Here is a 72,089-nt window from a genome sequence, read left to right as displayed (position 1 = left end):
TTATTAAATTAATATAATTGTTTTTTAATTGATCTGAATCATTTCATGGCATAAATAAATAAATAAAGTATGTAAAATAATTATAACTTTAAATTGAGTCAAAGCTAGCAAGCTAAATCAAACTGTTTATGAACTTGAATTGAGTGAAGTTCAAACCAAAAATAAAAGATTCATATCAAATTAGAGTAGTCAAACTTCCAGGTGAGTTATATCTTATCGAATTGAGTCAACCAATTTAGCTTGATTCATTTTCAAACTACATATCATATTCAATAAAATTATATAGTTAATTTAACAAGGAAAAGACAAAAAGTAATTTAAAAAAAAAAAGGCAAGAACAGTTAATATGTAATTTGTCTCTAAAGAATTTCCATCTATTTACCCTACTCAAGTGGAAAAGAAAAATAACACAAAATTGGCTTAAAGAATTTTCATTCAGACAAATAAAAGCTGTATTATTTATCCTATTATCATATACCCAAATAATTATATAAATATAAATAGTAGTAAAAAAAAGTAAACATAAAGCATGCTCTTTAAATTTTGGTGTGAGTGTAAGCATGGAAATATACTATGAAGATATTTACATTTAAGTTTCAAATCTAATATATCTAATGTAAAGGAGTAGTATGTGGAAATGTCCAAAATGGACATCCTTAATTGTTGACACGTGTCATTTTTTTTGGTTTTTTTAGTCTTTTTATCTTCTCCTACTCACCCTTCTATACCAACATCACCCAACCACTACAACCTCCCTTAAAAGCTATTGCACAACCATAACCACCAACTCTCCACCGTGACCAACCTCCGACCACCAACGAATGACATTGTCGCACCATTACCACCGAGCCACATCATCTCCGACCAAAACCATCTCTCTCTCTCTCTCTCTCACTCACTCACTCACTTTCTCTTCTACGATTCCTTCTCACTCTCTCCGTTGAGTGACTCAAAGCTCTCTTAGTTCTATTCTCATCTCATCCTATTTTTTCCCGATTTTGGTTAGGGTTTTAGGCTAGGTTTTAGTGTTTAACATCTCTTTTCATCTTTGTGTTGATTTTTTTCGTCATTCTAATTTTTTTCCTCAATTTTGGTTACAGTGTGAGGGTTTAAATGGGAAATCAAAGGTCATCTTTCTAGAAGCACAATCAGAGAATTCTGGAACTTTGGTAAGTCCCATTTATTTAACTCATTTTTTACCCTTTAGGGTTTAAAAGATGAAACCGTTTGGCTACTGTTGTTATTGTTGTAAGTTTAAACTTTGTTGCCTGAAACTATAACTTTGTCAACTTTGCATATGAGATGTTGACTCAATATTGACAATAATTGTTGCTTCTTTGTATGTTGGAGAAGGTGTTTGAATAGAAAATGACTAGAATAATTTTGGGCGCTAATATGGGAATCAGGATTTTGCTCTTCTTTATCAAATTTCTAAGTTAACTTCAGGTTAGGAATTGTTTCATAATGTACTGCTGATTCTTTGATGTTTAACATACACACACATATGTATCATATATGGTTACAACATTATGCATGTGCTGAGTAAGTGACTTGAATAACTTCATTTGACCTCTCCTTTATGCTAATCCTAATTTTTATATTATGCATACATTATGGTCTTGACTCTTCACTTAAAAGATTTCAACACAGTCAAGGATGATTTGGTAATCTTCTTATTACTTTTAATTCTAAATTTGTTCAAACTGAGAATGAGTCAGGAAAATAGTAAGAACAAACCCAAAACATGTCATTCATAATGACAAGAACAAAATATATTACCCAAAACTGGAATAAGCATATTCTCAAGTTTGTTTTTTTTTTCAAGCATTGGAAGCAGAGGAATACCATAAATATTCAAATATCTATGTTCTTCCTTTCTAATTATTATTATTATTATTATTATTATTATTATTATTATTATTATTATTATTATCCAATAGAAGATATCTATCACATAGGCATAATTGTTGTGCACGATGTTTAGTACAGACCATGATAGTGATCTATTCGTCTGTCCTAAATTTTCTTTGATAAAGATAAATCTCATAGAATGATGACTGAACATTTCAGATGCCGAAATGATGTGAGTGAACATTTCAAAAGGTTGCTTGCAATTAATTTCCATAATCTGAAATAATCACATAAACAGATGATGATCTTCCTCCTTCCCATTAATGTCTAGCGAAAATGGAAGATCTACAATTGTAGGCTCTGGTCAATATCCTCGGATGCAGAATGACATGGAAACAAAAATCCATAACATTGAGCATAATGCATACACCTCTGTCCAGTGGGCTTTTAAAGCTCAATCTGATGCAATCACTTGGGTACCTTTGCCTCAATTGTTTTTTTTGTCTTTCTATTAAGTATGTTTCATAGGATTGACAATGAGTTTTTCATTTCCTATGTACTTTAGGAAAAGAACGTTTAATTACATAGCATAGGAAAGAGCTAAGAGTATCATATAAAGAAGAAAGAAAACTTGTATCAAGGGTCAATGTTGATGACATCAACCACAGGAAAAAGGTCATATTATATTTTATCATATTCTACTGAGCAGTTCTTGTATAGCATTGGGAAAATTGTGGCTTGTTCTGCATTTTAATGTAGGGTGTACCCAATTGTGCTGTTAGGGAATGGAGGAAGGGAAATGTGCTCCATAGGTATTTATCTATCTATCTGTTTCTATTTAACTGTTTTGGACAGTTTGGATAATAATGCCTATTATTATTATTATTACTCATCCATTGTCATCTTTAAGACCGTATATTTAATTGTATAAAATTTATGAAGTTATATTGGTTTTTAGCAACTAACAGATATTATTTTATTCATAGCTTCATTAGTTTCTTATAGGCGAATGAAATACTAGAATGTAAGTCTGTGTTTTCTTCTCGAAGCATTTTTTTCTAATGACCTAGGCTTCTCTCCTTTTTTTTCTTCCTTTTCTCTCTTTTCGATCTTTGGATAGCTTCGGTTGAAACTAGCTCCTTTTCATTTTCTTTATAGTGGATTTTAGTTAACCATTCATGAACATGGTTAAATTTTGTAGTGGGTTTTGAAGGTGATATTAATATACATCTATATGTCCTTTTCTTGCAGAATTTTCAATGGTGAGACTACAAGTTAATATGTTATTAATATATATCTCTAAGCACAATGTTGCCGCTGAATAGTGAGTTCCTTTACCACTACATCGATATCATTGATAAATTTGTTTTCTCATCCTTTTTGTCACTTACATCTTTCTTATTATTATCAGAAATCAAATGGATTTCGTCCAAAAACTAGAAGTTGTGGGTATGTGGTGATTCTCATCCATCTTTTTTTTTATTTTCATTTTCACTTTTGTGATTCTAATGACAAAGTTTCTTGATGTTTTTTATTTTAGGAAGTTTCTCACTTTCTTTCTTCTGCAACTTCTGAAGGACTACACATTTGGTAAGGCTTCTTTAGCTTAACTCCTTTTTTTAAATTTTTTTTTTTTTGTAACTTTTGGTTGTTTTTTTTCCTAACTTCTGAAGGACTTGACGTTTGGTAGAGCTTCTTTAGCTTAAGTATTTTTTTTTTGGTATTTTTTTGTTGATGCTTTCCTGGGATTTTTGGGTTTTTGTGAATGTATGGTTGGATTTTTGGTATTTTTGTCTTTGAAACAGTTTTTGGTGGGGTTTGTCTAGGAGAAAGTGTATTCTTTTTGTGGTTTTCAATGGTTATGTTTTTCTTTGAGACAAAGCTTAGTTTTTTCTCGAGATCTGTTACAACATGTTGTTTTCTTGAGGTTTGTTGTCTGTGCAGCTAAACAACCAAAAACATTTGTTGTTTGTCTCTTTTTCTTTCTTGGTTTTAACTTAAACAACGTTCAAGTTAAGAAGATGTTTGAACTATGAGGAGTTATTTTTACATGAAAAGGGATGTAGTACATATTGAAGATTAATTTTTTTTGTTGAGAAACAAAGTATGAATTGAATATTCAACAGGGTTAGGAGAAGATGAAATGAATGGGTACTACTACTGCTTTCCTCAACCTGCCACACTTCCCACTATAGCTACTACTAGGTTCTATTAGTTTTTGTGATTTTCTTTATTCATTTCACTTTTTAGTTGGGCTTTTTCACTTCGTTCAAATATTTTTTTTGTTATAATCGAGACCAAAGAAGTATCATTTATGCCACGGTCATATCATTTTAATTACAAGTTTATAACAAAATTATTTGCAAAATTATAAAGTTTCTGAGATGTGGTTAACTTCCACTTCGATATTGATATTTTTTTTCTTTCTATGAATGTTCAGGTGACTCATCTATTGGGGGTTCTTAGCTTTGGTTGGTTTTGCTTCATCTTCTGGGCAAGTAAGTTGATTATGTTTGACACAATGCATTGGTTTTTATTTTTCTTATTTTAAACAAATTTCAATGCCTTCTTTATTGGTTTTCACTTTTTTATTACCCTCTTTTACCAGGGCCACAAGTCGTTTCCTTTGTATATTTTTTGTTCTATGTCGTATTTGTTCTATGCTGTATTTTGTTCTATGTTATGAAATTATTCTATGTTTTGTGAATTTAAGCAGTGCTTCAATTCCTTGACTAATTAAAGTCATTGGAATAATGTCTCAATGTCTTATAACCAGTGCTGGGGAATCTTGAGACTAAGTGTTTTTAAATGATTTTTAGTTTTTTATTTTTAAGATACTTATTTAATAATTTCAGGAAAGAAACTACAATGGTACAATTCTTAAATTATTCTCGATGAAGGGAAATGATTTTCTTTTCAACCTTTCATGTGTTTGCAGTCTTTTAATTTGTTTGTGTTGTTAATTGAAATTTAACTTTATATCAGTTGAATAACATCTACCTGTGTCATCACTAATGCAATTGAGTGCCCATCTAACTGCATCAGCTAATTAGTCTTCAAATAGGTTTAATACTATTATGGTTTAATTAGCAAATAAATGTTGTCTGCTATCGGATATTAGCATATTGTACAAAGACCAAACTTTTATATTTCATAGTAACCAATTACAACATATTGGCTGGAATAGATAGTGAGAAGAGTCTTATTTCTTATCATCAAATCCTTCTAGCACCGATCCTAGATGGAAATATTGTACTTGGCGACAAGGAAACAGTTGTGTATGCAATTTCTATGGCAAGGTTACAAAAGGTGAAATTACTATAGCAAAAGAACAATTGGTAGCAAACTCGAGGATTGTTGCAGCCTATGCCAAATGTCCCAAAGAAGTTAGAGAAGAACTATGGAGATGTTTGAAGGATAAGAAGAAACAAGAGAGGGAAACATTTCATAGGATGCGTCAACATTTTCTTGAAGACTATGGTGATAATGATGAAGAAAGAGCTAAAAAGCATAAGGCAGTTGTGTTCTCACTTTCTCTTCATGGATTCAATTTTTAATACTTTTATCATGAGGCACCCATTTTTAGATTATCAAATTCATCAAATTGGGATAATTTTTAAAAAAAAATGTGCATTATTTTTTAGTTTCTAAGTAGATCTGTAAATTTAAAAAGAAAATAATCATGTAGATCTATATCTACGTATATAAATAGGCTGGTCAAAAGCCCAAAATAAAAATCTTATATTGTTTACATGCCCCTTAAAATAGGGGCAAAATGAGAATTTTAAAAAAATATTATTGGATATAAAAATTGGATAGAGAAAGAAAACAACAAGAGAAATATATAAGACGGAGAGTACCGCGTATGCGTAACAACCACGTGTTATGTGAAGGAAAATATAAATACAAATGTTCATTTTTTTTGTGAAAGAGAAGATTCAAGTCTTTTTATTAACCAAAAAGTAGTTTTTAAAAAAAAAATTGTACTTTTTGACGTATTTTTCTTTTTAATCTAAGTATAATTCCAAAAATAAAAATAAAAAAAATAGAACGAAATGGAATTACCCATGCATATGTATGAATAACTGACTAGTTCGAACAGAAAAAGAACAACCAAGTAAGATTGACTTAACCTCTGATTCCAAGGTTTGATTGTTATTAAGATGCGACGCTATCCCTCAACCTGAGCCCAAGCTCTTGTATTTGATTTGTCCCCAAATAAAAAATGAGGTTTTACCGTCTCGGTGATGTTAGGTTAAGACAAGTTTAGGTCAACTCAAGTCATCTAATCCGAAACATATATCAAATTTTTTTATCCTTTTACTTAAATAAACTTATAATCATCAAGTCATATTTTCACTCGTCAAATAAAACAAACTTAATTTAAAATTTTTTATTGACCATTTTCTTCCATTCCCTCCTTCCCGTCATCTCTTACCCTTGTTTTCATCGTCCATTTCAACAACTATTTTATTGCATATTGAGAAATTCTCAAATTCTAGTATAATATTAATATTTTTATAATTCACTTGTGAGATCAATCTAAGTACTTACCTACATCTTGACATTTAAGTAAAATAAATAGAGTGAATAACACTTACCTCCCTTAGTTTAACACTTATTACACAGGTACCCCTATTTAAAATTATATTTTTTTCTCTCCTAAAAACATAACAGTTACTAACTGTGTTAAGTTTTGAGAAAAATATCCAATATACCCTTGTGTTTGCTCTCTGACACCCACACTTAGAAGCAAAACTCAATGCCTCCAAAACTTCATCTCCTCCACTGCACATACAGACAACACCACCACCTAACTCACCCGTCTCATCCCCAAACCTTAACCTGTCCACCACAACCCGACACCCATGCGTTGTTATCGCCGTTCATGCTCCACTATCTTCGTTCATCCAATTGACATTGTCACTCTTCAGGCAGTGATCATGGTCAGAGACCTCAGATCGACGAACATAAATAATGAATGTTGGATGTTGAGAGAAAGAGATCCCACACCAGTAAAATAGGCAAGATGCTCAAATTTGCAAACATTAAAGGAGAAGGCTGCAACCCGCAAATCTGCAACTCAACACCTGCATCACTTAGATCTAAAAAACTAACCCGAGATCTAGGCCATGAGTCCAATGACAAGACCGTCCTGTGACTCCTTGAGCACACGCGAGCAAGTCATCATTAAGGGAATTTGGCTTCTCTGTTGTCCCTTCCCATGTTGTCCATGTGCTGCCCCATAAAAATAACACTGCATGACAGCTATATTAATATTTAATGATAATATTTAATTTTAAAAATCATCAAAACTGTGTAATTTTAAAGGGACAACACAAGAGAGACAGCAGAGAAGCCAGATCCATCATGAAGGCAACCTGCACCGTTTCGACCATCATGGTCTTCATTGGCTACACACTCAAGACCCTCCATTTTCCCTTCACCTCTACCGCACAACTAAAACCTCCACGACAAATCAAGCTTCAGCAAATTTACACAAGGGGGCTTCTTTTAAAAACATTTTACGTAACAGGGTCTCTTTTAAAAGAAATTTCAAAAGGGGTCTCTTCTGTGCGTGGGTGCCGCCATTAACAATGGCGTGAAGCTTGGAACCGCCAGAGGCAATGGCGGGACAGGGAATGCCGCTATTGGCAGCAGCGGGACAGCGGGTGACTCAGCCTAAACCGCCATTCGTACTGGCGGGATAGGGCTGAGTAGGAGTGAGAAAAGCCATGCCGCCATTGGTTCTGGCGGGACATGCCTACGTGGGCAGTCCCGCCATTGGAGCTGGCGGGATAGGCTCAGGTCTGCACGTTGCGCCATTGGAGCTGGCGGGATAGGCTTGGCTCTCGTTGAAGGCTTCCAGGTCTGCACGTTGCAGGCTTGCAGTGTTTACAAGATAGCTAGGCTCAGGCTTGCAATGTTTAGGGTTTCCAGTTCTGAAAAGCCTAGTATAGCATGTGAACGTTAAAAAATTTTGAACGTTGGGGTTCAAGTTTTCAGCTATAAAAAAAAAATGGTTGAACTTCATTCTTTACGCTTACATTTCTCCTTACCTTACTGAGTTTTCTTTCTCTTTCTTTCTTCTTGAGTGTGAGAACTTATTGTGCTTGTGTTGTGCTTGCTGTGCTGTGCTCGTGGCTCAAATTTCTTTCAAATTTAGTGCTTGCTGTTGTGCTTTCATCCTTCAAGTGCCCTTACCCTTATCTTGGACATAAATTCCTGGTAAGTATTTTCAAAGTAAATATGTTAATATATATTATAAGTTTAAGTTAGTTAGTATTAGTATTAACAAATATTCTAAGTTAGTTAGTATGTAAATAGTAGGTTAGTTATTATTAACAAAAGTTCTAAGTTTAAATTAGTTAGTATGAGTAGCTATTGTGTTGTTATTTTTTACGTATTAATAGATATTCCAAAGTTAGGTTAGTTAGTATGAAAATATTATTTGGTTAGGTTAGTTAGTATGAAAATATTATTTTGTTAGTTAGAATTAAAATTTTATTTATTTATTGTATATATTGTTAGATATTATTTGGTTATTGTATATATTTGGTTGAAAATAATATTTGGTTATTGTATATAATATTTTAGTATTAGTAGTAATTACAGCATAGAGTATTATTATTATTTTTTTTATCAAAGAATGGGAATTTTATTATGAATTCTAGAAATATCTGTAAAATAAAATATATTCTAACTCAAGAAATATAAAGTTTTCTAAAATAATTATTCTTTCTTATCAACTTGTTTCAATTATTTTTCTAAATTTATTTTATTTGTATACTACATATGTTCTATAGAATCTAAATTAATTCTATTCTTAATTATTCGTAGAATTAAAATATATGATGTACTTTTGCAGGGGGGTTGACAAACTAATTATTCTTATGAGTTTTAAATAAGAAATTATTTTATAACTTAATCTCTCGTCAAAAAAATTGTATGAGTAAGTATAATTGAAAAAAATATTATATATTTGTTTAGTTAGTATAAAAATATTACGTGTATATATATTTAGTTGTTGTATATATTCTTAAATTTTATATATGTGATATTAGCTTTTGTAGTATTAGGTATATATTTAGACAGATGATAGTTTAGCTAATAAATATATATACATGCATGATACTTTAGGATGACACACATAATATTAGATTTTTTAGTATTAGGCACAAGTTAATATTAGCTTTAGGTATATATTTATAAATTTTAGACACACGTAAATTTTTAGTTTTTGTAATATTAAATATTTGACACTTAAATAAATAATTGTAATATTAGACACTTGACACACATAAATTTATCTTTTTAGTATTATAATTTTTTGTTTTAAATAAATGAGTTGATAATTTAATATTATTTGAGTTAATTATTTTTAGTTAGAATGCTATATATATTATTTGTTAGTTTTAATTTGTAGGTTAATATTATTTGTTTTAGACAATTTACGTGATTAAATATATGATACATTGTACATTATTATTATTTTTTTTTGTATATATATTGTTAAAATGATTTTTTGCATTTCAATATTTGTTTGTATTATAAATAATTTGTTAGTCCATATTTTATTCAATTATTTATTTGTTAATTGTAGAAAAAAAAATTACTAATAAATTAAAGTTTTCTTCACATGTATTTTAATTTATGTATAGAATATATTAAAAATTGGTCAGTTTGATTTTTTACAAATTTATTGCTATATATTTAAAGTTTACTAATAAATTAAATTTTTCTTCACATGTATTATATTTTATTTTGCAGTAGCAATGGCATCTTCTTCATCACATATTAACATTAAGTTTGGCCCCATCGATACTAATGTATTATGGATGCAACCTAAGCATGTTTCAGAACATGTTTGGAATGGGGAAGAAGAAAGGAAATTACATATCAGACGAGCTGTCCCCACGTATCAAGGGGAAGAACAAATTCCAGAGCAAATTTTTCCTTTTCTTCAACAATCTGGTTTCGGCTGGATTATCAAGATGGGATACTTAAAAATAAATGCCTCATTAATTAGTGCTCTAATAGAAAGATGGAGGCCGGAAACACATAGGTTTCACATGAGATGCGGAGAGTGTACTATTACTCTACAAGACGTCTCTGTATTGTTAGGTATAAGTGTGGATGGTTTACCATTAATCGGTCCAACAAATCTTGATTGGGCTGATTTATGTGAGGAATTATTGGGAGTCAAACCACGAGAAGATGAAATTAAAGGTAATGTGGTTAAATTAAGTTGGCTGGCTCACCATTTTGCACAAATAAATAATGACGACGACGAAGAACAAGTACGAAGGTTTGCCCGTGCATGGATACTGAGATTCATTGGAGGTGTCTTATTCATTGACAAAACCAGTAACAGAGTTTCGCTAAAGTACCTTCAATTTTTACGTGACTTTGAAGAATGTGGCAGATATGCATGGGGAGCTGCCGTACTTGGTTTTCTATACAGAGAGATGTGCAGTGCCACCGATTATAAAACTAAATCAATCGGAGGTATGTGCATCTTACTACAATTGTGGGCATGGGAACGATGTCCAACCTTGGCTCCAAAGATGACTCCTTCCCAAGTAGAAAATACACCACTGGCGCACAGGTCAGTCATTTTTAACAGCGTCTTTCATTTCAATAGAATAAATGGTTTTAGGGTATATTAAATTTTATTCTTTGTAGGTGGCTGCGACGTGGAAACCAACATATCGGCAATGATGATGTGAAAGTTTTTCGTCGCAAGTTGGATATTATGAAACTTCATGAGGTAAGAACCATGCTATTGTATTTGTAAAATAAAAAATTATATGTCTTATTTTACTACAATGTTCACAACTATGTTGTTATATGCAGTTTGTGTAGGAGCTTTACCCATCAACAGTTATATCATTGTTGCCTCCCGTTTGTTTAGTCGGAAGTCTCGCGTGGTACGCGGTGGTGCCACTAATTTGTTTCCAAGTTATTGAGTGGCACCAACCGGACAGAGTGTTGAGACAATTTGGGATGCAGCAACCAGTTCCAGAGTCTCCTTCACAACCCTTAAACATTCATGGCATAACATTAAAAGGGAAACATGACGAAAATTGGGGGCAATTGTTCGCCCCAATGATTCATTAGTGGAATAATCGCCATGCATTTAGGGTCGACGCTTATCCCCGACAAGAAGGCCTATTGAGCTTTAACTCGGACTACATGGTCTGGTATAGGCGAAAGACAAAGATGTTTGTTGACCCAGAAAATGCAAAGACGGCTACATTGGTATTTTTTAATTTTTTTCAATATTTAACTTGAACTTTTTTTTAATGATGGCCATTAATTTTCTTACCCTTATAATTGCAGGCTGAAGTTGCGGAGACATTACAAATACATGGTGTCTCCTCAAGGGAGGAATACATGGACAGTTGATGATCTTGTGCCTTATGTGGAAAAAATTACAATTTTATTTGAAGAGCAAGAGAGAGTCACTGAGCCAGTGTCACATGGTCCCGTATCAGAGCGTCAATTTCCCGCACAACAGTTTCACATGCTTCAGTCAAGTATTGAAACTCAGGGCATAGACAGACGAAGGGACACTGTTGAAGCGGAAGAATATTCCCAACAAATGGCGAAGCGTGGCCATGGAATGTATTACACGCCACAAACATTTGCTGAGTATCCGACACAGATGTATCAGTATCCTTTTCAGGGTCATCACACTGATACTTCTGCAAGTCAGCAATCGTTCGGTGGTGTTGCGGAAACACAAGCTTATTTTTCATGGCCCACAATGACCCCTTCACAGCAATATCATGGCCCAATTCCAACACCAAATGCGCCGTTAGGAACACAATGGAATGTACCGGGACAAATACCTAATACGGGTGACTTATTCGGTGTTGATTTGCGTCACGTATTTTCTGCGGAGGCTGATGAAGAAGAAGCGGGGAGGCATCGGGGCAGAAGAAATCCTGATCGCCAAGCACGAAGATAGGATCGACCATGTGGCACATCCTCACGGCATCACGGACACCAAAATGAATGATTTGCATGTCTCCGTTTATTAAGGCTTTGTTGTATATTTGTCATTTGAATTTCACACGTAATGTATGATATTCAGTTTATTAAGGCTTACTTATGGATACAATTTATGTCGCGTATCAAACTATAATAATCAATGAACCCTAAACCAAATAACTAAGGTAGCCAAAAGGAAAAAACTAATGTTTCTAAGTAACGATGAACATCAATGTGAACTAAACCCTAACCCATAAAACATAAAAACTAACCCATAACCCTTAAAATAGAAAAACTAACCCTAAAATAAAAGAACTTAGCCCTAACCCCTAAAAAATAAGCACTAAACCCTAACGCTTAAAATAAAAAACTAACCCTGCCCCTAAAATATTAGAACTAAACCCTAACGCTTAAAATAAAAAACTAACCCAAACCCTAACTCTTAAAATAATAAAACTAACCCTAACACCTAAAAAATAAGAACTTAGCCCTAACCCATAAAATATAAAAACTAAACCCTAACCCTTAAAATAAAAAAAAACTAACCCTCACCCTAAAAATAAGCACTAAACCCTAACACTTAAAATAAAAAACTAACCCTAACCCCTAAAATATAAGAACTTAGCCCTAACCCATAAAATATAAAAACTAAACCCTAACGCTTAAAATAAAAATAACTAACGTTTCTAACTAACGATCAACACCACTGTCACTCAACCTCGATTGATCCACTCCATTTATTTCAACTTCTAAATGTAATTTTATTTCATTAGAAGTACACATTCAACAAAAAGTAACTGACGATTTCATTGAAGACCACCAAGTAAATACATTGAACAAAACCTAAAGCAATACAAGTCAGTCATGTAACATACATAAATCAATTAAATGAATTACTCCCACGGTCAGATTGCATTGGACATTGGCGCCTATTGTGCCCTTCAGCTCCACATCTACTACATTTTTGTTGATGGTCAGATGGTTCGACCCAATCCATCTCATTCCTTATCCTTATTGATTTTGGCCGACCTTTCGCACAAATTGTAGTTGGGTTAGGGATTAGTGTCCATGCCTCATCAGAAGGAGGAATAGCCGGTTCATTCCCAAGAGGCCACCACTGTGCGTAGTATGCTTTTAAGATGTGCTCATCGGTGTAAACAACATCTATATATTGGTAGTAGTTCATGCTCACGTAACCACAAGCTACAATAATGTGTGAACATGGATAGTGAAGCGCAGAATACCTTCCGCATTGACAATAATGGTCATTCAAGTTAACTGTCCATTTTTGTCCGCCACGTTGCGTTATAGGATTGAAGGTCTCACTACTAGAATTATTACTTTTTAAGTCGGTTAAATCGCACATTTTACGACGGTTTTGAACCGTCGTAAAACAAGGCGTCATAAAAGGCAAAAAAATTATAAATATGGATATGAGAACCGTCGTTGTATATGCCACTTTTTACGACGGTTATATGTTAACCGTTGTAATATGTTGTATCAATCTACGATGGTTATCTGCTTAACCGTCCTAGTAAGCGTGTACGGTAATTGACATTCTACGACGGTTGTAATTTAACCGTCTTAGAAAATTCCACCTACTACGACGGGCTATGAAAGACCGTCTTTATTTGTGTCTTCAAGAAATGACTTTCTACTACGATTATTGGATAACCGTCATAATATGTCCACACACCTGTATTATGTCTTTCTAGTGCAAATTAAACAACTGGCAGTTTTAAATTGAACTTGAAATTATAATCATAGAACCAGAATGGGTGTCTCCCATATCATGGTAAAGAAAACAAAAAGAAATGGCTTTGTAAGATAAGACATATCCAAGGAGGTGACTAATCTAATATCACGAATGAATGAAATTAAAACTTACTTGCACTTGAAGCTGGAGCTGCTTTAAATATTCTATGGCCTCATCTAGCATTCAAGCTCTGTCTATCTATTGAAAACAAACACAAAGGAATCATAAAAAAATAATAATTCTATAAAAAAAATAGTAATATTTTGTAAGAATATTATGTTTATGCTTGTTGAGAATTACGCGGCATGGTGCATTTCTATTTATAGTCTTCTTTGGAGGAAAGTTTGATTAGTTTGACCTGTACTGCTTATTAATAATGTACCTGAATATGCCTATAACCCAGCTAGTGGGACTCCACTAGCCACTAGGAGTTGTATATTTCTTGAACCATTTTATTTTTCATCTTATATTATATTTTTATAAAAAAAATATTTATAATTTTATTTTTATTTAATAGTATTGATAAAGATTACATTAAAATTTTAAATTATTCATTACAAAACAAAAATTTAAATACCAAATTAGCAATATTTAGAAATTATATATGAAAGTTAATAAATTGTTTTTTAACTAATTTTAAATTATTTATTTCTAACATTTTATTAATTTAAATATAAAATTAACTTCTGTAATATCCTTAAGAAGTATTTTTGGACTTTTTTATGGCGGCCCTAAAAGGTACTAGACAAAATAAATGGGTGTGTGGGAGTGGGAAAGTTGGCTAATGAATTTCCACCGTAAATAGGAGTTCAAAGCAACAAGTAACAATGTCCACCGCTCAAAATTCTTCAAATACATATTTAAATAAATAAACGTTAAGTTCTAATCTCTAGCTAGCTAGACCTGTGAAGCACCATCATATACTTATTTGAGACACAGCTAGACACTAAATATAGATATTTTTCTCAAAAGAATTCAAACTTTGATTCATTATAGACTCAACTTGTATTTTAAATAAAATATTTATTACAAAAATTAATGATTTTTAATGATATCATAATTCAAGATTAGTTGATATATATATATAAATTTACGCATAAATGTCCACTGCCCATAATTCAAGATTAGTTAATTTGTTCATCATAAATTTATGCATAAATAACAGTGTCCACCGCCCATAATTCATGATTAGTTTATTTGTTCATCATAAATGTCCCTATCCCGCATTCCCACTCCTCTATTTGAAAAAAAGCTACCAATTTTATTATATAAATTTTACTAGGTGTTAGTAGTATTTTATAAGTCATTTTAGCTAGCAATGTTTCATACTAAAACCCTACAAATTAATCAATAAAAATACTCGTAAAAATTATATGTATTTTTCGGTCTATAAAAATACTCGTAAAAATTATACATAACAAAAAAAGTAATTTACAATATTAATACCTTTGAAGTAATGCTGGACATTGAAATGTTAATGAAATTTGCTCCAGCTTCAGTTGCTACAGAATAAAATTTTATCCACAGAAAAAACTTCTAAAATGACATTGAGCATTTCTAAGCGTAGTTAGGAAAATTTCACGTAGCCAATGCATGAGATTCCACATATTCCAAAGGCAAATCACACTAATGCACAACAAGTGAAAAAAATAGAAACATGCAGAAAAAATGCAACAAGAGGAAGCATAGGATAATAAAAGCAAAAAAGGCACATAAAAACTATCAGATGTTTCCGGACTTACTGTGCAAATGCTGACAATATTGGATTGAACTTTCATAGTTTCAATATCACATTCTAATTGTTGCTTCCAATCAGAAAGTAAAGCCTCGTCCTGTACAAGTTGATTTAAAATGGATACAAGAACTGTATATAGCAATGGAATAAATTTCATATTGAAGTTAGTCTAACATCAAACCTGAGGCAGCTGTATTGTCACTTTGTTTGGGAAAAGACGCCCAAGTTGCTTCAAGGTCATCTATATCAAAGAAGAATACACTAAAAAAATAATGAGTACATCTATGTAGCATAAAGCATTACCCCATCTCAAGGTCACAAGGCAGCAACTTGAAAAAATAATTAAAGTTGTGCCAAGACTCATCCTCCCCTTACATTTTACAAAAATGAATAACAACAGCAGCTTGAAAAAGTTGAACCGGATTCTTCCACCACTTATAGAAAAGAAATTCAAACCATCCATCTATTTAGGCATTTCAAACTAAACCATGGAGAAATTTATCATGTTGCAGCAAAAGCAAAATAATATTACTTTTATATGCACAGAATTCTAGAATCCAGAGAGTATAAGATCTAAATAATTGACAAAATATGCTCCATGGTAAGTACCTATCAAGCATGAGTTATATCCTTAATAATTTTAAGGAAGTATCTGAAGTCCAAGAGGAATAAAAGTGAAAGAGGTAAAGACAAAAAACACAGAGCCAACAGTCAGCCAATTACTACAACATTAGGTGGCAAGCTTTCAAAATTATTTTTCAACACTTCTACTCTAATTAAAGGTAACCTATGCACAAAACAGAGAAGGGTGTTAGATATACTTCTTCAGGAATAGAGGCATCTTTTGGACCGGTAAAGAACTGGCACAACCTCAAAAATATAATTAATTGCAACTTTATCTGCATCATCCCCTCCAGAACCATCTACCCGTAGTAAATGATTTATCAAACCAGAACAAAAATTATAGCATTCAATATGCTAACATGCAGCTAAGGCAACAAAACTGCAATAAAAACCAGTGAATTACCAGAACAAAAGAACCCACGATCATCCTCACAAAGGCCTCCAAGATCATTGCCATCTGGAATTGATTTATCAAACCTAACCCCAATTTTTGAAGACCTTATTATCTTCAAAAGCAAGCAGAACTTTGCCCCGGGAGCCATAGCTTGGTTCCCTGATCAATATAGAAGAAGAATAAAATCTTAATTTTCCAGAATAAGAAAAAAAATATAAACTAAATAATTAGATATCAAAAAAATAGCAGGAGGACAAAATATCAACATAAACAGATACTTAAAAAATGTGAAACTGAAATAAATAAACTGCAAAGCTTTGTAGACAGTCTGTATAACAGAAATTGAAACACCTTTTGAATAGCTATGAGCAATGCACTAGAGAAAAACCATAAAAACACATAACACAGTAAATCTAGAGCTTAAGTGCATTTAGGTTTAGTTAAATGCAAAGGAGAATGATAAAAACACAAAAATATCTGAACTGAAGTACTAAAAAAACATACACCAAGCAATGAGAGACAATCGACAATTAGTAGCCTGGCACCAAAATGCTTCGCAAGTGCCTTGCACAAAGTCTCCTGATATATTTCCGAACCTACGCAAGAATCATATAAAATATCACTTCTCTATTACAAAAAGGGAAAATAGCAGCAAAGAATATCAACATAGCTATAGTTCACATGTAGTTCAGGCAACATAATCAAGAGATAAAATAATAAGCAATTGTATGCCAAAAGAACCAAAGACCACCTCATCACCTCCACTTAAAATCAGACGGGAATTCTTTCGATATGTCTTGCCATTAACTTGAATAGAAGCTTTGCCCCCTGTGATTTCAAGTAATGCAACAGACAAGCCTCCACGCTGAACAGAATCCAAATAACAACTGGTCAGTAATATTGAAAGACATGGAAATGCTCAACTGTAATTTTCTTCAGTAATATCTTTAATCAAAGGCGCGTGCGTTGTCGAGTGAGGTATCTCGTCTCTATGTTGAGGTGGTTGGACACTGAACACAAAACAAAGGCCTTCATGGAGGCAGACTCATCGAGCGCATCAGGGCCAAGAGGAACAACATCGGACAGAGGCGGAAGTGGCGACAAAACCTTGGGGACGGGGACCTGAACGGTGGCGTCGTCCCTGCACGTGTCGACGAGAAAGTCGTGGAGCGCTCAAACGTCGTGGAGCTCAAGAACCCTAGGGTATGAGGGAGACAGGGCTTGAGGGGGTTAGAATGTTTCCATGAGACTCTAAGAGGGAGACCGTGCTTAAGGGGGTTAGAATGTTTCCATGAGACCCGTTCTTCGTGGGAGACAACGGCGGAGAGGGAGAAGAAACAAAAGAACGCTCGTTCTTCATGGGCTAGGGTAGAAATTGAAAAGGATATACAAAGACGATCATTAGTAAAACCCGTCGTTGTCTTAGTTTCATGTAATTACAATATTGCCATCGAAGAACATTCTAAGACGGTTGTCTACAACCGCCTTAGAATGTGTGACGTTAAATACAAAAGTTATTTTATTTATTACAAAATTTCCACCACTCTATATTCTAAGACGGTTATTGACAACCGTCTTAGAACACGTGTCGTAAAAAATCCCTTTTGTAGTAGTGTTTCCTCTACTTCAAACCTTGTCGAGTGGATATCATACACGCGAACGATGTGCGAACAAGCTTGTTCTTGATTTTTCCTAAGTTTTGTAACAAGCTTAGAACAATAAACTTGGCCTTCTCTTAATTGTCTTTGGGCTTGGCGACCACGATCAACAAAGTACTTTCGGCACCTACTATATGTTGACTTGACCAACGTTGTTATTGGAATGCTGCGACAATCTTTCAACACCTTATTCACACATTTTGATAGGTTGGTTGTCATGTGACCATATCGTCGTCCAGATGTATCGTAAGCCATGCTTCATTTTTCCTTTGAAATGCGATCAATCCATCTTGCTATGGCTGGACTCAATTGACGAAATTTTTCTAAGTTTTGATCAAACACATGCTTGCAAGGAGTGTACGCTGCATCAAATTTGTTATCATCAAAAGTTGTACGTAGACATCAAACTCAAATTAAATTAATGTATAAAATAAACCTTACCCAATTTCTTGAACATCTCTTTTTGTTTCGCGTTGTTGAATTTGCGATTGAAATTGCTGGCTATGTGTCGGACGCAGTACACATGATAACCGTGGGGAGGTTGCCAACCAAGATGTTCGTTAGCGACAGCAGACTTTATACTCGCGTGACGATCAGATATTAGACAAATTTCATTCTTATCTGTGACGTGTTCACGCAAGTGGGCCAAAAACCATGATCATGTTGTTAACGGCTCGCCTTCGACCACAGCGAATGCTAGAGGAAGAACACCACCATTTTCATCATGCGATGTGGCCATTAACAGGGTCCCACGGTATTTGCCGTATAAATGTGTGCCGTCAACTTGTATGATTGGCTTACAGTACTTAAAAGCCTCTTTGCATTGACCAAATGTCCAAAATACTCGATGAAACTGACGATGTTCGCGACTTACCCTATTACCAACAATAAAATCATCATGTAGTATTTGAAAGTAAGAGACAGGAGAATGATTTTGCATGTGTGTTAGCCATGACGAGAGTTTCGCATACGACTCTTCCCAATCGTCATATTCAATTGCAATCGCCTTTTGTTTGGCCATCCATGCTTTTCTGTATGAAACCTTATAGGAAAATTCACTATTTATCCTTTCTTGAATCAAAGAAATTTTTATTGATGGATCTTCTCTGATCATGCCTGTAATTCAAATAATAAAATAAAATTACAAATTAAAATAACAAATAACACAAAAGTAGGATAATATGAACATAAAAAACGTACCTACTACGCAAGTCGCAATTAAATTTGAATCAAGCTTCTCATGGTCTTGTGTCATAGTCATATTTAGACATGTGTGCGGTCCACCCCATTGTGTCACTTTCCATGCATCAGTTTTTTTTGATAAAATTGCCCTCATATAAAAAGGGCAAGGAGACTCTTCGGTGTTGTTGGGGCAACAAAGGATATATTTGTGTGATTTCGTTTCAACAACCTTAAAAGTTTGATGCACCTTCATCACATATTGTTTCAGTGCATTTTTGACCGCATCTTTCCTGTCAAAATCCATGCCAACATATAATTCTTGTCCAACATTAAAAGTCGTTGGCATGTCCAGACCACAAATGTCCTCCTCGTCCGGATGACTCCAATTGATATTATTATAATGCATAGCATCATTCCAAAATGGATTTTGAATTTGTGGTACACCTAATAATTTAAAAAAAAAATCACGTCAACAAACTACTCCTATTTAGTTACCATTAAATACAATTCTCATAAAAAAGATAGATGTATTCAACTAATTTTGTATTTCACAAACATTTACCTTCGGTTGGGTGAACAATTGAAACTGGTTCAACGATGTCAGTGACTTCATCGTATGTATCAGATATTCCATCATCACTATCATCTTCATCGAAAGACTCTTCAACGTATGAGTTAGATGTAAGATAATCATCATCATCATCATCTTCATCATCATGTAAATTGCTTATATTTCTTGGCAGTTCCGACTCATGATGAGATACATTACGTCCACATGACGTAACAGAATTTGCAGCATGAAACATCGAACCACCAGCAACATCATTTTCTACGTACAATTCTAGAACTGACATTTGTTGTTGTTGTTGAAAACTTTCGATCATAGTTTCAACATCTTCGTCATCACAAATTTGCAACGCAACATATTTTCCTGAAACTAAAAATCTACAACTTATAGTAGAAATAATTTCATTATTTTCTAACTTTACCTTATCTCCAATTTTTTTTTCAAAGCATTGAAACTAATTCTGCGTTTAATCTGAATGGTCTTTTTACTGCCTTCAAATATTACACCATCATTGTCTTCATATACTCTTCCGTTGAAATACAACACTGTAATAATTGAATTCATGATATACCTACATCATCAAAATTAAAAATAATTAATCATAACAATAGTAGTTTTAAAATAAATAATTACTCCAACTAATTTTATAATAAAAATTCTAATTAAAAAAATTAATTCACTTAAACTTTACCTTCAAATATTAGTCTAACAAATAAAATCATTACTTCAATTAAATATAAAATATTTATTTGCTTCCTCTATTAAACTTAAACTACACATTCATACTTTATTCTAAAAAAAATACTCTAATTAAATAATTTATGGAAAATTCCTCAACTTCAAAAAAATTCCAGACAGACACAAAATGGAAGGGTTATAAATGAAAGGATTACACTTAAAAAAATTTCAGACGGAACATGGCCAACACGCCTAGGCGCCCCAATATTTGTATCTTCGAAGCCGTTTTTCAGTACTAATTAACGAGAACAACTTACTTAACTCAAATGACATATATTCAGTAATGAAGGATATATCATATATATACATATGAGAAAATTAGTAGGAAAGTATGTTGTCTATATATAGGAGTGGAGGAGAGAGACAAATAAGGCGTAATTTTTCCTCCATCTCCACTTAATAGTCTCAATGGTTAATTAATTAAATTACATGCACGTATATGTAAGGCAAAAAATACTCGGTGAACAACTAATTTGAAACTTAGTGAGACAAGGAGATAAAAGAAATATATACAATTCAAGTATAACAACTAATATGATATATGTGATAAAAACAAAGAGATACAAAATTAGTGAGTGTTAAAGAATTAATTCAACTATATTTTTTAATTTTCTGCACTGGTGATTGCTTGGAGAGATAAAATATTCACCTATTATTTTTCGAAAACTGGAGAAGTATTAGACCTGATCTAGTATAAAATAATCTAAAAATCCAAGTAAACTTCTTTTAAGATTATTAAAAATCAATAAATTACTAATAAATATAATAACGAAAAATTGTTATTCCCATGTTAGTAAATTTAAATGACGGGACTTTTAAAATTGGTAATATTTTTCTTATTGTTTTTATAATTAAAATTACAATTTCTTTTTGTTAACTTTTACTAAATTTTATTACAAGTAAAATAAAACTTCGTACTCAAAACAAACCACAAAAAACTTAAGAAATTAAATGTAATTATTTTTTGTCTTAAATTAAATTATATGTCAAATAATACTTCAGACGCAAAAACCATTAACAAAAAGGCTTACAAATAATTACTACTAATATTTTTTAAATTTAAAATGTAATTTACAAAATTAATACACTTAAATTTGAACTTCAAATTTCATTCTAACCATAATATTTGTTACTTCAAAATAAAAAATTTGTGCATCATAAATAAACAAAATGAAAGAAAACTTTATTTAAATAAATATAAAACATCCTTACTATAGAATCAAACTTCAAAACTCTTCCTTCCTCTTTCACAATACTTTCTTCAGTCTCAAATTTATGCAAGTGCTGAGTGTGATTGAAGTTTGTTCTATTTAAAGAAATTTTTTAGCAAAAAGCTACATACGTAAATTTACACACCATTATTAAAGTAATTCTGTATGGAAGTCACCTCCTAGATGCCTAGCTCTTTAAGTTGTCATGCATGTGATTTCTGATTTCCCTATCCAATACAGTGCCCTATTCTCCTCCCTAGCCTGCATAAAAAAAATTTCAGTGCATGTGAACCCTAGCTGCATCAGATCAGGCTTGAGTCTTATCATTCAGCATCACCGTCCAAGCTTCAGTCCCATCAAACCTGTCCAAAGGTGTAACGCAGGTGCCAATGGCGGGACTGTCCACGTTGGCACGTCTCGCCAGCACCAATGGCGATACCACCTCCTCTCTCCTACTCAGCCTATCCCGCCAGCACCAATGGCGGTACCCCCTCTCCTAGTCAGCATGTCCCGCTGCTACAAATAACGGCACCCCCTATCCCGCCATTGCCACTGGCGATTCAAGCTTCCTACCAGTGTCAATGGCGACACCCACGTAAGGAAGAGACCCCCTCTACAATTTATTTTAAAAGAGACCCTATTCCGTAAATTGTTTCTAAAAAAACCCCTGTACAGTAAATTTGCCATCAAGCTTCACACTCACAACCTCCATTTGAATTTTTTGTTGCTAATTTTTTTTTAATATCCTGTGCTGAACTTTGTTTGGGATTATGAAAACCATTGTCACGTATAGATTGTTGAATTCTCTTTTTACACATTGCTCATACGTGGTTTAGAATTGTTGGTTGTTTCATTAAAAAAAATTGTTGGCTGCAAATTAATGTTGGTCTCCTTCCGACGATGTTCATTCTTTTCACGTTCATGTTCTGGGTTGGGAACTAAAGGAACAGGGTGAAAGTAAGTTTGGAAGAATAAAAAACATAACTCCATCATGTGCCAGATTCTAGTAACAACCCAAATGTCGTTAAGGGGCAAGGGATCAATGTAATGAAATTAAGCAATTAGGGAAAGTTTGTCCAGGGTCAAAATAAAGTGTGGGGTTAAGTGTAATAAGTAATATTTATTTTTAGCTTCTGAATTGGTCATTCCAGAAGCCAAAAAAAAGGATTGCAAGAAGCAAATTGGAGGTGCAGGAAACAACAACCAAACACACATTAGTCATTATTCACTGAGTTTCAATTTTAACCAACCTAGCCCCGTCCAGGAGCAATACCTGTACAACATTTAATACAACAAACGGCAAAATGATTGCACCAGTTATTAACAGTTGAACCACTGCCCCAGTGACTTCAATGTAAATATCCCACTTAAGCTCTCATCAGAAGCCACTCTCCAACCATTAATATATTGGGCATCAATATTGTGCTCATTGAAATTTAAAAATAAAAATAAAAAAATGAACCCAGAAAGTACATATTAACAAAATTTCAATGCCCTGAGGCATAAGCATCAGCGCAACTCATCATTTGGATAATGAATGGACATTTACAGACATGAAACAGTTCTACTTGGTCATCATCATGCGGCTACAGTTGGCCCAATTTTTCCTGCATGAAAACAAGAACCAATTTTAATCCATGTTTCAGAGCAGGAAAAAAACGAATAACAAATAATAAATAAACCATCACATTTTTTTGTAAAAGGAATTTATGTAGATATTCTAATCATTTTGTCATTGAATACTAAAAATGCTGGGAAGTGAGAACAGTAAAGTTATACATAACCAACAGACAAGAAAATCTTCATACCAGTTCCGCAGTTTACCATTCCCAACCCTTAACCTACCAAACATCTAATGACACTAACAAGAAATGTATGGAAAATCAAGAGAATTTGGACACTATTCAATAGGTATAAAAAAAACCACCTACATGACCCCTCCTGATAACAAACAAACAAAAGATCTATGAAACAAATCCCAAGAACAACCTGAAGCATCTGCATTAATTTCGGATGCTGCTCCAAAAGTTGGCAAAGTTTGTCCCGATCACTCAATAAAGACTGCACATCAGAAGAGTAGAATGATAAAGATTAAAAACAGTACTAATCAAATGGTCCATCTGGCTAAAACTGAAATTATGCATGGTATCCTCCCAAAAATGCTACAATTAGAAAATACCTGAATTGCCTCTGGAGACTTGAAATACTCATGTAACGACATTGCTGCATCTTGTTGCTGCTGTGATAGAGAATTCCCTGGCTGTTGAGTATATTCAACTTGCTGCTGCTCATGTGAAAACTGTTGCTGCTGGGTTTGGTAATACGTCTGCATTGAAGGAACCTGAGGCTGTTGCAGCATCTGTAATTGATGATGCACTTGAACATTGCTTTGCACAGCCATCCCTTGCTCCAACTGCTGTAAAGCGTGGACAGGCGGCCTAAGGAGCTGAGGAGGTTGTGGTGGGCGTGGAAGCTGGGGTGGCTGGAGGGGCTGCAACTGAGTAACTGGATGCATTGACTGAAAGGAAGCTGGAGGAACAGAGATACTTTGTAAGATGCTTGGCTGGTTCTCAGTCTGTTGCTGATTTGGGGAGTTACCGAACATAGTCAATGGCATGGAAGCTGACCTACTAAAACCCGCAGACATCATTGGGGGATTTGGGTAAGATGACAATCTGGCTCCTGAAGATGAAATGGAGGCCTGGGAAAGTTCAGTGGCCCCAATACTTGTCTGATTATACATAGAAGGTTGGGAGGCAGAAGTTTTAACAGATGGTAAATTATACTGATTAGATGCAAAAGGAGGTGGTGTAGGAGGAAGGGGAGGAGCAACTCTACTAGGTCCACCAGGGGAAGACACAGAAGTCCTGGAGTATTTTGAATCTGGCACAGGAACAGAAGATGCAGCAGTTGAACCATTGATGAATGGAGATGAATAGTCTGACCGAACCTGCAAGTGTAAGGAAGAATTATAAAAGTAGTAAGTGCTTATCCAGGAGAAAAAAGAATGCATGAGGAAAAGAAGATTCATATGATTGTAGCAGCAACCAGAAAAGGAGGAAATAACTGAATAACAAGGAGGAAAAGTTCCTCACTTGGAATGCCACAGGACGCTGTGTGCCTGCTAGAGAATTAACAAATGGAGATGAATGACCAGGAACTGAATCTGTAGCATGCGATATTACAGGCGAGACTGTAGGTGGAGGTGGCATGGGTGGTAAAGGAGGTTGGTTGGTCAAAAACCTTTGGTCATACAATCCTTGAGAACCAGAAGCAATACCAGCATGTTGAGGACTATTCTTTAACAAGTAATTTTGGGAAACCATCCTTGAATCAGCTGGTGATTGCATAGATGTGGATGGATTATTGTAAAGAGACATTGGAAACGAAGTATTTGATGATACAGAATCATATCTGCCAGAGGGCCTAGCTTGAACATTTTTCGTGTCATCAGCCTGCTCAACATACTTCCTGTCTGAAGAAACACTTGATTCCCGAGTTAATGACATATCAGGACGTGAACCAGACATCTTTGAAGAAAATTCAGTTTGGCCATTTTCATCGATGTTAGATCCTAATGGAGTACCCATTTGAGAAAATTGACTACTATCAACGACATCACTTTCTGTTTCTTCAACAATCGAGTGAGGAGAACTTTGCTCAATAATAACTGGGGCAGGCTGTTGTAAGTCATCATCCAGCTGAGGGAATGGCAACTTGTCATCAGGGTCAGACTCCTCTCCGTCAAAAACTATATCAATTCCTTGAAGATCATCATAAAGATCTGTTTTCAATTGCTTAGATTTGTTTAACTTCTCCGTATCTGTGGGTTTTACAGGAGAAGCATCTTTTGGGTGTCCAACAGCCTCTCCCACTACTGTTGCTGAAGGGTTGTGCCGCTCCCTCTGTCTTGCCATAAATTCATCTACATGAATGGATGGAGGTCTCCCACCAGTAGATCCTGCTCGTGGCACTGATATTACATTAGTAACCCCTTCAACATTTTTCTCTCTTGCAACATAATCATCTACATGCATAGATGGTGGTCTGCTTGTATTTGGCTTGCGTTGCCGGAAGGCATCCCTACGTGTAGGACCAGAAGAAACAGCAGACTGTGCTACACCCCGTGAAAAAGCATTTTGAGAAGACATATCAGCCTGAAAACTTTCTCCTCTAGCTCGCCTTACAGGACCATCCATTGATGGAAGCTTCCTCTTGGCAGCAAGAGTTGTCTGTGTTAATCTATCTGGTAATGTTTCTGGACATTCCCAAAGAAATTTGTCGCCAAGTCCACCAACATTAAGATGATCATCAATCTTCTCAACACTGTTTTCAAGCAACTGATGTGTCTTTGAAAAAACTAGAACTTCATTTTGATGTAAAACAACATCTTCTAACTTCATGGAATCAACAGGCCTTTGCAATACTAATGACAATGATTTAACTGACTCAGAAACCTTACATCACAAATACAAAGCAGACGTTACAGAGTAATACAGGTAAAAACTATGAAAGAAGAAGCTGTGCTCAAATGGATTTATACCTGATATAATGGGATTTGTGACTGAGAGTTAACCAAACAATCATCCATAGAAGCTTTAGAACTTAACAGAGCACTAAATTCTAGTATGTAATTTATATTTTCCTCAGGAAAGCCATCTGATCTTGTCATATCATTGGAAATCCCAAAGAGGTACTTCAATGCAACAACTCTGTCGGAATTCAAACTAACCAAGAAAGAAACTGTAAATTTTCCTGCTATATGATCTAAAAGAATAACAAAAAGAAAAAGTACAGAGAATTTTTCATATGCATCACTGCCTTCCTTTCAATGCTAAGAACCTTGGGATATCAAGAGATAAAATCAAAATCTCAGAAATCTATTTTTTGAAATATTTAATCCTTTTATTGCCACTTCTTCACAAATATAGATAATAATATAGGTTCAAATTTCAGATTGTTGTTTCACCTTAAGTTCATCTTATGAAAATACACCTACAAAAAGATTTTTTTTCACTGAGAATCGGACACTATTGACACAAGGTTCTATCTTGTACCAATTGTATTCTGGATTTTCAGAGTTCTGAAATTAGCCTTTAGTTACATTAAGAACATAGATGGCAAATATACAGTAATTTGTTGTGTTTTTTAAAAGCAGGGATTCCAACCAAATACCATAAAACTGAAGCACTGTCTCGCACTACTCTTTAGGGTCTATAGATAGTTATCAATCCCAGATAAAGGTACATAGAGTCAATCCCTGAAAATGTTTAGATATGACCACTACACTGAGATTAGATATGGATTAAATAATTTATTATACACTTACATAAATACTCAATATTAAAAAATTCAAAATTAGATACAAACTCGTAACTACTAAAACAGAAAACTTTAAATTTCAAATCATTGTTTATGTTATATTATTTCTCTTCAGATATATTTTAGAATAATTATCTAAAAAGTGAAATGAAAAAGTAATACTTATAAAGTTATAATAACATATTTTAATTACATATGAAGTTAAAAAATCACATTTATATACAAAGGAATTATTTCATAATGGGCTTTCAATTTACATAAAAGATAATAAAAATTATACATGCATATATACACGCATGCACACACACACAATTTATGCTAATGAGCAATAATAGTAAACTGGTTGTATTGTTGTAAATAAATTAAGATAATAACAGATGATAAAATATATAACCAATAAAAATATATTTATTATTTTTTTAATAATTGTGTATTTTTATAATTAAAATTATATAATATTATTAGTTATTCATTATAATATATCAATATATTTCTATTGCAATATAATTTACACTAATAACATAATATTTATATATATATATGATATTATAATAATATATATGATTAATTATTTTGCTTGAAAGACACTTTTTGTATATACAACACAGTGTGATTCTATTAGTTTTCATAGAAAATTATTTTCACACATATATATTTAGGAAGATTTCATGCCTTTGGCTCCAGTACACTTCTTAAAAAAGTATAAGAACACTCTAATTTTCACAATGATGACAAGCTTAACCCAAAAATTTTACTTTAGTATTAGGATGGATGACTATAACCTTCAGTATCAGTCAGTTATTCACACTTTGTGTAGTTTCTATAGTTGAAAACTTCTATATGTCAAAATATATCAAACTATCAATTTTTTAAAAAGAAAATAATCAGGTTTCAGTTACTACCTAATTTAACCCAACAACAATTGTCTTCTGTAAATCATCACCACTACACTCAAGGAAATAGAAAACAAGAGAAGAATGGCAATGTTTTAATAACTTCAACTTCTCCATTCTAAAACTATATTGGGATATGAGCACAGACAAGTTGGAATAAATATTTTTTTCAAATCATGATATCATAAGCACATGTCTAGAAGTTAATCAGAAGCAGCAATCCAGAAACAAAATACAAAAACTTACCTGTCTCCATCCATGCAAAATTGTAGGGAACCCACAGATAATGCATAGGCAGCCTCAATTGCATAAGCTGACAAACCCTCCTTTGTATCAATCGATCTAAACAACTTCATCCAACAGCTAAGTAAAGGGGGGCATTTGATCCATTCTGCTACACTAGAGACATTATAATTTACATTCCTATCATCTTTCCGAGGCTCAAGTTCGAGAGCATGAGAGTGGATACCAAAATGAGTAGCTCCAAATGCCATTTGACCTTCACCACAAGAAGCTAATTCTTTGAAAGCTGTAAGACAAGCCAGTAACTCTTTTCCAACAGGCAGGACCTTGAAATAAAAGAACTCTTGGTTAACATTAAGAAAGCAACAAAAGAAGAACACTAAAATTTAAAACTGTTGTAAGACAATGGATTTTGGCACCCGTTTGCCCAAGGACAAGTGCTCAATTTACATGCTGGAGAAAGGCCACAATCTTCAAAAGTATATGCAGACAGTATCAGAGAGTCACCTGACAACTCTTCAAAAGATATCGTAAAATCAGGGCACAATCTTCATCACTCAATTTTTCAAAATTTTTACTGCCAGAACACCAGAAAATTCGTCACTTGGGTGTCAAACTTGAATAAAACATGATTTTTATAAGAATGTAAACTGCTCACAAGTCATCTCTTCGGGGGTAATGTCGAGAAATTTCAGAACGAAAAAGCAGCATCATAAAGTTGAATATTGGGAGACACCAACTAAAAAAATTAAAGCTGCATTTTGCAGAACTTCTATCATGAATCTGCTTTCCATCAACATCAACAATAACAAAACATCTATCCAGTACTTTTGTCAGAATCTGAAGAGTGCCCTCCCTCAACAATAGGCCCTGACAGAGAGAAAGTGAACCAGCTTTATATTATGTCAAGTTGTAAACTACTATTATCAACAATCAACAATAGTTAATAAAACTAGATTCATCAAAATAATCATAATGAAAATAAAAGACAAGAACAAAGGAAAAAGCAGATGAATAGAAGTATGCCACCTTTCCAAGTGGATGCTCCAACAGGCTGACAAGAAAATCAAGAAGCCTCAAAACCTGAAAATGGAGAAGAAAAACTCATCAAAATGTCACACTAGAAGAACTACAAGCTCCAAATTTTAGGGGCAGACAGACAGACAGGAACCTTACCTTGTATGCATCTGTATCTGATGGACATGATGATTCTGAAACATGATGAATAACTGAGGACAATGCTGGTTTTATAAGCATGGATGCATACTTAGCATTTTGGCAAGCAATTCGAATTACAAAAACACGCAGCAGATCTTGAATGACCACTAATGCCTGCCAAAAAAGCAGAATAACAAAAAAATAACATTTATGCAAGCTCCACCAACAATGCCTACTTCATATTAAAAATTGGAAGTTCATTATTTAGGCAGAACTACATACAGAAACTGCATAATGTAGTATAATCTCAGCAATTTTGTCAAGATGTGGTGCCAGCTGGCCAACCAGCTTCTCTTGGTGTCCAGATTCCAAATACCAGTTGACATGCCTCTCCTTTTGAGGCCCTAAAATGTTTCCAACAGCCAACATTCTCCGTGCAGTCAACAAGGGCATTCCACTAGTCCAAAGCCATATATCTTCTTCAGGAAATAAATCAATCTTGCAATAGAAAACAAATAAGATCATAGGAGTTAATCATACAAACACAATCCAATAATCTTGAAGAATGGATGAGCACAAGTAATATATAGTATTTAAAGAAATAACACCAACAACACAACTTTGGACAGTAAAACATAAAATGGAATAGCCATACCAAAAGATAGAGCAAACTGCATGTTTCTTTTGGACCTAGAGTCAACAATGAAGTACTCTGAACGCTGGCGAGAAGGGTGTGAAAAAGACCTGGACTCCAACCATGTACTGGCCAGAAAGCAAGTGCTGATGCAACAAGATGACAGACAGCTCCATAACCAATAGCATAATCAGGATATGGAGATGATAAGTCATCTGCACATGCAGCTAGCTTGGGGCTGCAATGACCACGATTTGATCAGCATAAAGAAGTAAGATTCTCTAACCAGATGCAAAGAGAATGGAACTAATGGATACCTTATTTCGCTGTGTAATCGTAAAAGAGCATTCATTAACTTTGTATTTCGGTGTTGCTCCTTTGCTTCCTAAAATGCAACCAAAACAATCTCTATCAAAAATACTATGATTATCAACTTGTGTTACACAAGGTACTGCAAATCCAACAGATGAATCTCAGATTTATTTTTTGTTGTTTTTTATGGAAAAAAATTGTTAAGGTCAGAGAAAGGTGAAAGCAGAAAACATACAATAACAATAACAATAATAATAATAATAATAATAATAATAATAATAAATAGAAAAATAAATTAGACACCTGTAATTTCTGAAGTAGTGTAATCAATAGCACCAGAGAAGGAACCAAAAGATCAACAATGTTCAGCTCACGATTACGTTCCAGTAGTAAATCAGAAGTAGCATTGCATTCTGTACCCTCATCTACAAGGTAATCTGTTCCAAGATATGGAAAATTACATTTGCTAAGTTTTAGACAAAATAGATAATATGAAATTTCTTAACAGAAAAAAAAATGCATTACAAGTTACATATGAAAAGTACAAGTGAAGTCGGGGTAAAGAATCTAAAACACATAAACAAAATGGGGTAAAAATGCAGCAAGGATTCCCAATCCCCCCCTGCATGTCAAAAATGGCTAAGACCTCTTGAAAAATCACGGGAAAAACACCAAAAGCTAAAAATGCAATCTAACCCCTAAAGACCCAAAGTATATTTAAAACAGCAAGATGTAAATAAACGCCCTTGATTTACGTTTTGCTTCAATCAGGTGTTCATATCAATTACACTGCACACTGTCAGATAACTTGGCCACTTCTTACCAAAACCTTCAAAACAATCAATAGGCACTTGCTTATCAAAAGATGATGTGCTTAAGAACAAAAAACAGTCATTTCAATTGCTCTCTTCTCCGTCCAAGTATCATTATCCGTTTAGTTTCGAGAGATTCAGCATTTTATTAGAGAATAATATATAATGGGAACTATCAAATTATGTAAACCAAAATACCAAATACCATTAGTAAATGGAACTAACATTAAAATTTATGATTATGCAAAATTAAGATAATATAAAATGTCTGTCAAACAGCTATTTTATTGAAAACTATTCACAACATTAACTCAACAACCTGGTATGTAATGCATATCAAATATTATGAAGGGAAGGTAGGATAATTTGATGTGATAACATAATCATATAGGCAATCTATTGTAAATTTGTAATTAACTTACCATAATTGTTTGAGGACCTCTCAAGCATGAATCTGCAGTTGACTAAAATGGCATAAATAACTATTACAGCACCTTCATCATAGAGAGTTGCAGCAACAGTCTGCATTGATTAAAACTGTCATAAGAAAGGACATATAATTATAAATAGAATAATTACAAATAGATTATAACATACTGGGTTCTCGGAAATAAAAGACAAAATCCTTAATGCAGTAGTCAACTGTGCCAGAGAAGAATCACGAAGAGTGACACCGTCAAAAGACTTTTCAGATATAAACTTTCCCAGATTCTCCATAACATTAATATCAGAGCCACTGGAAGATTCTCCAACAACATTTTCAACATCAGTCAGATCTGAAACTAGGACAGTAGTTAACTGGGCATCTCCTCCAGAAGCCAATACAGCAGCATAACGCAGGAGACCAATACCCCCTTGTTTGTGGTATACTACGCCAGCATCTATCCATTCCAACAACCGTGAGGGAGCATCTTTTCTGTTGGACCCTGGAGAGGAGAAATGCAAAGCCCTATGAAGTTCCAAAGCATGTCCAATCCATGAACCCAAAGATGATGCTGTGGAATCTGTAACAATGGCTTCAATGATCTCAGCAGCTGAGTGAAATATTGTAAGATTTACCGCTGAAGATCCTGAATGCAGTAGAGTTAAAACAAGCAATTTAGACCACTAAAGAAGAAATCATGTCAATACCATGTCTGTGTATAAGAAAGAGAATAGAGTGACTTGACTACCGCTGTTTTTCCCAACAGATTCAGATTCCTTGAAGGAACTTAGTGCTTCAATTAAGATGGAAACAGCCTACAGAAAAGGAAAGAATCATAATATATAAGTGCCGGAAAATAAGCAATATATCACATATTAAAATGTCTAATACCACAAATAAAAACTCCAGTTATGTAGATCTGTAACAGAAACAGCCATTTGTAGCATTTACAGCTAATTTCTGTAACTGCATATTAGCACTGATTTTATAGAAAAAAACCACATTAAGCATGACATAAATGTTAGAGCCCAGCCCAATTTATCAGGCCCAAAAGAGCAAATGGTCCAGCATTTGTCACATGGACCCAAGGTGTGGAAGGATTACACTAGGAGACAAAAGAGGGAAGTCAGGAAGGTGTGAGGTGGGATGCTGTGCTGGTAGAGAAAGAGAATAGTTTTTTTTTTTTGCACAGCAGAGAAAGAGAATAGTAATTGTTTTAGGGATTTTTGGTTAGCATATAGGCTGTGGGTGCATGAGGAGGGTATCAGAGGTAAATCATTATGTTAGTTATGGATAGAGAGCAGTAGCTCTCTAAAGGAGCCTTGCTCTGCGGCAGTAGGAATTCTCTTCCTCTGTAATTTCCCTCATTTCATGAATAATACATATTCCCTACCTTTCTTGTTGCATCTTTTACTATTTACTTGATAGATTGGGACACTGGTTCCTACCAATCTCTAATGTGATAAGAGCTTATTGAATAAGCGCTTAATAAAGTTGTTTACTCAAAATTCCAGGTAAAATACCAAAAAAAAAAAAGAACAAACATTCACACCTTACATATATGAGTATATTACTCTGCAAAACATTATCCAGTTATCCAGTGAGTTAGTCAACAGACCATACAATCATATAGCATAAGCTTCCTGATGCAGTATTATTGTAGCTAAAATAGCTAATCATTTATGTGCATACCTCAGGAAAATTTCCTAAGGCCAATAATGCTTGGCGCCCACAATCAGATCTACAAATCATCAGCAGGTTTAAATCAGAACTTAAACTGCATTCAGAATATTTAAGATTCAATTTTAATAAGAATAAGGCAATTGGCACCGTGAGAGCGTAGAGAGTTCCCAGACAACCCATAAGAACTCTTCCGATTGCGGATTCGATGAAAGCAAACTATCAATGGCATTAACCTAGGGCAAGCATAGAAATTATCCCAATTAGATACAAGCCAGAAACAAAATTAAAATTTAAGGGGGAAAAAAGCAGCAGAAAGAGAGACAAAGCAAACAGTGGGGTTGAGGACATTATAATTTTGTTGTTCAACTAACCATTTTTAAATGCATCTCAATTATCATTCCTATCTCCAGTGGACTACAAAAGAAACCCTTTGAAATCAAAATGGAGGCATATCGAAGAGGAATACAATCTTCCTTGTTGCCTCGGTGACCACTCCTAAGAGCATGGATTAATGTACTAGAAAGTTCGGGATCCTGCAATAGGAATATCAAGCCTACAATGGTAGGGGAAAGTGAATGAAATTACTTGATATTTCGCTTGCTTCTTTCTAATAATTGATGAAAACAGTGTGTGTGAGTGTGTTAATTGTAGCCAACCTGAACGACAAAAAAGAAATGATAGAATCACGGCCTCAATGGATGACGTGACATCCATGAAGATTTCCATTGCATGGCCACTCTCCATGCGCAGTTTAGATGATGACAACAATGCAGTTGATAATGAAAGAAAACCCCTCTCCTGCATCCAAGATAATATGAGAATAGGAATAATTAAAAGCATGAGTGTAATAAATACTTGTAAAAACAGAAATCAGTCCCCAGCTCTCATATTCAAATACCATCTTCCTTTACTTATATACAGACAAGAATGCAGATTTCACTTAATAGAGACACGTGATGTTAAGTTTAACAAGCTGCATTCCGACCAGAGCAGGCAAAATTTCCAGAAAAAACTTGTCCTGAAAAAATGGTATACCTTCAAAAGTCCCAATAAATGGGAATCAATATCACAATCTGAAAAGCAACAACTTGAAGAGCTAATCAAGCTGGAAGTTGTTTTATATGACAACAATCCATCTGTTTGACCAGTAATCAGTGATCTGCTTGCACAAGCTATAGGAGAAGGATCTTCAATTGGACCACGTGAATTTATCAATTTCTGCATTAGTACTTGTCAACAAACATTAACAATAAACTTATTCTGAGTTAAAATTACAAATTACTACTACAAAATGCAAAGAAATAAAACTACCTAAGTAGTGGGGAAAAATAAAATTCTGCATACTACTAATTTCTAATACTACAAAAGCTATATTGAATTAAAACTGACCAGGAGCTTTCTGAGCAGAATTTCAGAAGAGCTGAGCATATTCAATGTAACATCTGTAACCCTGCCAACAGTACTGATGTTTCCCAGCACAGAAAGAACTGCAGACTGGCAAAAATTAAATTACTACAAGATAAAGATGAAGTTCAGAAATGCAAAGAAACATTTATCACAAGCACAATCATGGAAGTAATACCTCATATCTTGAAGCAATTTCATAAAATCGTAAGCGATGAAGCAAATAGGTCGCAAGAGAAGCAACATCGTGACGAGGTTTTGATAATATCAACTTCAACAAATGACTATAACCTTCACTGATACTAGAGGGGATACTGTCATCTTCCCGGGGCCACCAACCTAAAAAGGCTTCACATCCAACTGAATACCTAGTAGCCCGCTCTACAACACCAAGAAGCAATAGCATAATAGTAGTAGAATTTTGCCCATCCTTGGAAAAAAACAATGCAAGCTGCTCCATTCCCCCACTACTAACAAATTGAAAGCCACTCTTTCTACCAGAACAAAGCAAATAAGCCATGCTCAATCCTAATAGGGCATGCTCACTCTGCAGTAAAGCATATGAATACATAAGCAGGGGGGAAAAAGAAAAACAAGCAAATAAATAAGCAATAAAGGGGGAAACGCATTTCTAGGATTCTAACTTTCTCTACTAATAGGAAGCTGCTGGTAGAAGATTTGACAAGAAAACAAAATATTACCTGAGAAAGGCAGTGATCTCCTATACAGGAAGAGTTCCTTTGAAAATGAAAGTACTGGTTAAACATATCCACCAAAGTTTTGGAATCCAACATTTCAGCATCCATTTCAAGATAATAGGCATCTGATGAACACTCAGAAGATTCACTCCTAAATTTTTTATGAAGAACCTTATAAACCTCAAGAAGCTCTTTTCTTGCCTCATCAACAACAATGTGCAACTCTTCCAAATTCTCAGATCTCTTCCGCATCTGATATCTCCCACCGATTGATTCACATATGTCACTGGAAATGTAAGAAGAGATTGCAGACACTACAGTATTTACAATTTTATGTCCAGCATCCCCAAGATCTGAAAACTCCAAAAATTTTAACATCAACCCTAGAAAAAGATTGACTTCAACAGAAATATCTGTTGCAGGAACTGGAATAGACAACACATTCAGATATGAACGTGAATCATCAATTGTAAAACTAGTAGAGCGTAATGCTGGTGGCAGGTCTTCAAGCTTCCCCTCAGTAGAATCAACAAGATCAGTCAACGCATTGTCATCAATATCAATGTTAAACTGACCCAGATCCTCAGCTGTGTTGCCATATATAACCAAACTTAGACTGCGATAGCTGCCCCTTACAACTAGATGACTAGTAACAACAGCCTGAGAAAGAGAGAGAAGTACTGAAACACCAATAACAGTATAAATACTTTTGATAGAAAAATAATTATAGACTGTTTCCCAATCACTTTTTTTTAAATAATCATTTTATCAAACTCACTCGGGAAATTAGCAAAAAAAGCAATTATTTTTCCAAAATAAACTAATACAAACAGAAGCTTGGGCAATTTAGTAAGACATCAGGAGGATAAAGCATCCACCAAACATCTTTAGCAAATCAATGAAAGGAAAAATAATATTATACATTAGCATGTATGATAAGAAAACAGGAACCACGCGTACCCAAAATTTCAATCATATTCTTTTCACTAATATTAATCATCAAACTTAATCTATTATATTGGATCAATTCATGTCAAACGATCTCCAAAACACTAATATTTACTTAACTATTCTTTTATCAAAAGAAAAGAACTTAGAATTAGAAGTTTGTCATACAAAATTTATTTTTCATCACACATGAGATACGTTTTTACATCTGTAAAAAAAACCCAAAACTCAATAACTGCATAATACAATTAGTAGATCAAACTGAGAAATATAAGTATATAACAACATTAATGTACTTTTAAACAAATCCTTATCCAACAGAAAAAGCAGCACAAGTAAAGATTCAAACAGTCAAAGTAACCAGGAGCCAGACACTTAATATTAGCCAGATTAGAAAATAGTCTAAAATTTCATAAATACCTCTACTTCTAGTACATTTGACGAAGAGTGTGAATAGAGAAAGGGCTGACAAAGTCTTCTAAACCTCGTCTCTCCCTCACAGTGAACAAACACCTCTATCGCAAATGATGGAGGTGAAGTTGCCCTGAAAAGGTCAGCAGCAATTAACTAAATAATTTCAAAAACTTCAACAATCATCCAAAATCATAACTGCAAAATAATCCTTAGAACCAATTAAGCATGAGCAACACCAAGCCAGAGTGCATCTGGGTAAACAACTTACTTTAGCACTTATTCTAAGCTTATCACACAAGACCTCATATCATAAGCTTAACCATGAAGCTTACAGAAATAAGCTAAAGAAAAGCTTACATTGATAACATTCACCAATCAGCATGAAACATATAGAAACAAGATTGTAAAAAAACTTATAAGGTCATAAGCCATTTTCATAAGCACAAATAAGTGGGTGTTTGGAAGCCCATCCCATTCTCTTCAAAATCATGTAATGTTCATGTTAACATGAAAGATAGAACAAATGTGGTTAAGATAGCTTCAAAAGTTCATCTCTCATAATGGGTTGGACGCGCAACTAAACATACTGTAAACTTCCTATAAACTCTTCCAAACACTCCCAAAGTATATAAAGTGTTCTTTCTACATTCAATTACTCAATGTGATCTTCTAAAACAAGCATGAGCAACCACAAACTACATCACATTTTGGAACAACAAAACAAATCCAACTCTTAACACCAAGCAAGTATCTACACGATTCAGCCCATTCTTCTATCGTTTCAAACCAATTTCAAAAGGACACACTAAAAAAAAGAACATACCCAACAAGTGTCACTGCTTGAGCAACTGATGACGCACTCTGTTCCAGAAACTCACACGCGGTGATAACAATGGGCTCCGAAAACATAACCTGCAAGAAAGAAACAACTCTTAGTTCCCACACCCAACAATACAAAAACCCATCAAACCCTAACAACAACATCAACTCAGTTCCCCCACTGAAACACATTCTAATCCACACAATAACTACGGTGAGGAAGAGTAGCAAGTAGCGAGAGCACCAGCCGCGCTTAAATCTTAACCAAAACAATTAATTCAATTTTTTTTCTACCAAGCAATGCAATTGAAAGAACGAAGTAGCGATAAACGACAGTGGAAAGTGGCGTTACCTCGTCGACGTACTCGTCGAGATGCGGGTGAACGAAGTTTTGGGCGAAGAGGACGCATGGCTCGGGTCGACCCATGAGGAAATTGGGATCGAGAGAAAGAGGAACATGCAAATTTGAAATTCTAGGGTTTATGTTGGCGCCTCTCTCTCTCTCTCTCTCTCTCTCTCTCTCTCTTTCTCTCTCTCTCTCTCTCTTACTTACCAGTTGATGCAGATTCGTTTTAAGGTTCAGCGCTCGTCGCCGACCTCCGAAAATGAGAGAGACAGACAGTGCTTAAGGAGAGGGAAAGGAAATTTTGTGTTTTTTATTTTAATTTATTTTCATTTTAGTTTTATTACTTGAATTCAAAAATAATAATCTTAATCCACTTAAAAATTTATTATCTTAATTTAATGTTTAACTCAAATCAAAAACAAACAGATGCATATTTGTAACAAAAAAATACAAGAAATAAAAAGCAAATAAATTTTATTAATTTCAATTTCCTAATATTAAAAGGTATATTATTATAAAAACAAATCTACTTTTATATTACAATTTAGTAAACTCTTGGTACAGTGACTCGTATACATGTTGCATCGGCAATCTGTTTGACCTATCAAAACAATTAAATTATTTGTAAAAATTAAGTGATTGGTGTAGATGGAGTTATATATTCTAAAAATAAAATACCACGCCTAAATTTTTTCTATATAAAATATAAGTCTTCTTTAAAAGAATCTTTAGTTTGTTTTTTTTGCTTTTTTTTCTGAATAGGCTGGAGTAAACCTGCTTCTTTATTTAGTTTTTAAACAAGTATTTTCTTCCTATTATTTATTTTTGTTCTCATAATTTATAAACGAAGAAGCACGTTTTACTTTTATATCAATTTTTTTTCATGTAAGTCTAGAAATTTATCATCGGGAGTTTTTTATTGTCATTGTTGTTGAAGTCAAAAATTACGAACACGATTAAAATTTATGCGACGTAGCAGTTACTAACCTAAAAGTTTTATTCGCAGTGTCTCATGCAAACCTCACACGACACCACACGAACGTCTTAACAAAACTAGAGTTATAGAACACGCAAAGAAAAAATGATTAACCCGAGAGTAAAGAAGGAGAAAGCTTAATAGAGAAGAGAAAACAAAGAAAAGCAAAGAGGAAGCAAAAAAGAAGTCAATGGTCTTATTTCCTTTTAAAATCATTTTTCAAAAAAAACTTCAGCCAACTTCTTTTTTTCTTTTATCGCCAATAATGAGCCTATAATTGTCATTGTCTCCCTCTTGATTTTCACTTTTATTGACATTGATAGGAAATTTCAAAATTTGAATTTAAATGTCACTTGTCCATTTAATTAAATATTTTTTAAGAAAATTCTTTCAAAATATTTATTAAAATTACAACATCTCCCACATATTTCAAAAAAACAAATTGCATTTAATAAATAAAAGAAAATTCCTGGATCAACATGAGATGTAATGCATCGATCCTGGTATAGCAAGCTATATGAACCAGACCTAGACTAATAGGACTTAACACATAGTGTAGTTGGTGTAGCAAGCTATATGAACCAAAAAACATTTGGCATGTGATAGTGGTCTACCAATCACAAGACACCCCCACAGTCTTTGTTGTTATTGTTGTGTTGTGCTACTAGGCCATGTGCATGCCCGATATTCATGAGTGCTATAGAGATCTCGCCAAGATCTCATGCAAGTCGTCCCACTTGACACTCATATAGGTGATTTCATCAAGTGCATGCTGCAAATCATATACCACCCATAAGGGATATAAAGATCATTAAAAACTTTATAAGATGTAAAGCTTTCTCAAACACATAAAGTTTACTATAAAGTTTATCCTCTCATTTATGCAACACTAACACTTTCTCACACCATAGGAAGGGACTAAAAGCAAATTGATAGAAATCAATTTGAGTGTTACCAGAACTAACAAGTGACTTGTTTTTACCCATATGAACCTTCTTCATGGGACCTCCAATTACAAAGGTTGGGTTACCATCACTTGTTTGTTTTCAAGTGGCTTAAGTCTCATTCCCTTCGATGTTTCTAATATCATATTCCTCCCTAAGGGTTTTGTCAAAAGATCTACTAAGTTTCCTTCTATCTTCACATAATCTATGGAAATCGTTCCATCTTTTAGCAGTTGCATAACCACATTATGTCTCAGTTGTATATGCCTATTTTCCCATTAAATGTTTTATTCTTAGCCATAACTATCGCTGACTGGGAATCACAATGCATAGATATTGATGGGCCGGTTTCATTCCCAAAGGAATGTTAGCTAAGGAGTTTTTCAACCACTCAGCCTCACTACCAACCATTTCTAAAGCAACAAACTTTAACTCCATTATTGATCCAGCAATAATAGTTTGTCTGGCTGATTTTCAAGCTATCGCACCACCACCAAGAGTAAACACATAACCACTAGTGGATTTTGTCTCATCTGAATCAGAGATCCAGTTAGCATCGTTATACCCTTCAAGTACCGCAGGAAATCCATTATATTCAATACCATAATCCATGGTACCTCACAAATATCTCATGAGTCTAACAAATGCATCCCAATGGTCATGATTAAGACTATAGGTATATCTACTCAATCTACCTACTGCATATACAATATCAAATCTAGAAAAGTTCATCAAATGCAGTACACTCCCAATGATTTGGGCATATTGAGTTTGGGCAATTGATTCTCCTCTACTTTTCTTTAATTGAGAGTTAACATCATAAGGGATACTCACTAACTCAAAGTCATAATATTTATACTTCCTAAGAAGTTTCTCAACATAATGCTCTTGGTATAGTAATATACTATCTCCTTTCCTTATAATTTTAACTCCCAAAATAAAACTTGCTTCACCCATGTCTTTTATATCAAATTTAGATGCTAAGAAAGATTTAATTTTAAAAACTATGTCATTGCATGTACCAAAAATAAGCATGTCATCCACATACAAGCATATAATAACATGATCATCATTCATAGACTTTGTATGCACGCATCTATCAGCATTACTACTAGAAAAACCATCAACAAGTAAAGTCTCATTAAATTTTTATGCCATTGTTTTGGCACTTGTTTTAAACCATATAGGGATTTCATAAGTTTGCACACTTTGTTCTCTTGACAGTCCACCACACTCCCCTCAAGTTGAGTCATATATATATCTTCCTCTAAATCACCATTCAAGAAAGTTGTCTTAACATCCATCTGATGAATCACTAACTTATGGATTGTAGCTAAGGCTATCAAAATCCTAATGGAGGAAATCCTTGTAATAGGTGCAAAGGTATGAAAAAAATCTATGTTAGGTTTCTGAGTAAACCCTTTAGGAACCAACCTTGCCTTGTACTTATCTATAGATCCATCAAGGTTATACTTTCTCTTAAAGATCCATTTACATCCAATAGAATTTGCACCCTCAGGTAGATCTACTAAAGTGCATGTATTATTTTTTTTAATAGAGTCAATTCCGGTCCTAATGGCTTGCTCCCAAAGGTTTGCATCTGAAGAACTAATAGCTTCTGAAAAATTAAAGGGATCATCCTTAATAAGATATATATAAAAGTTATCTCCAAAAGATTTTTCTGTCCTATGTCTTTACTTCTCCTCAAATCCTCGTTTATAGGTTCACTATAGGTTTCAACTAGTTGTTCAAGACTAGAAACGATATTGGAACTAGCCTTAGACCTCAAAAGGAAAACGTCCTCGAAGAATTTCACATTCTTAGTCTCCATGATGATGTCACACTCAACCATATCACCCTTTAGAACTAGAAATCTATAAGCAACATTATGTTCAACATAACCAATAAACAAATAATCAAAAGTCTTAGATCCTATTTTCCTTTTCTTTGGATTGAGTAACATCACTTTGGCTAGGCACCCCCACACTCTCAACTATTTGAGGTTTGGTTTATATCATTTCCATAACTCATAAGAGCTTAAACTTGTTTAGGATTCTATTTTGTAAAAAACAAGTAGGCAAGAAGACTTCACCCCAAAGGTTGTTAGGAGCAGAGGAACTAACAAGTAAAGCATTTATCATTTCCTTAAGGGTTCTATTTTTCCTTTCAGCTGCGCCCTTTGACTCAGGTGAATATGGGGGGGTTACTTCATGAATTATACCTTCTTTTTCACAAAGTCATTAAACAAAGTGTACTCATGATAACCGTTGTGCATAAGTAGATTATGTAATTAAAACATATAGATATTATCAATATTCTCCTCTTTTGTTGCTTCTTTTCGTGTGAATCTTTGGAATATTGGCATCCTCTGAGTTTTTGTGCAGTAGACGCCTAAAATGTTATATTTATATTGTTTTTACTGGTTTTTGTTTTGTAGAAACACAAGTAAGGGATTGGAAGAGAAGTTGAAGCCTAAGGATTTGCACTTAGCGCACCAGGCTCTCTTAGCGAGCTGTAGTCGCTTAGTAAGAAGATCCCGCTTAGCGTGAAGAAGCTGCTCAGAGAGCCTAAAGTCATGCAAAGTTTAGTGCAAGTTGCGCGCTTAACGCCCAATCACTTACTCATGCTTAGCATGGAAATCGCGAAAATCTCATATCATAATGGTTTTAAGTGAAAAAGAGGAGAATAAGAATATGAGACTTCAGAAAAGACACAATACAAAACCTTAGAGCTCAAGGAAGAAGAAAAAGACAACCATTGGGGGCCACTCCTTATCCACACATTCATCTTCCTTCCATTTCCCTTCATATTTCCATGCTTTATGTATAGGCTAAACAACACATTGGGAAGCTTTCCACTAAACTCTCTTGATGTAATGACTCTCATTATCTATTTAATGTTATTACTAGTTTCATTGTCTCTTTCTGTGCTTATTCACATGTATTTGGTTTGATCACCCATTTATATGTTATATTAGGGTTTAGGCATTGAAAAATGTTTTTAATCCTTGGAACCAGAAAGAACATCCGAATGCTTCATTGTAGGGATAGTGTGAGGTGGTTTAACCTGTTTATACATTTCTATTAGTCATGCGGTTCAACTAATTTAGTTCTTGAGGGATTAAGAAAGGAATTAGGTTCTCTCATGTGAGGAATCACGGTTAGAGTACTTTAATAGATGTAGGTGATAACTATAATAATATTAAATAGAGAAAAATTAACTATATCACGTCAAGACAAGTTTCGATAGGAAGCCCTTAACATATTCAACTCTTGTGTTCATAATTCTTTGCCATTTCCAGTGTTCGTTTTCCTTGCTCAGTCTTAGTTTAGAATCATATAAATATCTAATTTACAAACAAAATGATTCGAATTGAACTTCTTAAATCCATTCATTAATTGCACAAAAATTAGATATATGCCATCTCAAGTACAAACAAAATCACTATGGAAACGATACTCGGTCTTACCGTTTTAAAGTACTACTTGGACGAATTAGTGCACTTGTCAATGAGTTAACAACTCACCATCCGTATCTGATATTAGCCTCTTGCTTTTTCTATTTAGTAGATTTTCAACTTCGGTTTTATAAGATAAGAACATATTGTGGAAGCAATGACTTCCAAGATTATTTTGATGATGCCAAAGAATCAAGAGTCAAAAAGCTTCAAGAATCAAGTTTCAAAGAATCAAGATTCAAGAATAATCAAGTTTCAAGATTCAATCAAGTTTCAAGAATCAAGATTCAAGAATAATCAAGATCAAGATTCAAGACTTAAGATTCAAGAATCAAGAGAAGACTCTATCAAGATAAGTATTAAAAAAGTTTTTCAAAACATTGAGTAACACAAGAATTTTTTACAAAATCTTTTACCAAAGAGTTTTACTCTTTGGTAATCGATTACCAGAAGGTAGTAATCGATTACCAGAAGGTAGTAATCGATTGCCAGTAGTCAACATTACTGATTTACAAAGCTGTAATCGATTACCATAATCATGTAATCGATTACCAATGTTTTAAAACGTTAGATTTCAAATTTCAAGAGTCACAACTTGTGATAAAACTTTTTCAAATCATTTCAAACTTGTGTAATCGATTACACAATACTTGTAATCGATTACCAGTGTTTCTAAATGTTTTGATTTTCAAATTTAAACATGAAGAGTCACATCTGTTGATGTGTAATCGATAACACCTTGATGGTGATCGATTACCAGTGACTGATTTCGAAAAATAAATTTCCAAAAGTCACAATTCTTAAAGTGACTTGTTTCTGAAGATTTTTTCAAAAGTCACAACTTTTTAAGTAACTATTTTTCAAAAGAGTCACAATTTTTAAAAGGTGACTAGTTTTAAAGAAATTGCCAAAGAGTCACAAACTTTAACTTGAGTCATCAAATGATTATAAATATGTGACCATGACATGATTTTTATATAACGTTTTTTTAGAGAACTTTCTGATTCATTTCTCTTCACCTTTCTAAAAGTTTTTGTTCAATACTTTCTCTTTCAAGAAAAGTTCATTGACCAAAAACTTGTGCTATTCTTTTTCTTCATTCCTTTTCCCTCTTGCCAAAAGAATCGAAGGACTAACCGTCCGAGTTCTTTTGTGTCTCCCTTCTCCCTCTTCCAAGAGAATTCAAATGACTAATCGCCTGATAATTCTTTTGATTCTTCCCTTCCCCTTAAACAAAAGATTTCAAAGGACTAACCGTCTGAGATATCTTTTGTTTTCCCTTACAAAGATTCAAAGGACTAACCGCCTGAGAATTCTTTATCCTAACATATTGGAGGATACATCCTTTGTGGCACAAATAGAGGGTACATCTACTTGGGTTGTTATAATGAGAACAAGAGAGAGTACATCTCTTGTGGATCAGTTCAAGTGGAGGATACATCCACTTGGTTGTTCAAAGAGAACAAGGGAGGGTACATCCCTTGTGGATCTTTGGCTTGTAAAGGATTTTACAAGGTTGAAAGAAATCTCAAGAACCGTTGGTTGCTTGGGAACTGGATGTAGGCACGGGTTGTGGCCGAACCAATATAAATCTTGTGTTTGTCTTCTTCTTCCCTACGCTTTTTAATTTCCGCTGTGTAATTTTATTTCCACTTTACTTTTGTCTACGTTATTGTTTTTGTTCTTTACTTCCTCATAACTTAGTAGTAAAGCCTAATTGAATCTAGTAATATTAAGAAGGATAATTTTTTAATTAGTCAAGACATATTAATAATTAATTCAACCTCTCCCTCTTCTTAATTATTCCGAGGCCACTTGATCCAGCACACATCAAATGCTTCATCTTTGTGTCTAATTAGATAAACATTAGTATATCTAAAGTAATCATCCATAGAGGTTACAAAGTAACTTTTACCTCCTCTTGTCTTAGTTTGTTTTAAGTCAACAAGATCAAAATGAATTAAGCCTAGCAGTTCAGTTTCATGTTGTACAGAAGGACATGATTTCTTAGTTAATTTTGATTCAGCATATATTTCACATTTCTTACTTTGTTTATCATGCATATTAATTAAACCTAGTCGTTGCAATTTCATAGCATACATTGGATTAACATGTTATAATCTAGCATGTCGTATATCATAAGAATCAATCAAGTAAGCCGAAGAAGATGCATTCTCATTAATCATTTTAGAAACATTAAGTACAAAGAGACCCTGATCACAATAACCCTTCCCCACAAATATATTATTCTTGGTCATAATTATCTTATCAGACTCAAAGGATATCTTTACCCCAACATTTCCCAACAATGCTATAGAAATAAGGTTAACTCTGATAGAAGGAACATGTAGCACATTATTCAAAGCCGGTGTTTTCCTAGATGTGAGCTTAAGAAGAACTTTCCCCTTTCCTTGAACCGAAATAGTTCTCAAATCACTAAGATAAACTTGTTCTTCTCCATCCCCCACATAATGTAAGGGGTAAACATACTCTTATTAGCACAAATATGCCTGATAGCCCCAGAGTCTACCACCTATTTGTTCACATTGGTGACAACATTCACTTGAGAAATGACCGCAGCAATAATGCCATCTCCCTCAACCAGGTTAGCCCTCGGCTTATAAGGATTGTCATTTCTTACAACTCTGTACCTGCACTTAGGAGCAAAATGTCTTGGCTTCCCACAAACAAAACATGCTCCTTTTTTTCTTGAAAGAAGGATTAGAAGCAGGAGCATGTGGGATGGGATTAGAAGGAGCAACATGTAGGCTATTATATTTGTACTTATTCTTGTTATTGTGATTAGTTTTGTTGGCATACCTCTTATGAAATGGTTTGTCTTGTATCGTGTTTGCTTTGGCAGACATTGCTTTGGTCCTTGTTGCAACATTTTCCTTCTTATTTGTATCTTCAATGATAATGTGGGTGATAAGGTTTGACAGTGACATCTATTTGTGCCTGTGCTTTAACTGTTGTTTATAGTCTGTCCAAGACTCTAGCAGCTTCTCAATTAGGAGTTTAGAAACGAACTTGTCAGGTAGAGAGATGTTTTCAGTTTTTAGGTCTTCCAGCAGCTTGTGGTATTTGTTGATTTGTATCTTGATATCTTTTTCTTCGTTCATGGTCCAGCGGTAGTAGTTAGCGATGATGAATATTTGTCTAACCACGTCCTAGACAGTGAATTTGAGTATGAGAGAGTACCATATCTCTTTGGATTTCTTGTAAGAGCAGTAGACATCGAAAAGATCATTAGACAAGGCACTTAGCAAAGTGTGACAACATACCTTATTAGCTCGAACCCATTGTTAAGGTTGAGTGGCATCAACAACGACATCATGTTTGGGAGTGGAAAAAGCAAAGACAACTCCATGCATGTCCAGCAAGGTATGAACGCATTCCTTCCTATGACGAAGATTTTGGCCATTGAAGACCTCAATTTTTGAGATATCAAGCAATGGCTTAGCAAAGATTGTTGTCAGTGGCGTGGGGTTGGAAGCCTCAACATTGTTGACAGGTTTTGCGGCTTCAGCCATGAAAGATAAACCTTTTAGATTGTTGTTACTAAAGTCAAAAATCACGAACACAGTCAAACTTCCTGAGGTGTGGCCATCATTGACCTAAAAGGTTTATCCGCGGTGTCCCACGCAAACCTTCCAGGATATAACAAAAACGTCTTAGCAAAGCTAAGGTTATAGAACTCGTAAAGAAAAAATGATTGACCGAGGAGTAAAGAGGGAGAAGGCTTAATAGAGGCAAAAAGAAAATAAAGAGAAGCAAAGAAGCAACAAAGAAGAAGCCAATGGTCTCATTTTCTTTTAAAATCATTTTTCAAAAAAAAAAAAAAAAACTTTAGCCAAACTTTTTTTTTCTTTTATCACCAATAATGAGCTTATAATTGTTATTGTCCTCCTCTTGATTTCCACTTTTATTGGCATTAATAGAAAATTTGAATTTCAAAATTTAAATTTAAATGTCATAACTTCCCATTTAATTAAATATTTTTTAAGAAAATTCTTTTGAAATAATTATTAAAATTACAATTTTTTTTTCCATCTTAAATATGTTTTCATTGCCTTAAACTTAGGGTAAGATTGTTTTTGTTTTCTCATTTAAAATTGATCTTTTTAATAATGTAATTTGAAAAGAAAAGAAAAAGCCTATTATAGTCCTACTAAAAAAATATTTTTAAAATTACTAGATCTAAAGAGATTAATTTTAAATTTAGGGGACCAAAAACAAACTTACTCCAAATGTAAAGAATTAAAAATATATTTAAATCTTTCTTCCTTTCCAAATTCCATTATGTTCCATGTTCTTATAATAAAAAATTGTATCCCAAAGTCATTTCTTATGCCTTGGATGTCGGGGTACGTTACGATTAGGGGAGATTAATCAAAACCATTATGTCTGAGTGAATCGAAGACATGATCATTGGACTATTCATAAAGAAGTAGATGTTTTGATCATGTTCTCAAGAAATATTTGGCATGCCTTGAAGCTGGACGAGGATGAGGATTTCTATCACACCCACGCTATTGATGGGGTGTTATCAAACATCAACAAAACTAGCGACACTCTTTTTGCAGTCACTTATTGGATCTTATGGAAGGTGCATAATGCTTCAATCTTTCAGGGATATTGTTTGGAGCTTCTGAAATATTTGCTGCAAAATTCATACACTCCATTCAGACATTGTTACTCACTGTCAAAGTCAGAAAACTCACACTATGGGGGCTAGCTACAATAGTTGGGAGCCTCCTAATTTTCCTTTTGTTAAGCTCAACACGGGTGGGAGATCGTTTGGTAATTCGGGAGCAACTAGTTTTGGTGGAATTCTTTGAAATCATTTGGGGAACTTCATCTTTTGTTTTGTCGGATCATATGGTGTTTCAACTATCCTCCAAGCTGAGACAGCACAAAGTAAATTTTTTTATTTGAATAAATATTTATTTTTGCTCTCATAAAAAAATAGATTTTGTTCCTAGAAGATAATTTTTTTAATAACATGAATGCAAATAGTTATAAAAGATAAAAGAAAAAAAATAAGTTGATATTAATTTCATCTGCTTTATCGTTTTAAGTTTTACTATTTTTAATTTTTTATTATCATTTTTAATAAAACCTATATAATTTTTTGTATGAGAAAATATTAGATCATTTTTTCTCCTCTCCAAAAAAATATTCTGGATCCACGAGTGAACTGAGATATTTGCCATTTATAATGGACTGCTAAAAGCTTGGGAGGATGGTTTCAGATTCATTATATGTGAATCGAATTTTCAAATTGCTTTGGATATCATTGAGAAGGAGATAAATTTGCTTCATCCTTATTACCCTCTTATGATGTTGGACCAGAATCTTACCACCAGAGATTGGAATGTAATTTTACAACATGTTCTTAGGCAAGGAAATATATGTGCCGATTGACTAGCACAACATGGAGCTACCCAAGAAGACTCGTTTCATGTCTGGGCCTCTTGCCCTTCGCAGCTATCCATCCTTCTGCTCGCAGGCATCATGGGTGTTGTGCACTTTAGACCTTAGTTTTCTGGTTGTATTTCGTCTTCAATTTTCTGATGTATATAAAAAAAATGTTTTGATCAGGTTAAAAGAAAGATAATATAACCAGAGACCTAGAAGTAAAATATTAATATTATAAGTGGTATTTATGTAGTATCATGACAAGCGAAATTTCAAGGACAATTTTTTTTTTTTTTTTGGATAGGAATGTAACACCATGCTTTCATTAAATCTCTAATTAACTTTATTGATGATAATTACAAATAAGAAAATATAAATTTAATCATAATTTGTTGAATTTCTATATAAGTTTCAGCGGTTGAAGTAAAACTTAGATTGTACTATGAAATAAATGATAAAAGCTCATACTATTTTTGTGAGTAGACAATCAAATTCATGTAAGTAAATACGATTAGCCATCATTAATCATAATTAAGCCTATGGTAAATTTTGAATTAATTATAACACTATGAATCAAAATAATATTATTTTATTGACTTAAATATGTTTTTAAGTCCTCTAATATATCACTTTTTTTTGGTTTATTACGTAAAAAAATATTGTTTTATTTTACTATCTAATATTTTTTAAATTTTTATTTTTGTTACCTATCACTTAGTTGATGATGATAATGTGACATTTTATTAACATGCATATCATCACTTAATGAACTGAGTATCATGTTATTACTTAACTAGAAACATGTAACAAAAGTAAAAGTTAAAAAAATATAAAATAGTAAAATAAAAAAATAGATTGTTAATTGAAAAAAAATTATAAATATAAAAAATATATTTAATCCTATTTTATTTAATGTTGAATATGCATTTTACAGGAACCTTTTCAAAGCTAGAATCCATCACCACACATGTAGCATTCTTAAGTCATTATTGTATTAATTTGACGGTTAAATATCCTCATTACTGTGGATTTAAAAACTTGCATAAAAGATATTCACAAAAAAAAACTTGCACAAAAGTGGAAATTATTTTGTTTGCCTTCTACTTAAACATTTTCTACAATCATCAAAATAGTAAAATTTTAACAAATTCTCTCTCATTGACTCACATTGGTAGAAATTCACATGAGTTGGGAGGGAGAACCTAAAATTTAATTCAAAACCACATTGAAAGTTGGGATAACATTTGAGGTCCAAAACTTTTTAGAGTAAGTTTGAATAGAGAATTTTAACTGAGAAAAGTAATTTATCAGAGAATTTAAATTTTTGTAATCTAAAATTTATTGTTTGGATGTTTTTTTATGAATAATTTAAATTTTTGGAATTTTATAACAAAATTTTAAGCAACTAAAAATGTGGAATTTCAATTTCCTTCTAAAAGGTGAGAAAGTAAAATTCTCTTCTTGATAGAAGAATCTTCTAAAACGTTCATATATTTCCTTTATAACCTTCATCCTCTCTTTTATCTTAAAGTTTCCGAAATCACATTCTCGAACTTGCGACTTTTCCCTCACGTTGATGATCCTCTTCTTTAAGAAACATCGTTTGAGCCCATGGAACATCGATCGGATGTGGGCGTAGGGGGACACATAGAATTGTACGTCAGGGGAGCAGTCGTCGCTATCCATCACGTGACAGAGGTGCTCGCCAGCGCGGAGGGTCTGGGTCATGGCTTACGTCGTTGATTGAATGTTGTGGTTAGGTGTGGTGGTGTACGTCGTCGTGTCTTGATTTCCCTACGACTTTCCATGCCGCATCAATATTTACCAAGCATATATTCTCTTGTCTTTGCATTCATTTTATTTCACCCTCACAATTTTTTTATCCGAACACAAAATTTTAAAAATAAAAGAATTTCAATTGAAGTATTTAAAATTCATAGAATTTAAAATTTCTCATAATTTTAAATTCTCTCATCTAAACACACTCTTAAAGAATTACAAAATCTTGAGTTCCTTATTCTATTACGAAATATATCAAACCATCATATAAAAGATAAAGAGAGTTGGGGATAGAAATACTTACACAATAATTTAGACTGGCCTAGTCTCTAGCTACCATTGAAAGCTACATCCAGTGCCTAGCTAAACCAATTGAGATTTTCACTATTCTTTACAAGAATTGAACAAAACAAGATTAACCATTGATTTTCACCATCAAAAGACTCCATACCTATTCAAAGAACTTGTGTTTGCCATGGATAAGGAAGCTTGCAGAGAAAACTAAAGGAAAAAGAAGTAAAGGAAGACTAGATTATCATTGAATGAATTAGCTTACAATAGTTAGTTACAAGAATAACTAATTTGCAACTAAGCTAACTCTAACTCTAGTTAGATGATGATCAAGTTAAACTAACCAAGTTAACTCTAACTCTAGTTACAGATATGGGTGAAAATGAGTCAAGCCAAGCCAAGCTTTATTAGCTTTGAGCTCAACTTGAGTTGAATATGCAAGACTTAAGTTGGCTCATTACCTGTCATAGACTTTTTTTAAAGGCTTGGCTCGGCTTACATAAAAGCCTAGCTTGGCCTACGAGCATATTTAAAAGTCTGTTTAAAGACGTCTTTAACCAATTAATTATTTTAAAACCTAGTGAAATACTAACTAAAAAAGAAACTTATAAAATTTCATATAAGTAATGTACAAATCCAAAAATAATTGATAAACAAAATCATATTGAATTCAAGTTATTAAAACACAAAGTATATCAAAAGAAAATGAAAAAAATAGCATAATATTAAAAAATATATGGATTAGAGATGATTTATACTAATATAGCCAAATAAAAATATTTAAATTGTCTGAAAAATGTCTTTACAAAACATTCTTTTCTTTAGAAGTATTAATCTGATTGCATTATCATTTTAACTTGAGTCTTTTTCTTTTTGAAAATTTTTCACAAGCAAGTGAACTCTCTAAGCACTTTATGTCATTTCATCCTGTCATTCATAATATCATAAAAATGGTATAGATAATAATAATTATTATTATTATTATTAATATTATTATTATTACTTAAACAAATCGGCTTGTTAAGCTTAACAAGCTTTTTTTATAATTTGTCTTTGACCTTTATATTTAACAAAACATTTTAAAAAGCTTGAACTTGACCTTTATAGTAAACAAGCCAAGCCGAGCCTTAAATAGGCCGAGTCATAAGACCTTCACAAGTGGCTCAGCTCATTTTCATCCCTAATTACAGATAATCTATGCTAATACCTATACAAAAGAGATAATATCTAAAAACCACTACTTACACACAAAAGAGATAATATCTAAAAACCACAAGAACTTAGGGTTTACAAATACATCACCTGAGTGAATCTTCTTGAAAAACATAAAGCCTGACGAGAAAACTAATGAGATGTCCATCTATTTACCTAAATTTATTAACTTTTCTAATATCTAATTTAAAAGTAAAATTAAAAATAATTTTTAATTGATTGGCCGTCTAAAAAAACTATTACATTAATAGTGCATGCATGTTAAACTTATAAATTTGAAGTTCAAATAATGTTAATTCTTAATTAAATGATTAATTTTGTTTTACTTTTCTTGTACTTGTAATACGCTAGAGATTGTAATAAATTTGCATTCTTTTACTAAATTTGGCTATCACTTTTTATTGAAAAATGTTAGTGATTAGTTTGTTAATTTTTAGTTAAGAGGTAGGGGTATGCATATAAACCGATTTGAATCAAATCGTTTCGAAATTATACCGAATCAAACTGATTTTTGAATCGAACTAATTTACTTAATAAAACTAAATTGTTTTTTCAAACTAGTTTTAACCAATATTTTATAACCAGTTTGATTCTAAATTGGTTTTAAAAATTGACTCTCAATTTAGTCCAAAAACCTATCCCTTTAAACCAAATAAAACCAATTTGGTTCAATATTTTCCCAAAATCAATTTTCACACTCTCCTAGCTAAAGGGATCGAACCCATAACTTTTTTTCTTAACCCTAAAACCAACCTTATATCGCCTAATTTGACTATATAACGTAACTAGCTTTCTTATAATTAGTTGAAAACATGTCTTTCACACGAAATTTTACACACTTTTATTAAAAACAAATATTTGTACAAATTTTAAGGAGAAAGGTTCACTTTATTTCTTGAATAATAGATATTACAAATTTTAATGAACATGTACATGATCTATAAGTTAATTTTTATTTTGTTGTACAAGAGACTATATAATAAAATGCTGGAATGGAAGGGAAATATGCAACATAAAAAGTATTATACCAATAATATTAGACAAAAATTGACAGTATTAACTTTTAAAGACTTAGTTATAAAATTTCAAAAACTATTAAAAATATTTTTAAATATAAAGACCTAATTAAAAATTTAATGAAATCATAAAAAATAAAATTAAAATACCTAAACATTATAAACATTAAATAATTATCTTCAAAAAAATACATAAGCCAAGGATACACCCTGACTTGATATTTTAAAGTTTCAGCATAATTTATTTGATAAAAAATTGTCGAAAGTAAATTGCAGAAAAACTAAGAAAAGAAATAAAGAGGCAACTAAACCAAAAAAAAAAAAAAATAGAATGTAGAAGCACAAACTGATACTTTCTTGGATAATCTAAAGTAAAACGTTATACAAAAAGATGTCATGGGCCAGTTAATGCAGAAGTATAATCTAGTGAAAGATTATAACTACAGTATGCTGAATCAAATATTGCTATATGTAGCCCAAGGCTACAGTGTTTCCTCTAGGAGAAGAATCCACTGTGAAATTCGATCATGGCCTTGCCTCCTTCCCTTATCAATTATTACTATCTCCTTTTTAACCAAAGAAATCAGATATTGCACATACACATTCCAGATAAATACTATTGCTAGCAATCAATAAAAACTACCAAAATTTATGCTAATTATAACGTCTAATGAATGCCAGGACTCAGACCAACATGCTGTTAGCCCTGGAAAAAGAAATTATCTCATGACTTGACTGTGCAGCAATTCAACAGCAGCAGCAACCACTCCCTTTCCTTCAGCAGAAACGTCAAATCCTGGTTCTTCAATTTTTCTGTTCAGAAGCTTGTCAAGCTCCCCACGTAGTTTCTGCATATCCCATTACCAAGAGATTGTTAGGCTCAAGCATGGCTTAAAACAGGATTAGGCTCCTCTCAAATGAGGGGAACACACTTTAGAGTTTGATTTCATCACAATTAACTATTGCGAATGCACTTCCTCGCTTTAAAGGAGCCATATCCCTTATAAAGACAAAGCATCAGAGCTTTGCTGGGAAAGGATAGAGGGAACATTACCCTTATTAACTCGATGACACTTTTCGAAGCAGAGAAATGAAGGTAACCTCCAAGCATGTCAATGCCCTCACCACTTTTGCTAGGGACAAGATTACCACCAAATAGAAGTAGGGCATAATCTGAAATGTTCGTAGAGTCTTTAATATAGATGCTGGTAGTTTTCACCTTTTCACTATACACCATGTAGGGAAGAGGGAAGAGATAGATCCCAGCATTAACAGAAGCAGGATGGATGTCAACCTTCCCTACTTCTTTAGTGTAGAATGCTGTCCGTTTTCCTCTTCTTTTGCACTGAACAACATTAGGGTAGAGCCCAGCACAAAGAATTGCACAAACCATCTCCAAATCATGACTATACTGGTTGTAAACCTGCAAAGACATAAATTATGCTTCATAACTACTCTCCTAGTACTTATTCAGAATATAGCCATAAGCTATACTTGCTTTTACTTTAAGAAGAGATGGAAACTAAATGGGCGGGAAGATGGGGGAAAGTATTTCAGTTGAAAAGAAAAGCAACTGGGATTAGGGGCTTACATTAGCACCCCTGGACTTGTCAACAAATCCAATGTCAGATAATAAATTGAGAAACTGCATTCTCATATTGTCAATCAACCGCAAGGTTGCAGGGGAAAGGAAATTATCCCAACAAAACTGCTTTTCGTTCCCACTTCGCTTTGCCTCCTTCCATCCTTCAAAAGCTTTGAGAAGGGCTATGTGATCACTGAAATGAAAATATATTTATAATTGAGCACCTGGCTTGATCTATGCAGTAAAATTTGAATGAACACCACCAGGGAAGGAACATTTTCTTGACTATCAACAACTAACCTGCAAGAATCACCAGCAAAAAATTGTTTTGCTGCATCGGCTTCCTCTTTTCTGTTTATGGGTAAGACAAATGGGTTGCGGTAAGCAAGAGAGGCAGCAATAGTTAAGGCAGGATTTAAGCACTGAAAGATAGAGCCCATGAGAAGCATCTTCCCTATATTTGGGTCCAAAGGTATGTTACAAAGATGCTGACCTACAAGTATAAAATTAGCTCAGCCTCAGATAGATCTAAAAATCTAAACTCAATAGCTTAAGGAGACAAACATATCCAGCATAATATACCAAGTGGAGTGAGCTCTTCCTGTTCATCTAACGCCCCAATTGTTTTGAGAAGTTCAATAGCATTCTTAACAGCTAAAGGATCTGGTGGCTGAAGTGCCTTTTCTAAAAATGATCCTACAGTCCCAAGCTGCAAACTTTTAATATGAAGGCACAACTCTTGCAAAGGTGTTCGAAGGATTTCAGCTAACTGATATTGAGGCATTGCATCATGGATCAGTTTTGGATACAACCTATAGCAAACTCCAGGTTGCACTCGACCAGCACGACCACGTCTCTGAAAAAAGTCTACCCATTAGTAAAAGTAAAATACTGCATGTTACTCTGTTTCTCTGTCTTTTATCTTTGAAAATGGGGAAGGGAGGGGGGGGAGCAGGGCGATTAGATTCAAACACAAAATTTAGCAACTAACTACTGGATTCGGAAATAATAGAAAGTTAAGTCTCTGAAGAGTCACATGTTCAACAAGAGCAATAAACCTCGTGTTGTGAAAAATCATGTTCAACTTCAATACCTGATGAGCTGAAGCCTTTGAAATCCATGATGGCAACAAGCAAGCAAGCTTATTTAGAGCATCATAGCTGGTCTCCTTTGCTTTTCCCCAGTCTATGACATACACAACGTCATCTATGGTGATGCTACTCTCAGCAATATTTGTTGCTAGCACGATTTTTCTACAACAGCAAAATAACAATCAAAACCCCTCAGCTTTACTGATCATCTGATTATATATTACAATAAAGCAAAAAGTCAACTATAAGAAGACCATTATAAGAAGTAAGGTTTTCAGGAGTTTAGACTATGCAGTGCACCTAAAATGGACTCAGCTCCTGGCTCTAATTAATAAATGGCTATTAAATAGGTAGCTAATTTCCATGATTATTTCAGATAAATTGAACAGCCACACCTTCTAACAACTATTGTTTTCCCAGAAACAATCTTCCTCTAGCAATTAACATGTTTCACAATTTCATGCATCAGCTGTTAACTCCTGCAAATTAACACTAATAAACAATAGTATTCAGCATCAGATGTATGTAATATTAATATTAATATACTGAAAATATTGCAGCCTTACTCCAAATTAATATATTTCAAAGACAATTTAAATTCTTTGCCAACCTTGGCCTTTTTTATGAAAAAAAATGCTTTGTTCTGAATGCTAACTTGCTAAGCTACTTTGGAACGTTGGTAAGTTAGCAATGGTACAGTTTATACAAGGAGAATCCTTGAAAATAAAACCAAGTAAACTAGATCAACTAGTTTCCATTCACCAGATCCCCAATCCAGGTCCAACATGTTTTTGAGTTCAGGCTCAATCTTTATCCCATTTATATATAGAGCTTGTCAACTTTCTACTCATAAACTTCTCCAAACATATATCCAAAACAAACCATCAATGATGAAATTGGCAAAAGAAATATGCTTGCCTCTTGTTAGGGGGAGGACGTTCAAATATTTCACATTGGTTGACAGTAGGCATTGAGCCATGTAAAGGAAGGATTAAGAACTTGCTAGGGTCTCCAACTAAGTTATTTCCTTTAAGTTTGTCAAGCAGTTTAGAAATTTCATCCCAGCCAGTGAGAAATACAAGAATTGCTCCACCAGCTTCATTGCGACATATATACTCAATTGTTGCCTCTACCTGAAACATCATAGTAATTAAAATGAAACAGGCACACTTCAAAAAGTATTTGAATCATTATGAGGAAAAGGAATCAGGAAGATATTGAGCTCACTGATTAAACAAATTCAAGAAATTTCAGTAAAAGCATACAGCCACGTATGTAAGGAAAAACAAAGCAACAGTAGCAACAGAGGACACTTTCACTGAATGCACTCATTGACAATAGGAAAATCGAGTAGAAGATTGTTAGAATTGAATACTAATATAGATTCATTTGAACATTTAGCACATGTTAGAAGATAAGTCAACTGTCGCATATATGATTGTAGTTAATAGCTGTTAATTATCTCTGAAGTTAGTCCTTCTCAGCTCCTACAGCACAATTGTTAAAATAAGTATACATAAGATAAACTTGTTGTATAAATAAATGGACTATGCAACACAATTCTCCGCAATACTTCCTGTTTCCACAGACTTTTACACTAGCTGCAGCAAAAAAATTCAAACTTCTGATGCATCTTGACCAGATAAATAATACTAAGTTTTTTACACTGATAGAGAAAGATAAAAGAGATTTTCCAAATAGCAGATAAATTAAATTTATAAAGTACAGGTTAATCTGCCAAAATAAAGTGCATACACATACCAAACCCAAATCAATCTGCGAACCTGACCAAGCTTCTAGAGATTTTCTAACACCCAAGCTGTAATTTTTGTAATTAGTATCTACATCAATATCCTGAAAGAACAAAGAGATGTATGAGCATTTTATATACGTTAAGTGACAATAGGAAGAGGTGAGCCAATTAGTAACAGAAGCAAGCAGCACATATCACTAATTCAAAGAAAAGAAAATATTTAATTTGCCAGGAAGATAAGGCCACTAAATTCTAGACAATTTTTTTTTTTCTTTTTGATAATTTTTTTTATTATAATGATGAGAGATGCATTACATAGAAAGAGGGTATTATATTTAACTGTCAACAAGACATCAAAGAAGTACACCCCAAAACAAGAATATAGCCCAACTAACATCCACCAATTGAAGCAAATTGTCTGTTGTCAAATTTTATCCCTCAATATTAACAGGAAGAATCCCTTGGGGAAGTTGCCAACTGCATTTCAACAACAATTAGGAACTGCTTTCATCATATGGCCTTGCAAAAAAAAAAAAAAAAACCAAAATCTAGAAGGAAAAAGCAAAGCTTTTGAACCCAAAACCATATTGATTCTGTAACTACCATAAATTGAATACATAACATTGGAAAAGGTATTGGGGGGGGGAGGGGATAAATATAATTCAACAAATTTGACATTAATAAGACATCACTAAAACATACAAGACTCTACTTAACCCAAGAAACAAAATCAGTGACAAATAACTCTTTAGAGTCTTAATTCCACAAGTATGCAGAAAATAAAATTGATAATTCAACTTCAAAGCATCTAATACATCATGAAGATTTTAAAGACATGGATTGATGGGTCAAATATACATGCCTCAAACATTTCAGTCAAAGGATCCTTCTTTGAATCCTGTTGTTTCCTTCTCCTCCTTGAATTCCCCTCAAAATTGTCAAAATCTGACTTGATGCTGTATCGAGTTTTCTCCAACACATCTTCCAGGAAGTGCTCTGCCACAGGGTAAGTAAATCCCTGGCACATATGTCCAAATATAATTAAAAAACATAGGAATACTTTATTTGCATTGAAATCCACAAATATGAATTGATAATATGAAATATAAAATCATGCATACCGGTATGTGCATTGTTGGGGCATTTGCAAAGTATTTAGAGAACATATCAGCATTAATGGTGGCACTCATCAGAATGAGACGCAAATCTGGACGCCTAGGAAGAAGGTCACGTAAAATTATAATTAAAAAGTCTTCATTCATGCCTCTTTCATGAATTTCATCCACCAGCAAATGACTAACACCAGTCAAGTCTGGGTCTTGTACCTATTTAACAACAAAGACAGTAAAAACAAGGCCACTAGTTGCTAGGAAGAATATAAGAACATCCCATATAAAGATGCAAAATTCTCAACTATATATTTTTCCTCTTTCCAATTAAAAATAGAAATTGAGTTATGGACCAATCTTGTAATCACCTAGCTATTTTATCCTCTCCTCACAGTATGAATTTTATGTTCTATAACAAGAACCAGTGACACAATCTGCAAGCAGAAACAGTCCCAAAAACTTAAACTAGGTGAAGGCTCACATTTAGTTTTATAAATTTATATCTAACTCAACTGATCACACGAGCATTTAGGACTGAAAAAGCACAAACTAACCTTATGCTGAAATTCATTTTTCTTTTATTTGGAATATTGGGGTCAAGAAACAATTTTCTGACCATTATACCATGTCATCATCAACTCTCACAATTCAAAAGCTTACGCTATTAGAAGAAGGTTCATAAATGGTTTTATATTTACTACAAGTATGAGACATGCAACCTCCCCTGACCCCCCCTTTTTCTCCCCCCTTGCCAAAGAAAAAACTTAGGAAAAATAGCATAGGGAACATCAAAACCTCAGACAAATACCAATGAGTGGCAATAGAAGAAAGACTGAAACATAAACAAATTTAGACAGGAACTGGAATCTAAAAAACTGGAGACTTTTAGTTTGAGAGGAATCTAATATTACCAACTGCCGAAGTAATACACCAGTGGTGCAGAAAAGAAGGCGTGTTTCTGCAGAACGTTTTGATTCAAGACGGATTTGGTATCCAACTGCTTCCCCAAGACTCTCACCTCTTTCAGCAGATATTCGAGCTGCAACAGAAATTGCAGATACTCGACGAGGCTGAGTACAAATTATGTTGCAATCAGCTCCGCGCAAACAAGATATTTCTTCTTCCAGAAGGAATTGTGGCAACTGTGTTGTTTTACCACAACCTGTCTCTCCTGAAACTACTAATACCTGTGCAAACACAAGCCAAATTTTATGCTGTTGAAGAACCAAAGATATAACTATAACCAATAATAACTGCAATTGATGATAATTCAAAAACAGTCAAATACAATGTAGGAAAAGAAGTCCAAACAGACAATGTATCATCCATATTCACAATGTACTCCACCCATAGATCTAGTAATAAAGTTTGCCCTTTCTTACTTCCATGAAGATCTATAGATATTATTTCTTGCAGACTTATTATGAATCAAGTCAATAAACTATGGTAAATAAGACATTTTTGTAACAATAGATAGAAATATCTGCCCACCTGATTTTCTTGAACAGCTTTCAGAAACTCAGACTTCATTTTAAATGCAGGAAGCTTCTCCCTAAATGATTTCATTTCCTTCAAACTATCACTTGCCTGCACATAAATAATATCCCATCCCGATGTTAGTTTAAAATAGAACATGAGGCTGTCATGTAGATGGCACAATTCAAGCAAACAGATGATATCAGTTTATGGCCAAATTACTGCCAAATGCTTAGGTACCTGTACAAGTTCTTGCCTTTCCTTGAGTGCAACACTAAGTTTCTCCTTAGAAGAATCAGTCTGTCGTGAAGAAACATATTTTATAGGGGCTGCAGATTGTTTTTGTCCAAGGTCAGCTGATATAGAAGGAAGACTAGACAGTGTTGCCCCAGTTGACTGTGAGCTATTCAAAAGATTTCCTACCCTTCTCTCAATGTCTGTGGACATTTTAATCTGCCAAAAACTTAACATAGTTAGCACATTTCTACATGCAGCAAGAAATAAGTAATCAGACATTAAAATAGGATAGGTATACTCCACCTCTTTCTGTGTTGATCCATGACGCTCATCAAGATCTGCACGATAATCAGGCAATGGAACTTTGCTAACAATGAGAACCTTCCCCTTACTATAAGCATGGCTTTCTTTGCCCAAGTACAAATCAAGCCATTAAGATGTTAGTTAAAATAAAAAAATAAGATTAAGCTCAAAATGTTCATCAGTACAGGTAATCTATGCTTAGTATGTAAGCATATTCTATGCCACCAATGATTATTTCCACAAATTCAATTACAGTCAGGAATTTAGAAAGTTATGTTACACATTATAGTTGCCTAGCCCTTCTAGATACCAACACAATACCAGTAGCACAAGTACAATATGCACCTTAGGGTAGCCAAAAAATTGGCCAGACCAAGTACAGCACTAAAACAAATCCAGACTAATCATGAATCATCAAGTTAACTATTGCTGCTTATTGTCTATTAATTCAAACAATGTTGTACCATTTGGTTCAATGCACATTACAACAACAAAAGAAATCGGTCCATACCACAGTTAGGGAGGAAAAATTGAGGCAATAGTTTATATTTAAATATACTACATTTACCCAAGAGCTAGTGACACTAAGTCCTTTTGTGAACTGCCTGATCCTAGTGTCAAATCCCAGCCAGGCCACTTTTACATACATTTTTAGCCTGCCATCACCATCCCCAATTTCCACACAAGTCATTTCCCCGACCTCGTTTCTAACCAATATAATCCCATAAAAAGGACCTTTATTAAAAATGTGTTGCTAAGTTGCTACAGCTGAAAATCTATACAATGAATCTGCAAGTTGTTAAACTGAAAATCTATGATTTATGTTGTTTATTGATGTGTTTTGTATGGAACCTAGTTGTTTTAATTTATTGTGTGTCAATCATAGAGAAATTCAGATTATTAACTAATACATACTGTGGTATTAACACAACTGACACTACATTATTTCTGTTCAGTGATCTACTTTTATGGTACACAGCCAAGTTCAATCCATAAGAACTCAGCTTGTGAATTTGACAGAATGAGCAGTATGGTTTGGTTCAAGCCTAATCGTCAAACAAACCCAAACTTGAAAACCCCTAATTCACACATCAGCAATAATGTAGCATCAAAGCAAATCACAACCAAATACTTTGCAAAGTGGAATCTAACATTAGCCAGAGAAAAGGGAAACCATTAGAAGAAATAAGCTAAATACTTTATTTCAAGTGAGATTAGAATAAAAATAAACTATCATATTAGGACAAACGAATTTGGCACATAATGAAGAGTTCATTCCACAAGGAAAATGTGGAAGCACAATCCACAACAAAAATCTTTTACCATGAGACACACAAGGAAATAACTATTGATTAGACACACAGTTTGTTTTACAATTACATGTGCATGTATGTCATCATAATCTCATCTATTGATTTTCTGATCAATGACTCTACCGCCTCATTTCTCTCCCTCCAAACCAAGGACAAACATAGTAAAACATCACAAATACAATTAACTATCTGGTTAAATGATGAAGAAAATAAAAGTATTTAGTAAACATACAAGTAGAGCTCATGCTGATAGGCAATATCAGCTAGGGTTTTCTGGTCTGCAATACTAAAGTTACGCTTAATTACCATCTCCTGCTCCCCTCCTCTCTTCATCTTCTCTATCTTATCCCACCACTCATTCTCATCCAACACCTCCTTCTGCAAAATTAAAAAAAAAATATTGATAAAATTATTCAAAGAGGAGGGATCAAATTATACCCGTGTAACTTTGACAACTATTACACAATTTTTATAACTTGATATAGAACGCGATTTTTATTGATATAACCGTTGAATTATATTTACATATAACCAAGAAGGTAATATCGTTGTGTCAAATTTTATCAAAATTGAAAAACAAGAAAGTAATCAAATGATTCATATTTCAATATATTTTGAAATGTTTATATTACGTCGATTTTAATCTATATGAACGAGATATCAAATGATTTTATATTAATATGAAATTTTACAAATGTGATCTATCTGAAAGAAACTTCTAATTCAACAGTAAGTTTTAAGAAAACATTATTCATTTAAAAGTTATAGAATGGTGTAATAGTTGTTAAAAGTTACACCGGTGTAATTTCATCTTTCCCCCTATTCAAACTAGTGTAACAAAAAAAAAAAAAAATTAACCAAAGTCACCACAGAACATGCAGTGGCAGAGCACATTATCAAACACACACAAAAAAAAACTTAAATGCAGTTCCTTGTGTCGTTCTCCTATCAGAATTAGAGTTTCATCACGATAATCCACATAATAAAAGTTCGCGTTAAAGGATTATACAAGTGAAGATTCAATTCCAATTGAAGAACAACACATTCAGCAGCACCTAAAGAACTATAATAAGTATTTTTTTTTTAGCCAAAAGAAAATACTACTACTACTACTAATAAGCTTTGTACATTATCAAAAATTTAATTTTTTTATTTTGTTTTGAACTTTGCATTTGAATTTACCTCAGCTTGTTGTTGCCTCAGGCGCTCGGCGCGCCAAACAGGGTCCCACCACCTCTGCTCGCCGCGTCCACCGCGTCCTCCGCTGCCACCGCCACGTCCACCACCGCCACCACGGCGGCTGCCGCCGCGAGCGGCGGAGGAGGAGGCTCCACTGCCGCCGCCGCCTCGGTAGTTGGGGCGGTAGGCCATGACGGAGGAGGAGATCCGAAGGTGAGTGGGGGAAAGCTCGGGTGCGGGCGGGTGTAGGAAGGTGAGAGGGAGATGAGTATGGGAGTAGTAGAAAGTAGGGCGGTAGAGACAGCGAGGCATTTATATAGGGGGGACGCTGGGGAAGTGGAAGTACATACGCGAACAACGTGTTTGTGCAACACTTGAAAAGTGCGAGTTGCGACGTGTTGGAAATTTCACGGCAGGGGTTATTATTTTAATTAGTAAGTCGTTATAGTTTTTTTTTTTAGTATTTATAATTAATAAATAATTTTTTTAGTTCTAAAATTTATATTTTAATTCCAAAAAAATTATGCTTATTAAGTTATTAAGTTTTTTTTAACTCTATTAATTAAAAAATTTTAACGGAACGTTTTGAAAATTAAAAAAATTACTTATTAATTATAAGATTTAAAAGAAATAAATTTAAAAATTATAAAAATTAAATAGGTAATTAAATCTATCTATAATTATAAATTTACAAATCCATTTACAGATTTGGATTACACAATCTTAAATCTGCTTGGATTATAAGTTTCATTTAGAAAGAGGTTCAGATAGCACATTCCATCACATAGTACTTTGTAAATATTTGGTGTATAATTATAAATGTACAGATTCATTTACAGATTTAGAATACATAGTGTTGAATCGAATCCAACATAACTTTTCAAGTTTGGATTATACATTTCATTTAGAAAAAGGTTCAGATAACACATTCACACATTCTCGTGCTTTATATATATATTTGGTTCGGATTCAAACCATAATTATATTTATTATAATTTTTGTAGCAAAATTTGAATTAATGAGTTTTAATTATGTACAGAATTTTGAATTAGAAAAAACTTTTAGAGTGAATAATAAAGGTTACTATTTCTTAATTGCTTTTTCAATTCAAATATTTTTAATCATAGATTTATGCTACCGGTTCCCTACTTATTAAAATATATATACAGACAACTAAAAGTATATATTTTTAATTTTATCTATCTATAATTACAAAATTTAAAATTTATTTTCAGATTCAGATCATGTAACTTCTTAAAGTATGAATAACACTTGTATTCGGTAGTTTGTAATAGATTAGTTGAATTACAAACCAAATTTAAATTTAAATTAATTCATTTATGTTCCATTAAATAATATATCTTCAAAAAACATAAATCTAAAATTGATTTAAATTTATTTCGAAATTAAAATTAATTAATATGTCCTATTAAATAAACGTTGAGAGTACTTATTAAAAAAAAATCCTCCTTTATAAATAAAACGGGTCATTATTCATTAAGTTAAATTCCATGGATTACAAATCAAACCCCAGTATTTGATGCTTCCTAGAATATTTATTAAATAGTGCTCAATTCAATTTATTGTTAAATTTTTATTGCCTAATAATTAGTGTCAAAGCACATAATTAACGTCCTATAATTTTATATTATATATTTTCATTATTATTATTATTATTATTATTATTATTATTATTATTATTATTATTATTATATATACATATATATATATATATATATATATATATATATATATATTAGAATAAAGTAACATTTTATAAAATAAAATATATAAATAAATATGTTTGAATCTACGTATATAAAATGCCATGACTTTAAGAGGATACATTTCAAAACTATAACATATAATTTGAGCTTTTAAATTTCAAAATTACTCCCAAATTAATTGCAATTCATTGTTGTTGTTGCTTTTTTACAGGTAATTCATTGTTTTTCTAATAGACTAAAATCTAAAGTCTCTATATAAATGAATTGTTCCTCTCGCTCTCTGATCATTCAAGAACTCTACCTTTCAAACTTAGTAGATAATACTCCTACATCTTCCAAAAGGCTAATTTTTTTTTATCTTCTACAAGTTCTTTATGCTTAAGGTATGGATTCTTTCATGTAATCTCATTTTTCTTATCTTTTGAAACGATTCTGCAATTTTTTTCTACTCTGTCATCTAAAGTTAACCTTTTTTTCTGATTAAGTATTGTTTTATCATTTAGACTTATTATATATTAGTTTCTTTTTCTTCTTATCAATTTCTATTTGATACGGAAATGACGGTTTGTACGTGATTCACCACGAAAAAGGTATTATTTTTTTTGTTAGTAATATGAAGAAAAATATTTTCTTATCTGTTGTTTCCGTTGTTGTTATTGTTTTGCATCCTTGTTGCAATCTCATTCTTATAGAATTATTTTTAACGCATTTTAAATTTGTATTTACATCTCTTTTTCTTCTTCCAAAGTTAACCTTTTATTGTTATGACTTATTATGTTTTTTACTATCTGTTTGATTATTTTTTCTCTGATTGATTATCGTTCTTACTTTTTTTTTTTCTTCTTATCAAATTCTCTTTTGATGCGAAAATGATGGCATGCATTGCGATTAGGTTTTTTTTATATAGTAATTTTATATATTTTTTTATTGTTATTCTTTTCGTTATTGTTTTACATCCTTCTAATTTCATCCATGTAGTCCACATATTTTAGTCCTTTAGGTTAACTATAAGACTATAGAAATATTTATTTATTACTTATTTGTGTAAATATGTTTATTTGATCAACTTTCATTCTAATCTTAATTTCATCATTTGTAATCAAAGGGATAAGTTTAGTTGCATAAACACCTTGTAATTCATTGTTTAATTTTTTAGAAGAACACACATTAACAATCATATTCAAGTTTTTTTTAAAAAAAAAACACGAGCATTAAATTCTTGAGCTAAAACAATACAAGTGAGTTGTTATTGATGAGAAAAATAATGTATATAATATGCATACAAATATTTTTGAAGAATCAAAACTTGTAAACTATCTCACACTCTATTAGGAGTGGGAATAGGCCATGGGGTCTCCTAACTTATATCAAGGTCAAGTTTGATCAAACTTTTCAAAAATAAACCACACCTTGATCTTTATTAAACTAGACCCAGGTTTTTATAGAAAAAGGTTAGGCTTTGGGTCATTTAAAAAGTTTTTTAAGCCTTAATAGATAAGCCTATTTGTGGTTGAGGAGGATATCATACACAAAAAAGTACTTTTGTGGAATATTGAAATATTGTAAGGAAGAAGGAGTCCCTTCTGCGATAAAAGTCAATATATCAATGGCTTAAGGAGGGTGACAAAAATTCTAGATATTTCCACACAATTGTTAAATGGAGAAGGATGAAAAATTCAATAAGTGGTTTATTGGTAAATGGTAAGTGGGAGAAGGATCCAAGAGTGGTTAAAGAGAATGTGAAGTGTTTCTTTAAAAGGAGATTTCAAGATGAAGGAGGATTAGACCAAGGTTGGAGAGTTAAAGAGTCGTTCAAACATAAAACTGATGTGGAGAGTGATATGCTTGTTTGAAGGTTTGAGGAGAGTGAGATTAGAGAAGCAATATGAGATTGTGATAGTAACAAAAGTCTGGCTTCGAATGGCTTTAACTTAAGTTCTTTAAAAAAAATTGGCCAAGACTAAAGGATGATGTGTTGAAGGTTTTTGCTGACTTTTATGAACATGGTGTAATCCCAAAGGCGGCCAACCCCTCCTTTACTACACTTGTTCCAAAAGTTGATGGCCCATAGGAGCTTGATAAATTAGACCCATTTCTCTCATTGGAAGCTTGTATAAGATCTTAGCAAAGGTCTTATCATCTTATCAAGGAGGATAAGGAGAGTGTTTGACAGAGCTATTGATTGCAGGCAAGGAGTTTTTATAGGTGGAAGGAACTTGCTTGATGGGGTGGTGGTGGGCTAGTGGCCAATGGGGTGTTGGAGGAAGCCAAGAAGGAGAAGAAGGAATGCTTCATCTTTAAAGTCAGTTATGAAAAATCTTATGATTTAGTATCATGGTCCTTGTATTATATGATTCGTAGACTTGACTTTTAGGGTAAATGGGTGGGATGGATTAGGAGCTACTTGGAATCAGATACTATTTTTGTGTTGGTTAATGGGAGCCCAACTATGAGTTTCTTTCCATGAAGAAGATTAAGATAAGATGGCCCACTTGCACCTTTCCTCTTCCTCATTGTGGCTAAAGGTCTTAGTGGCATATGAGACAAGTTATGGAAAAGGATATGTTTGAGAGTCGTAGAGTGGGAACAAACAAAGTGCAAGTTAACCTACTACAGTTTGTAGGTGATACTTTATTTTTAGGTGAGGCTACATTCCTAAATGTTATTGTGCTAGAAGGGTTACTTAGATGTTTTGAGCTAGTGTCTGGTTTAAAAGTGAATTTCTACAAAAGTAAAGTAGTTAGAAGGATCCAAAGATATGCATCATTCTTGAAATGTAAAATCATGACCATACCTTTTGGATATCTACGGATGGAGGTCCGAGGCAATCCAAGAAAGGAAAGGAAGAGATGTGGGGAAGTGTGCTTATCGTAGGGAGGAAATTAGCTAGTTGAAAGAGTAGGAGTTTATCCCTTGGGGGTAGGGTATGTCTTATTAGATCAGTGCTTACATCCTTACCTTTTTAAATGTTGTCTCTCTTTAAAATACTTACAAGGTTAGTAAAGAAGTTTATGAGGTTATAAAGAAAAATTTTGTGTATTGGGGAGAGGAGGGGGTGGAAGCAAAATTTCTTGCCCAAGTGGGAAACAATGATTCTTTCAAATGAAAAAAGGGGGTCTTGGATAAAGAATATATTTATTTTAATTATGCTTTGTTAGCAAAGTGGAAATGAAGAATGATGAGTGGAGGTAATGGACTATGGTATGAGGTGCTTAAGTCAAAATATGTTGGGAGGAAAAATTTGGTTTCGCAAGGTGGTGGGCCAAGATCTTCGATGTGGTGGCAAGACTTAGGAAGGGTATGTGGAGAGTCTCATCAAGTTGGATGATTTCATACCAATATTAAATGACAGTAAGGGGAGGGGAGTGGGGTTAAGTTTTGGTTAAACATATTATTGGGGGAGGAGGCTTTGACAACAAACTATTACAAGTTATTTTCAATTTCAACACAAAAAATGAATTTTGTTTGTGACATGGGAAAATGGGTAGAGGACTCATGGCTGTGGGACCATATATGGAGAATGGATTTTTTTTAGTGGGAAAGAAATGGTTTAATAGGTTGTTGGATGAGCTTAATAATGAGCAATCCAAGAATTAGATTGCCTGCCAACTAGAATTAGATTGCAGTCTAGGCAAATTACTTGTCCACATGAATGTTGTTTTTGTTCTAATATGGAGAACAAATGTCATTTATTTTTTAGCTTTAAGCTTGCTTGTACTATCTTGCAAATGATGGGTCTTTGAAATTTATTGTAGCAAAAAGTTAATGCAGTTGAGTGCATTCATTATTTTATGGTGCATTGGAATAGGATGAATAAGAAAATATGGGAGTCAATTAAGCTACCTTTGGAAGTTTTAATCACATTTGCTCTTCAATATTATGCTAAATGAAATTAAGTAAGACATGACCAACATGAACCACCACATCAAGTTGTTAATCAACCTATTCTATCATAACAATCTCCAAATTCTAGGCCATTAAAGTTAAATGTTGATGCAACAATTTTGCATGCACAAACTTGCTTCGATATTGGGATGCACATTCGTGATGAGGGGGAATATTCATAAAGGCTAAAACTTAGTGGTAACCTGACCTTTCAAATCCGTAAGAAACTGAAGCTTGGGGTCTCATTTAAGGATTACATTGAATTCAAGAACTATGCTATTAAAATATTTCTATAGAGCTGGATTGTAAACTAGTCATTAAGAAATTATCACATTCTATAGGAAATAAGACAAATATGCAAATCATCATTTCAAGAAATGGTTGCAATGGTTTTAAACATGGTTGGTCATGGAGTAGGTAATAAGATGATACAACAAATGTTTCAACATTAAACAAAAACCATAACTATGCATTTCCATTAAGTATTAGTTGCATGTCTTATATTAGCCTTTAATTACATCAATCCACAAGATTATAGGTTTTGTGATATCCACAAAAAAAATTAAAGACAACCAGTGATATTGGTCATTTATCAAGATGTTATAAATGCAATTGATGGTACTTATCAAATGTGTAGTTAGTCCTAGTGAACAACTTAAATTAATTAGAAAAAAGATCATCCAACACAATACAATGATTGTGTGTGATTGGTACATGTGCTTTACATATACATTACTATGATGGAAAGGCATCACACATGATGCATGTGTATTCGAGAATGCTCTCACAACTATTTTCATGAATTTCCCACATCCACCCCCCGATGTATGTTTATTATAATTACAATTTATTTATATTTTCATGAACTCGTGATTATATGATAATGATTTTATTCTTTATTAGGTATATATTACTTGGTTGATATTGGTTATCCAATACCAATATGATATATTGGTCCTTATAAATGTGAAAGTTACCACTTGTCATAATTTAAGTGCTCATTTGGATTTGCAAACTACAATAAGGTGTTCAATTATTACCATTCAAGTTTGATGAATACGATAAAAAAATATTTTGTGGTATGTAAAAATAGGTTTGCAATTTAGAATGTATGCCTAAGTTCAAATGTGAAACACAAGTACAAATAATTATAACAACAATGACTATACACAACTTTATTAGAAGAAAATCTTAATTTGATTTTGAATTCCCTTGTTATGAAGATGAAAATATAGTTGAAGATGAGAATGATGATCATATTGGTGAAGATCAACCTTTATCTTTAAATGTGACATCTTCAATAAAGATAAATCTTGTTCAAGACTCAATCCAACATCAAATTAGAGAGCATGTCAACTTAATTAGTCATGTAGTAAAGATTGCAATTTTGTATGCAATACATATGTATCATTAACTATTGCTGGAAACCATTTGAATAAAAAGAAAATAATAAGTAACAAGTAAAATCACAAAACTCCTCCTAACTTGCTCAAAGCAACATGCCTTTCTTTTAGCTTTTTATCTTATGGTGTTGTTTGTTTTGGTTAGAATCATATCTCATGAATGTTGGATTTTATCAAATTTGGGCACCATTTCACCCACTTATAAGCAACCTTCTTCTTTTTTTTTTTTTTTTTAAAAAAAAGAATCACATCTTTACAAAAAGGCTAAACTTGAGTTGGACAGTGAAAATTGAGGAAAGTGCATGTAATGACCAAATTCATAGGCCTTCTTTGCTTGAATTCTTGTCGAAATTGTCTACAATTAAAAAGGCAATTAGGGGGGTCTTGTTGGTGGAGAAGAGCTGTGAGAAGGTGTGACAATCACCAATGATGTTAAAGTTAAGAAAATTAGAGATGACAATCTTAGGGTTGAGTTGACATTACCAATGATAGAGAAGAAAACCTTCGTGGAAGGGATGCAGTGGGAGCAAGATCGTGGGGCACAGAGGTGGTGATCGTGGAGCAAGAATTCTTCATGTTGTGTAAATTGAACAATATTATGGAGACACAAGTTTCATGTTAATGAAGAGGGATAATTTTGTTTTGCACATAAAGAAAAGAATAATTTTATCATTCAATATAAAATTGAAACCTTTGTTTAATGTGGTTTCATTGAAGAGCTCAAAATAATGTAAAAAAAAAGAGATATTAGACATAATGAGTAAAATGTAAGAGATGCACACACAATTATTTTTTTTTTATCAAATTTAAAATTTTAAAAATGGTAGGTTGGACCAATTAATCTATCTTACCTATTATGAGTTCATTTTTTATGGGTTAAAATGAAACCCGTCAAACAAATAATTGAGTTAGAATATTACTTAATTTATGTTTGAGTATGATATTTTTTTTTATGAATTATGATGTTTCAAAAAGTAAATGGAGAAGAATTGATTTTATTTGATTAATAACTTAGAATTACCTGTATAATGTAAATTAGATATAAATTATAAATTCTATATTCTACTACTTTGAATTAAAGGGAAAATAAAAATTATTTTCCTAAAATCAATTTCATCCACCGCATAATTAATAATTTTTTCTGATAAAGAAAAAGTCTAAACATGTTATCAAGCTCTCTCAATATTGATTTTAATACTCCTAAAATTGATTATGAAAACAAACTAAACGAACACTGAGTAGGTAAGATTAAGATATTTTCCTGTTGTGTTTGTTTTATCCCCCTCTTTCATACTGATAAACTAATCATCGTTAGTTAATGCAAAAGAAACCCGCAAATGCCTTTCTGTTTACTCTGACTGACATGGTTGAAAATGAAAACTGAAATACGAATAATCTTACCGTAAAAGGGCTCTTTCCTCTATTAACTTAATCTTCTTAACCCCATTCCAAACGCGCTATCTCACTTTACGCTTAAGCAAAAGAACAATGATTTTTTAGTACAAAATTAAGACAACATTTTATTATTTTCTAGTTTTACCATATATTTTTAAGATATGTATACATAAATAAGGTAAATAATGTATATATCCACAGTATAATTCTTTTGTATTATTATTTAATTATAAATTATCATATATTTAATAAATATTTGACTTAAAAGTAATTGCTTAAAGAATTATACTCATCATGACTAATAATTTTTTGGGTATATAAACCTAACTAATAATTATCAAATAAAAATTAGTTGTCAGTATAAAAATTACAGAGATTACATATAGAAAATAAAATTATTAAATATGTAGACAAGTTTGTGAAAGCGCTGAAAATATAATTTTTTTTATGTTATTATTATCTAATTAAATTTTTTATATATGATAAATTTATTAAACTTTATAATAAGCGACTCTACAATCACATTTCTTTCCAATAAATATAACCAACTTTATTGATTAGTACTGATGGCTGTTAAAAAACTTATTTGACTATTTTTATTTAGATATCATATTGTTTCTTTTGTTGTAAAACTCAAACACAAAACTTTGTTCAGGTGATGTAGTTCAACTCCAGGATAAAAAACATATTAGTGACAATCATCATAAAATTTGG

The 72,089-nt window shown here is 33.2% G+C and overlaps 2 protein-coding genes and 1 pseudogene across 3 annotated transcripts; all 3 read right to left on the bottom strand.

Moving 5' to 3' along the window:
• Nucleotides 1-15,120: 15,120 nt before the first annotated feature.
• Nucleotides 15,121-20,050, bottom strand: LOC113000691 (uncharacterized; annotated as a pseudogene).
• A 2,877-nt stretch (nucleotides 20,051-22,927) lies between these two features.
• Nucleotides 22,928-38,116, bottom strand: LOC100793152 (protein virilizer homolog). The gene is made up of 28 exons (XM_006575222.4): nucleotides 37,830-38,116; nucleotides 37,482-37,570; nucleotides 36,665-36,788; nucleotides 35,300-35,956; nucleotides 34,777-35,145; nucleotides 34,584-34,688; nucleotides 34,230-34,412; nucleotides 33,851-33,992; nucleotides 33,566-33,747; nucleotides 33,342-33,427; nucleotides 33,204-33,252; nucleotides 32,260-32,326; nucleotides 31,685-32,157; nucleotides 31,510-31,609; nucleotides 30,579-30,712; nucleotides 30,281-30,348; nucleotides 29,985-30,201; nucleotides 29,612-29,827; nucleotides 29,348-29,503; nucleotides 29,201-29,254; nucleotides 28,830-29,041; nucleotides 28,679-28,748; nucleotides 28,175-28,497; nucleotides 26,257-26,440; nucleotides 24,809-26,170; nucleotides 23,893-24,663; nucleotides 23,703-23,774; nucleotides 22,928-23,320 (listed from the first exon to the last, which is right to left on the bottom strand). Exons 1-28 carry the CDS (start codon nucleotides 37,902-37,904, stop codon nucleotides 23,300-23,302), a joined length of 6,561 nt encoding a protein of 2,186 aa, XP_006575285.1. The 5' UTR covers nucleotides 37,905-38,116; the 3' UTR covers nucleotides 22,928-23,299.
• Nucleotides 38,117-53,367: 15,251 nt separating this feature from the next.
• On the bottom strand, nucleotides 53,368-63,292 carry LOC100792623 (DExH-box ATP-dependent RNA helicase DExH1). Of its 2 annotated transcripts, XM_041007746.1 has the most exons (16): nucleotides 62,969-63,292; nucleotides 62,019-62,164; nucleotides 60,474-60,573; nucleotides 60,174-60,386; nucleotides 59,949-60,044; nucleotides 59,369-59,644; nucleotides 58,470-58,673; nucleotides 58,211-58,366; nucleotides 57,357-57,449; nucleotides 56,514-56,728; nucleotides 55,598-55,757; nucleotides 55,087-55,360; nucleotides 54,805-54,997; nucleotides 54,511-54,697; nucleotides 53,974-54,342; nucleotides 53,368-53,767 (listed from the first exon to the last, which is right to left on the bottom strand). In XM_041007746.1, exons 1-16 carry the CDS (start codon nucleotides 63,275-63,277, stop codon nucleotides 53,639-53,641), a joined length of 3,120 nt encoding a protein of 1,039 aa, XP_040863680.1. In that variant the 5' UTR covers nucleotides 63,278-63,292; the 3' UTR covers nucleotides 53,368-53,638. The 2 variants fall into 2 exon arrangements, with proteins under 2 accessions (XP_040863680.1, XP_040863683.1); XM_041007749.1 differs by lacking the exon at nucleotides 62,969-63,292 and having other exon boundaries at nucleotides 60,474-60,577; nucleotides 62,019-62,158.
• Nucleotides 63,293-72,089: the final 8,797 nt, after the last annotated feature.

The sequence above is a fragment of the Glycine max genome, chromosome 2 (genome assembly GCF_000004515.6).
Source record: "Glycine max cultivar Williams 82 chromosome 2, Glycine_max_v4.0, whole genome shotgun sequence".
Classification (NCBI taxonomy): domain Eukaryota; kingdom Viridiplantae; phylum Streptophyta; class Magnoliopsida; order Fabales; family Fabaceae; genus Glycine; species Glycine max.
The sequence above is the reverse complement of the archived record's forward strand: the minus strand, read 5'-3'. Positions and strand labels throughout refer to the sequence as shown.

Bases quoted from the DNA above. Each gene is read 5' to 3' on its own strand.
- LOC100793152 (XM_006575222.4), bottom strand. From the start codon at position 37,904: ATGGGTCGACCCGAGCCATGCGTCCTCTTCGCCCAAAACTTCGTTCAC. The intron at 33,253-33,341 runs GTGCCAATTGCC...GATGATTTGTAG, and splicing joins GAACTCTCTACGCTCTCACG to ATCTGATTGTGGGCGCCAAG. The intron at 29,828-29,984 runs GTATGGCTATTC...TTCTATTGCAAG, and splicing joins GCAGTTTGCTCTATCTTTTG to ATTGATTTATTTCCTGAAGA.
- LOC100792623 (XM_041007746.1), bottom strand. From the start codon at position 63,277: ATGCCTCGCTGTCTCTACCGCCCTACTTTCTACTACTCCCATACTCAT. The intron at 59,645-59,948 runs GTGGGCAGATAT...GTGTTTGCACAG, and splicing joins AAGCTGTTCAAGAAAATCAG to GTATTAGTAGTTTCAGGAGA. The intron at 55,361-55,597 runs GTATTGAAGTTG...GACTTTTTTCAG, and splicing joins CAAAGGCTTCAGCTCATCAG to AGACGTGGTCGTGCTGGTCG.